Source organism: Dama dama, chromosome 4 (assembly GCF_033118175.1).
Source record: "Dama dama isolate Ldn47 chromosome 4, ASM3311817v1, whole genome shotgun sequence".
In the NCBI taxonomy this organism is placed as follows: domain Eukaryota; kingdom Metazoa; phylum Chordata; class Mammalia; order Artiodactyla; family Cervidae; genus Dama; species Dama dama.
The window spans coordinates 47,710,577-47,776,054 of NC_083684.1; the positions used below are offsets into that span (position 1 = coordinate 47,710,577).

At 40.6% G+C, this 65,478-nt stretch overlaps 1 protein-coding gene across 2 annotated transcripts; it reads left to right on the forward strand.

Moving 5' to 3' along the window:
* Positions 1 to 17,581: 17,581 nt before the first annotated feature.
* Positions 17,582 to 60,539, forward strand: ZNF507 (zinc finger protein 507). Of its 2 annotated transcripts, XM_061138924.1 has the most exons (7): positions 17,582 to 17,737; positions 19,205 to 19,298; positions 25,983 to 28,114; positions 29,850 to 29,967; positions 33,541 to 33,655; positions 55,631 to 55,765; positions 55,893 to 60,539. In XM_061138924.1, the coding sequence occupies exons 3-7, from the start codon at positions 25,985 to 25,987 to the stop codon at positions 56,260 to 56,262; spliced, it is 2,868 nt and encodes a 955-aa protein (XP_060994907.1). In that variant the 5' UTR covers positions 17,582 to 17,737; positions 19,205 to 19,298; positions 25,983 to 25,984; the 3' UTR covers positions 56,263 to 60,539. The 2 variants fall into 2 exon arrangements, with proteins under 2 accessions (XP_060994907.1, XP_060994908.1); XM_061138925.1 differs by lacking the exon at positions 19,205 to 19,298.
* The last annotated feature ends 4,939 nt before the right edge of the window (positions 60,540 to 65,478 follow it).

Here is a 65,478-nt window from a genome sequence, read left to right on the forward strand (position 1 = left end):
CATTATGGTATAGTTAAAAGTCTGCAAAAAGAATATTTTACAAAGCAAAGAATCAAAAGAGAATGTAGTTTTACTACAGCGCGAGACAAACGTCAGCTTTTGCACAACTTGTCACCAATTTCTTCATTTTGTTGTTTGAAACATGCTTTTAAGACAAACTGGCTAACTAGTAAAAATTGTATACAATGCAAATGACATTTCAGATAAGTTTTATTGACTTAATGCTCTGATAATAAAATTATAACAATCAGTATTATTCTGATTTATTGCAATTTTTACTTTCACTTGGTAATGGACTCGGTGCCTCAACAGAATTGAATGTAATGTTGCTGCCACCTCAAGGTCACTCACTGAAAATGAGATGGCTCACTTCCGTCTAATGCACTAAAGCGCCTGAGTAACTGAGGGCTTCATGGATGAAAATATCACATTTGCGGTCACGTCACAGTAAATCTAAACTTTTACTTGCAGTGAAACAATGGGTTTTATATGCGACTGGCAACGAAAACATACTCCAGTAATGCTAGGACGGCATGGTGAGTGCCAGGTCTGCAAGAAGAAAGGCTCTTACTATCACAGTCCAGGGGAGGAAATGTCAATTCATCAAGCTGAAGAGCCATCTGTGCGTAACTGGCATATTGACAGGGCATAATCCAGATACAGTGGTTTCTTTAGGAGAAGAAATAGTCCTTGAGTTTATTTTCCTTCCATAAAGCTCACTTGGCTCTTTTCCTCTCCTTCTTAAATCTTTCCCAGTTGGTGACCTCTCTGAACCTGACTGTCTTCCAAATGGATTTATCAAAACTACCCTTAACATGAGCGAACAGTTTACAGAAGAGGAAATGCCAAGGCGCCGACTCACTCAGAGAGATACATGTTTTGCCTAACAGATTGTCAAAGATCAACTTTTGATCCCACTGGTTTGGCAAGGTGGTACTGTAAATTAGAAAAGAGGGAAATGTGGTGATATTTTTCAAATTTTAAAATGCATATACCCTCTGACCAACAATCCCATTTCTAAAGATTTGTTTTTCAGATATATACATACATGTGCACCAAGATGTCTGTACAAGGAAATTTATTACAGCCAAAGATTGGAAACAAACTAAATGTCCATCAACAGAAGACTTGTAAAGTAAATTACAGTAAATGCATAAAGTGGAATACTGTGCAGCCTTTGAAATCAACAAGGCAGCTCTCTACGTACCAATATGGCACAATTTCCAAGATCATGTGGGGAAGTAGGAAAAAAAAAAAAGCAATGTGCAAAAGAATGTATATAGTATGCTTTGTATGTATGTATTTGCATAGAATCTCTTTGCAAAAAAAACACAATAAATTTAACAATGGTTCCTTTGTAGAAGAACTGGGGGACTAGCAACAGATGTGGGGGAGACAGTTTTCCCTGTATACCCTTTTTGTCTTGAATTTTATACTGTATATATGTGTTAACTACTTGAAGTATATAAATAAAAATAAAACATTAGGCTGAAATTCAAGGTGAAAGCCAAAATTATGAAGAGGAGATAAAGAAGGGCCTGAAGGGAAGAGGGAGGAAGGACAGAGGAAGGAGTAGGGTTAAGGGAAGGTGTGCTGGGGTCAGGGCCTGCTGGAGGTACCCCCTTCCCCTGCACTCTTCCTCTGCTCTGATCCAGCTTGAACTGGCATTTCTTTTCTTTGTTGTTTTTGTTGTTTAGTTGCTAAGTCATGTCCCACTCTTTTGTGATCCCACGAACTGTAGCCTGCCAGGCTCCTCCATCCACGGGATTTCCCAGGCAAGAATACTGAAGTGGGTTGCCATTTCCTTCTCTAGGGGATCTTCCCAACCCAGGGATCAAAGCTGCATCTCCTGTATTGGCAGGCAGATTCTTCACCACCAGGGAAGCATTTCTTTTCTAGTCTCCCCATTCTCTTCATTCTCCTCTGATTCTTCTCCCAGTTGTCAATTCTCATTTCAATTTCTCTGCACTTCCTTGTGTTTGGTCTCTCTCTCGGGCTCCTCACTCCCTATAGCCCCCAGGATGAGGAGGACAAGAGTCAGCCCTCCTGCTCACTGTGCCAGTGTGTGGCCGGGCTTGCCAGTGACATGCCACGTGCACTCTGGACATACACAACGTGAAGAGGCAGCATGGCAGTGGACAGCTCCATTGGCCATCTGCCCTCAACTGGAACTCAAAGCACAGCAGAGGCTGTGTGTATTTTGATTCTTCTCTCAGCCCAGACACCACGAGGATGACCACTATATCTGCCCACTGAACAGTACTGGCCAGGATGCAGATGAAATGCATGTGGAACAGAATCTAGAAACTTGGGGACGTTTCGAAGTTTAGGAGGAGGCATGGGTAGGGAGTCCACCCAGCATTTCTTAAATACAGATCAGGGTCACTGGGCACTCATTGGCTGTCTGTGAAATATCTCAGTCAAGGTGGTAAAGAGAACCCAGCAGACAGAAAAGAGAGGTGAAGAAAGGAAGTGAGTGCCTCCACCTGCTCAGCTCCATTCATTTACTGGATTTCATTTGCCTTTCCCTTTTCCCTTTTATTAAAGCAAATCTTGTGCTATTTCTGTAGCTCCTTTCAATGACACATCATTAACAGCGAAGCCAAAATTCTGTTTGACATTGCTTAATAATTCAAATTCCATCAAATATCTACCAAAATACTAAGCCACTGATATACTGATAGGCAGAATCTTAAAAGCACATACATTTTGAAACTTTTGAAAACTCTAGAACACTCTAGTTTTCAAAGAATCTTTCATTCAGTTATAAAAAATTTAAGTAAATAAATAACTAGAAAATAAAAGTCTTTGCATTTCCCACTGAACACACACTTGGGCTGTGTGATTTTCTTTCAGTTATTAATTTGAAGTGTCACGGTTCAAAGGATTAGGAGTGTTCCTGCACTGACCCATGAAATGTTACAAAATTTGTCCACTTTGAAAACACCGTTATTTTTATTATATTTGAAGGTTACTGAAAAAGTTTGAGGCAAAACAATAGACTGGGACTATTTTATCTTAGAGGGACTACCTCTGTAGATTGTTGGTATAGATAAATTCCTCTCCCTTTTCCTCAGAGAGAGGTGCCAAGGGAAGGTACCATACTAAACTCTGCCTCATCAAGTGAGGGGGATCCCTCAGAAAGGACGGTGGTGTAGAAACGGGGCCCATGGCAGGACCAGTGAGACCCCGCCGCTGCTCTCTGGGCCCCATGGTCACATGACCTCACTACTCGTCCCATCTTGGAGATCCTTCCAGCCCTAAAATCCTATACCATTCTTTCTGAAATTAAAATGATGGAAGAGAAAGAAAACAGGGACTTCCCTGGTGGTCCAGTGGGTAAGAATCCACCTGCCAACTCAGAGGACACAGGTCTGAACCCTGGTCTGGGAACGGCCCACATGCTATAGAGCAACTAAGCCAGCGTGCTACAACTACTGAAGCCCACACACCCTAGAGCCGGCGCTCCTCAACAAGAGAAGTGACTGCAGTGGGAAGCCCCTGCACCACAACGAAAGAGCAGCCCCCGCTTACTGCAACTAGAGAAAGCCTTTGCACAGCAGAGAAGACCCAGCGCAGCCAGAAATAAACAAACAAAAAAGAGAAAGAAAGCAAAAATCAGGAACAATGAAAATGGAGCTTTGAACATTTAAATCAAGACATACTTAAATCTGACTCCAGCCAGAGTCAGAAAATACCTTTCTTTTGTCTTTCCTTTCCCTCAGCCAGGGTTTTTACACAGATAGGAATTAAGAGAGACTATTTTACTGAGTACTTTTGCCTCCAGGTCCCTTCTTTCACCTTCTGTGCAATCAACAGCAATCATCTCAAACATATAAATAGACACATTTAAAAATACCCCCACCTCATCAGGCGTTCCCAATTCAATTTTGAGATGGCGCTCCAGAAATCCAAGATCTCCTGAAGACACAGAGTGCCATAAATCAAAGAGGAAAAAGGACCAGATTTGGTCTCTGAAAGTAATGGCAGGAGCCTCAGAAATTCAAGCCCTTGGCCGAACAAGCCAACCCAGGAGGCTGCAGAATAATGGCCCACAGAAAGGGAAGGCTCCTGAAGATAGAACCTGAGGCTGGGGGAAGGAATTCTCTAGAAGAGAGGCCCTGAAGACAAGGACTCCATGGCGGGGTGCTGACCTCAACGGCAGGGATGCTGAGGTGAAGGCCTGCCGTGAATAACACCGGTGATCACAGATCTGATGGGTGGCCTCCCACTAACTACATCCCAGCATTGTAGAAAAGTGGGTCGGATGGCATTAATGACTACAGCTGTTGACGTTATAGGGTTTTGAAGATTTTTATTCTGCATTTAAGAGATTTACAGGAAATCTCCAGGCAGTTAAGGCAAGGGGCTGAGCTTGTCTCTCAGCTGGCCCGAAGCCAATCATTCGGCGGGTAACTTTAATTCCTGGGATATGGAGTCATACAGTCAGGAAGCAGACCTGACCCCTGTAAGGTCAGTGTCATGGCCAACTACCCTGGGCTCAATTTAGAGACATAACTATGGCAACGACTGTGCCCAATCGGTTATTAGAGGAGATTTATTGACGGATATGCTTGAATAGCAGAGCCATTAATTGCAATTACCAGACAAGACACTTTGTTCATCTCAGGGAACTGGATGCCAAAATGCCCTAACAACTTTAAAATCCCATTTGCTCTTGGGCTCCCGGCTGGCGTCGCTGCACCTGCCTCAGCTTCCCAGTACTGGGAGGGAGAGGAGAAAGGGTTCAGATGGACCTGGCACCAGCCGCAGAAAATGGCAAGTGCTGGGCACTGGGGCATGAGCTCTAGGAACCTCAGAGTCCCAACAATGTCCTTCCCAGCAGGCAGGGAGGAATAAGCAGCAGTGTCCTGAGGGAGCCCCTTCTCTGGGTCCCACCAACAGAACACAGAAATGCCTTCCTCCTTCACTCTGCCGGTCCAGGCCTATCATTTTCTTCAGGATTGTCTGGGTCTCTGCTTGGCCTTCCTGGGCTTGGTGTAGCTCAGTCCAGGCTCTGTCCACCTTGTGGTCCCCCAAGCCCAAAACAATCAGTTGCCAGATTTCATCCCTCTGGTCTTCCTCTGGGCAGCCTCTTCCGAACACCTCATCTGTCTCTAAGAGTGACTGACTCTCACCTCCTCTGTACGTTCTAACCTCTCATTCTGCTCTTATTTCTCCTGAGATTGCAGCCATGCTATGACTGGTCTGCCTGTTTACCTGTGTATTCACTGGAAGGACTGTTGCAGAAACTGAAACTCCAAATATTTGGCCACCTTATGCGAAGAGCCGACTCACTGGAAAAGACCCTGATGCTGGGAAAGATTAAGGCAGGAGGAGAAGGGGGTGACAGAGGATGAGATGATTAGATGGCACCACTGACTCAATGGACATGAATTCGAGTAAACTCCAGGAGATAGTGCAGGACAGAGGATGATGGTGTGCTGCAGTCCATGGGGTTGCAGAGTCAGACGTGACTTAGAGACTGAACGACACTAGATTGTAAGGTCCACAGAGGCAGAGACTTCATCAGTCCTTTTCACTGCCATAATCCTCATGCCTCAAATAACACCTGGCACACAGTAAATGCTCAAGAAATATTTGTGTTTTATTTAATTTTTATTGGCTGTGTGAGAGCTTAGTTGAAGTACAGGTGAACTTTGTTGCAGGATCTTTCCTTGTGTAGTTCAGGCTTCCTCTAGTTGTGGCATGCGGGCTCTAGAGTGTGCAGGTTCAGTAATTGGAGCTTGCAGGTTTAGTTGCTCCAGGGCATGCGGGATCTTAGTTCCTTGACCAGGGATCGAACTTGTGTCTCCAGCACTGGAAGGCAGATCCTTAACCACTACACCACTAGGGAAGTCCCAAGAAATATTTGTTGACTGAATAAATGGATTCAGTACATTCTGCAATTGTGCTTACAGGGCCTTTCTCTCTCCAATTAGGTGATAACTTCCCTGAAATAGCATCTTATTTAGCACCATGCATTCCTTAGGTGCTTTAAAACAAAACAAGTGGGTGAGAAATTGCAAACCACAAATTCCATCCATGCATTGGAAAAGGTAAAAGCACACTCCCTCCACTTCTCATACAGAGTAGTAGCTAAGGCTGAAATAGGTTTTCTACAGGGGCATGTTTAAAGCACTCTCCAGGGTATTCAGTCATAAAACCCACATGATATGACTGTGAGATCTGGAATGTTGTTCTCTGAATGCTGAAAGCAAGGAATCAGGACACAATGAGTCAACATGATGTGCCCAAGATTAGAGAGCTAGTGAGTGACGGAGCCAGGATATAGACCCAGGCAAGGCTCGAACTCTGTGTCCTTAAACTCTATGCATGCCATTTTTTTCTTGACTTTGAAATCTAGGATAAATACACAAACAATTAGGAAAATACCCTGAGAAAAACCTTTGGATGCTAACACTATGCCACCTTGAGTTTACTCTTATTTTTTCCAAAATAGGTAACAAATGACAAATCTCTGCTCCAAATTAAGATGTTACCTGATCATCTTTCCCTTATAGTTAAAACATTAAGACGATACCAACCTGAGGCTAGTGAGATTCCAACCTGAGGTTAGTGAGGCAAAATAATTTTAGAAAATTCTTTCCAAGAGAGAGTGGAAGGAGTTCTTCCCTCAAGATGTGAGAATGCAATTCCCATTCTTGGACTCCACCTGGGTTTGGATCACAAAAATTCTCAACTAACATCAATGAGACTGATGCTGAAGCTGAAGCTCCAGTACTTTGGCCACCTGATAACAAAGATGACATCACTGACTCAATGGACACGAATTTGAGCAAACTCCAGGAGACAGTGAAGGCCAGGGAAGCCTGGTGTGTGGCAGTCCACAGGGTTGCAAAAAGTTGGACACATCTTAGTGACTGAACAACAAAACATTGATGAACTTCATCAAAGCAAAACTAGTTATACCAGGTGCCTCTTTAAAAAAATATATATATATATTTTTTGTTTGTTTGTTTACGGCTGCACTAAGTCCTCATTGCTGCAAGGGCTTTCTCTAGCTGTAGCGAGCAGCGGTTCCTCTCTAGTTGCAGTGTGTAGGCGTCTCATTGTGATGGCTTCTCTCGTTGCAGAGCACGGGCTCTAGAGAACAAGCTCTGTAGTTGCAGCATTTGGGCTCAGCAGTCGTGGTACATGGGTTTAGTTGCTCCTTGGCATGTGGGTTCTTCCCAGACCACGGATCAAACATGTGTCCCCTGCATTGGCAAGTGGATTCTTAACCTCTAGACCACCAGGGAAGCCTAGGGTGTCCCCTTTTAATATCTTTTTTTTTTTAATGTGGACTACATTAAGTCTTTATTGAATTTGTTACAACATTGGTTCTGTTTTATGTTTTGATTTTTTGGCCCAAGGCATGCGGGATCTTAACTCGCTGACAAGGGACTGAACCCACTCCCTCTACATTGGAAAGTAAAGTATTAACCCCTGGACCTCCAGGGAAGTCCTCAGTGCCTCTTTATTCTACAGCATCTCACTGATAATATTCAGGAGGACCTTTGATCAATGAGACTACACAAGTGACTAGGATTTTCTACATCAGCACTGAGACATGGTGAAATAGTCATTCAAATCAAATTTTCCTCAGTGGGTCTTAGAACTCACATACATACAACCCACATTATCTACCATGTAGTTTTCTATTTTGTACAATCAAATGGAGTGCTGTAGACTGAATGTTGTGTTCCCCCAAAATTCACATGTTGAAACCTATCCCCAGTGTGATGGTATTTGGAGGTGGGATTCTTGGGAAGAACTTAGATTATGTGGGTGGGACCCTTGTGGATGGAATTAGTGCCCTTATAAAAGAGATTCCAGAGAGCGTCCTTGCTCCTTCTGCCGTGTGAGGACATAGCAAGAGGACAGCTGTCTATAAACCAAGAAGTGGGTCCTCACTGGTCACCAAATCTGCTGGCACCTTGATCTTTGACCTTTCAACTTCCAGAACTGTGAGAAATAAATTTCTGTTGTTTATAAGCCCCTAGTCTATAGCTTTCTGTTATAGCAGCTGGAATGGACTAAATCAGAGTGATTTGATATAGGATTGAAGAAACTGAAGCACTATAAGAATCCTAGTCATTTACAACAAACTCCACCATATTCATCATTCATTCATTCACTGTTTATTTCTTCATTAGCATCTACTAGTGCCAGGCACTACACTAACACAACATGTTGGCTGATGCCACAGAATCCAATGTTTATGAAGGGGATTGACACGGATGCAATAGACATACAGATAAACTACAGCAACACCAAGCGTTGTGATCAAAGGAAGGGAACAGGCTCTAAGAGAGGGTAAAAGGATTTAACCTGGTTGTGAAAGTTAGGGAAGGCCTCCCTGAGAACATGGCTGTTTGCTGAGACCTAAGGAAGAGTAAGAGGTAACCATGTGAAGAGTAGTGGGAAGAGGCTGGAGGATACCAGGTGTAGCTAGGAAACCAAAAAGTACACCTGAGGATGGGCAGGTGTGAGGGACCGTGGCTGGGGCAGTGGCCAGGGGCATCAGGCCAGGCCTCGAAGACAGGAGAAAGGTCTGGATCTCTGTTAGGAGCCACTGGAGATTTTGAGGCACCATCAGAGAGGGAAATATTCGAGGACTCTTGGGAAGGTGAAACTGACAGCCTAACAGTCAGTTCTATACGTTCTGCTGGCTATGGCAGGAAACTGGACAAATAAGCTAAAGAGACAAAAGTTCAACAGCAAAGGTTGGTAAGAAAGGATTTCCCGACCCATCTTAAGATAATCAGAAAGTTAAAACAATCAGGGTGTGCATTTCCAGGGTGGTACACTTGGGCCAGGTCTCCCAACCCTCAGCTCACCCTGTCCTTGCATGCATCTCAGTTGTGTCTGACTCTTTGAGACCCCATGGACTGTTGCCCACCAGGCTCCTCTGTCCATGCCAGGCAAGAATCCTGGAGAGGGTTGCCATTTCCTACTCAGGAGATCTTCCTGACCCAAGGACTAAATCCACATTTCTTGCGTCTCCTGCATTGGCAGGCAGATTCTTTACCACTGAGTCACCAGGGAAGCCTCAGTTCACTTTGTACAGGTCTGCAAATCAGAAGTGAGCCTCACAGCTTGACATGATGAAGGTCAGCTCATATTCACCTACAGAGATGGATCCAATTTTGCATTGCTTTCACTAGAACATAAAAAGAAAAATCTATAATTCTTGTGTTGCTACCAACATTATTATGCATCAGTGTAACAGGGTACTAATTTTAATCTGTACAAAATCACAGAATTTTCAGGCTGAGAGGAACTTTAAACATCATCTGAATATTTGTGAATTTTTCCAGTATGTTCATAGATGTTTTCATGTATAATTTATTTCCTATTAACATGTATGCTTGGTGTCCTCTAAACAAACTATGTTTTTCATGGGCTTAATCTAGGAGGATTGCTTTTTGGGCCACTATCTGTCCCACATGAACCCCAGGGGACACACACACACACACACACAGGTGTGCACACAGATAAGACCACCCAGAAGGTGCTCAATCAATAGTTAGTTGACCGACTCCCTGACAACAGACCAAAAGCTCACTCTGAGTCTGACAGTCAAAGCCCCAAAGTCAACAGATTGATGCATTAAAAAGAATCTGGTAAAATCATAGGGTAGAAACAGGTGAACAATCAAAGAATGGAAAAAACTGGAAGGAGCTAGAACCTGTGGTCCCAGCCCCTCTCCAAGCAGGGAAAGCAGTTCTGTCACCCCCAGGAAGAGCGGTCAGGGCTCAAGCAGGAGAACTGAGAAGGATGCTATTATATCATTGGTTAAAAGGTCATGGGGGAAATGAGCATTTTCAGTAAGCCGAGAGGTGCTGCAGTTTTAGAAGGAAACTCGTTTTCTTAAATGAAGCAGAAGCTGCTTCTGGCTCTTTCCTCACTGATCCATCAGTGTCGCGCTGGCCACCAACCAAGTTCACACAGTCCAGACATTTTGGATGGAATCAGTGTGTGAGCACCCCTTTTTTTCAAAATGTAGAGGACATATATCTAAGATTAAACCTGTACAAACCAACCCCTAGATGTCATTGTTGCTGCTCAAATATCAAATCTTGAGTCTTTGAAATTCTAAATCTGAAGAGATAGCAGTGTTAATCTGAATAAGCCACTTAAATAATGCAAATTCAATTCACTTTCAATTTTTCAAAGCCAAGTCCAAAGTCTTCTGGACTTCTTAACCATAATGTAACCAAATCTTAGGGTGTCAGCACACATTCTGTTGCCAATAAAATCCGCGTGTAGGAAAACTAGGCTGGAAACCCATGTAGTCATATGTGACATGACAAACAGGGCTAAGGGCTGATGAGTTGATTGTAGAGCAGCTGGGTGATTCTGGCCTCTTTTCTGTGTGTCCTCTGACTTCTGTGTTTGATTCTGTCATTGGTCTTGGAGCCCAGAGCTGTCTGTCCTCCCCACTCAGGGCACAGTGAAAGAACAGAGGTGATCACCTGCCCACCACTTCATACCCTAGCTGCAATTAACCTCAAATGCTACATGTTCTCTGATCACAGGCCCACCTCCATCTCCTCCGTTCACTTCATATTATTCCAATCTAAACCTTTGCAATAATAATACTTGTTCATCAGTCGAGCACATCAGTGGTTCCTATACATTATGTCCTTTAAAATTTTTCAACAACTTCGCCAGATAGGTGTCCCTATCCTCATTTTACAGATGAAGTAGCAGAGGTAGAGAGAGGTTAAGTTCCTTGCCCCAGATCACACAGCCAGTGAGTGCTAACAGGTTTGGAAGCTCAGGATGATACCCAGTCCACAGCCTGGATTCTTAGAACCTTGCTTAGAACCTAGTTCTCAATTGAATGCTTGAGCTCCCCAAACACAGCTTTCAAGTAGATCCTCAAATGAAGCTCAGGTCTGGGAGCACATCTGCTGAATGAAATCACTTTTTCATTCACTCAGCGAGTGTTTACTGAGTATAACTACATTCAGGGTCTTATTCTAGGCCACAAGGAATATTGATACCCAAGACTGGCAAGCTCCCTGGGCTCTTGGAACTCATTCCCTGCCAAGGTAGACAGATGCTGAGGCAGAGATTATGTAAGTAATTAATGATCACTGAGCCAAGTCCACAAAGACGTGTGAAACAAGAGAAGCAGAGCCCCTGACGCAGGGCCCTACACCACGAGGTCCCCCGACCCCTCGACGAGGTCCCCTCGTCTTTGCCTAGGTCAGCCTCAACCCCAGTGTGCCTTTCAGACCAAAGATCTCCCTACTCCCCACTCCACTCCCTCTAGGTCAGGCAGAGGTGTCTTCACAATGCAGACAGATGCCTGATGTTCACCCTCACCTCATACTTCTATTCATTTGGTCTATGTTCTTCCACATACCAAGACCTTAGCTCAAGCTTCTCCTTTCCCATCATCTGAGCACAGGGATCCCCCTCTCTGGGGCCCAGAGTAGTAAGCTGAGGGAGAGATGTTGGTGCAAGAGAGGTGGATGACATGGAAACCTGGCTCGTGAAGCTCATCTGTGCCCTGCATGAAGATGACATGGAAACTTACTCATGAAACTCACACGTGCCCTGCAACTCACACATGCCTGACCCTGAATATACCCACTCCCATCTCACAATAAACTTCTGGTGGGTTTTCCCAATCTTACAGCTTGCTGGAGCCATTGATGACCAGTTCTGGCCTCATTGCCAGAAAACGTATGACAGTTAGATTGTAGAACATCTCTGAGTGCTATATGCATTTTCCCTTCCCTTTCTCACTCGTGTCTTTTTCTCAAAAGATCTTCCCAGAAGATCAAATAACATTCCTTATGCCTGGTCTCCCATAGTATATGAAGAGCTCAGACTGGAAGACCACAGAAGGTCATCTACTTACTGTCTGTGGTTATCCAGTTGCTAATGTCTTAAGGAAGCAAGAGGTGGCACTCCCAGCTGGTTTCTCCCAGTCTATCACCTCAAGAAGACCTGTCAAAATAACAAATGACACATCTGGAGGTCATGGGATTATCCTTTAGCGAGGCCCTCTTGGTTTGATTAGCAGCTACTTTTCCTCTTAGTGTCCTTCTTCATCTCCTTCTTTTCATTTTCTTCCTCTACCCCTCTCATCAATAAAGGTCACTGTGTTAAGGAAACCACTTCTGTGAGAAGAATTTAACAGCACCCTATTAAAATCACGCTGTCTCATTCAGAAGCAGGTGGTATTACCTGTCAACAGGGTTGTGGACACAGCGAATAGCTGCCACCCAACTCAGCTTAGGTTCCTGGGCAGATAAAGTGGCCAAAGGAGACAGCCCTCCAGAGGCCTCAAAATCTCATTTTCATTCCCCTGGTGGAAAAGACTTTATTGACAAAGACGACTGAAAATTGCCTGAGCGGTCCAATAACCAGTCTGCACTGAAGCAGAGAGACAGTCTGGCGGAGACCAGCTCCCTGCTCCTCCACGCAGCTCCGCCCAGCCCACGGTCCAAGGCGTATGCAGACCAGACTGAAGGGAGCCTCCTGACACCCTCCTGAATAGCCCCGCTCCACCTCCACTCTCAGCCTGCCGGTGCCTCTCCGGGACCCCAACCATAAATCAAAATGAATGCAGGGCAGCTCTGTCAGAAAGCAAACTCTTAGACTGATTCAGAGCCCCAGGGGTCAGGCCTGGGTGAGCTGGAGAAGGCAAACTCCCTGCTTCCCACTGGAGGGCTCTGTGGCTTGACTGCAACATCCCCGGTAAGCCACTAGAGGTCACCACCATTGATGCCTGTCCTTACAGATGCCGGTATAAGACAGTCCAGGGTTAAGGGCACTCCATACAGAATTCCATCACCATTTGCACTACAGTGCTGCTTCAGATGCTGTGACAGTCTGAGCTCCTCGGGGGCCTCTTCTAAACCAGTTAACAGCTCAGACCCAAAATCGCTGAGTTGAAAGTTAAGCAAGAACAAACCCTCACTCTCACAAACAGATGCCCCCTGCTCCTCCTCAGTTTCTTCCTGGTCATGATCAGTTGTGTATCCTTCTAGTTTAATCCAGTCCTCAATAAGAAATAAATTAATATGTGTGCCTCGTAGCACCAGAGATTTTAGATGTCAGTCTGCTATTGAAATGATGTAGGTCTGTGGCTTTTAGGAGAGAATGAATGACAGATGGATAATTTATGATGATTCTTGAGACCTGAACTATAATTATGAAGTATTTCTAGGTGTACATTCAGGATGCAAAGTGTAAGGAACCTAGTGCTAATGTTAATTTATTACTGACAGCTGTATATATAATAATATATCATGTCTTTTAATCTTACATTCCTTCTGACTTACATCAAGCAATCTTTTCATTCATTAATAAAATCAAGCCTTGCCATTATTCTTAATGATGAAGCCCCATTTTGAACCCAGAGGATTCCTATAATTAAACTCTGTACTTCCATATACCAGACATTTGAAGCTAAAAAAGAGGATAAATTGCACTTCTTCTTTTACAGACAGGATGGAAATGCCAGAAAGACACAGCCCACCTGCTCACAGCCCCACAATGGCTAAATAGAAAGTCAAGGAAAAATTGTGTGTGTACCTTCTCCACTCACACCATCACATCCTTTTCCCTTCACATTTAGTCCCCTGCCATCTCTGACCCTTCCACGATCTTCTCTTTTTTTATTGGAGTATAGCTGATTTACAGTGTCATGTTAGTTTTAGGTGTATAGCACAGCTATTCAATTAGATATATATGCATATGTATATTATTTTTTCAGAATCTTTCCCTTATAAGTTATTATAAAATATTCAGTATAGTTCCCTGTGCTATGCAGTAGGTCCTTGTTGGTTACCTGTTTTATATATAATAACATGTATATATTAATCCCATCCTCCTAATTTACCAGTCCCCCCACCTTCCCCTGATCTGGCGACTCAAATGGTAAAGAATCTGCCTGAAGCGCAGGACACCTGGATTTGATCCCTGGGTTGGGAAGATCCCCCCAGAGAAGGGAATGGCAATCCATGCCAGTAATCTTGCCTAGAAAACTCCATGGACAGAGGAACCTGGCAAAGTCCACAGAGTTGCAAAGAGACACAATTGAGTGATTTAACACTTTCACTTTTTCACACCCAACCTTTGGGAACCATAAGTGTGTTTTCTATGTCTGTGGGTCTATTAATCTTTCCTTTTTTTGAGGCAGTACATCCAAAGTATATTTTTTTAAAGGTCATGATAAAAATGACAACTAAAAGAAACGCAGGCTAACATGTCTCCTGTAACTCTCTGTGCTGTGCCAAAGACTTACATAATCATCCCTTCAAAAGAAATCTAACCTAATCCTATTACACAAAAGACAAGGTGTCCTTCATGAATATCATGGCCGGAAACAAGTTGGTCTTCTCCACAAGTTTCAACCGGTTCCCAGTCTCATTCAGTTTACAACCAGTCATCACCTTGGCAACTCGCTCGCTGCACTGCTGTGAATGTTCCCCAAATTTAAACTGTGCTCTGGCTTATGCTGTCAAGCACACACAATGCATTATCAGACAAACTAGTCACTTTAAAAGACACAGACCGGTGACAATTGTAGAAGTGAAACCTTTAAGCTGATCAGCTAATTAATGACCCCAAAGTAGAATAATGAGATGTGTGGAGATAGGATTCAGTTATCTGGGTCATCTCTCATCTGCAGACAACATAGGATTCCACTGAGAAGGTACTAGATAACCGGGTTAAGCAACTTTCCTATCTATAACCCTAAATCTTACTAGGATTGGTTAATTAAATCATGACAAATGATATTCTATGGCAAGCGGAAGGTGCCTAAAAGAGATTTCAGTGAGATGTCCACAAGTTCAGTTGAACTACACCGGAATGTCTTTGTGTTCCTCGACCTAAAAATGTTTACTGCAATTTTCTGGAGAGCTTTTGGGTAGGAATGCAAAACACTGATTTTTGCTCCACTGAGTTTTTGAAGTTGCCTAGGTTTTTCTATTGGACTCTATGTCTCACACCTTCTCTGCATTCAGGAATTAAGGTCCTAATTCTTTTATTCACATTCCTATCTGCCTGCAATGGTTTCTTCTCATTGATTCTGTCTCTTCCAGTTGCTTCAGTGTAGGGAAGAGGAGTGTCAATCAGCAGTGACCCTGTGGTGCTGTAGTAACAAACAGCTCCAAAACCTCAGTGACTTCTTCATTCTACATATACGCTGTGGGTCAACTAGAAGCTTAGCTCATCAACACCACTCTAAAATGTGGGCTGGGGGACTTCAATGGCAGTCCCCCCAGTGGTTAAGACACCACATGTCCACTGCAGGGGGCACTGATTCTATCCCTGGTCAGGCAACTAAGATCCTGCATCCTGTGCGGCATGACCAAAAATACATAAAATGTGGGCTGACAGGGTGGCCACCATTTCAAACCATTTCATTATTTGGCTGATCATAAAGCCAGCAGGGAACGGGCACTCTGGAGGGAACTGCCCCGGCAATAAACGCTCCAGCAGAGAAGAGGTGGCCCTCACTTCTGCAACACAATTCATTAGCCAACACTAGTCACAGGCCACACCTCTGAGCCCGGAAGTGTACTTCGTGCTGGAAGGGGGACATTGGGAAATAGCTTGTGAATGTGAGAAAAGACAACCACAGGAACTTTACCCTCTCACTTGCTTTAGAATTCCCTTATTTTCCCTCGATTACAGTTTCTCCCCTTTTATTCATACTCTGATAAAACAACTCTGATTTCTGTTCTGTCCATTTTTAGATTCATAGACATCACAGTTAAGACAGTACTGAAGAAAAGCCTCTATTCCAATAGTTACGAACAAGGATTCCTTGTGTCAGTAGCTCTAGAAGAAAAATAAAAAGAAATTTGCCCGTTAATTGTTTGTTCTCACTTTCTTCCTTTTATGCATTCTGGTTTTCCTCAATTATTTTTCCTTCCACACCCTTCCATGCTAGTCTCCTGCTCAATCTCTTTTATTGAAAAAAATTACTCACCCCTTTATCTTTCCGTCTTCTTAGCTATTTAGTCCAACTGGCAAAGAATTCTGTGAAGTAGAAGAATTCTAACTTTGCTGGTTTCCCAACCTCCCCCTCCCCCCGCCACCTCAATTCAGGTGAATTTGTATCCCCAGATACCTCATCTCAGAATCACTGATCTCTCTGAACAATGGCTAGGTTTTTCTGGACCTTTCTCCCACTTGATAATTGAGGGCCCAGCCTGTTGCAAATGTCTCTGTATACACCTGGAAGTCCCCAAGAGATACAGACATAACTCATTTTATTGCACTTCATTTATTTTTTCCTTTTAATGAGCTTTGCAGATACTGCATCTTTTGCTAACTGAAAGTTGATGGCAACCCTGCCATCAAGTCAGTCTATCAGTGCCGTTTGTTCAACAGCGTTTGCTCCATCTGCAATGAAGGAGATATGAGTTCCATCCCTGGGTCTCGAAGACTCTCCCTCTCCCGCCAGAAGGAACAAGCAACCCACTCCAGCATTCTTGCCTAGGAAATACTGTGGATAGAGGAACCTGGGGGCAGGGGGGTGTCACAAAAGAATCAGACACAACTTAGCGACTAAACAACAACAACAAATAATGTTTTTAGGTACAATGCTATCGCACACTTAACAGACCACAGTAGAGTGTGAATATAACTTCTACATACTCTGGGAAACCAATTCATGTCAAATTCACGTGACTCACTTTAGTGCAATGGTCTAATCCACACTGTCTTCCAGGTACACCTGTATCTCAATGAGAAAGTGCATTACTATGACTGGAATCTTCAGTTTCACTCCCTTCCTACTATTCATGGCCCTCTTTCTCAGTCTGGATCCAAGCACCCTGCTGTGCAGTTGCTAAGACACTCAACCTGTCCAGCATTCCTGAAGTTGGGTGGAAAGCTTCACTCACACTGCATTTTACTCTGTTAGCCAGGGACAAAACAGGACTGCTTATAAAGCTGGTGGCTATGCCATAAAACAGATCCAAATGACCAACACCATGTTGTCCTCAGAGGACTGCAGCTGTGCTACTGGGTCAAGCAAGCTACCAAGTCTGGTCCTACAACCCCGGGGATTTTCCTGAAAATCTTCAATCTCACCAGTGAATAGATTCCCAGGGCCAGCTCTGCTCCTCACCAGGCACAACTCAAGTCCAGTCATGAACCTAGGTATGATCTCTACATTTTAGCCAAGAACACCACAAAAAAGCATAGCCCAGCCAAAAGCACTAACAAGCTCATAAGTATAGGATTGAAAAGAACGTCAAGGCCCACTGCTGAAAGCCAGTGAGGGAGAGGATGGGCTGACAAAGCCCACAGAGGGTTTGGGCGACGTGTGGAGACTCCAAAGTGAAGACTCACTGACTTCAAGAACCAAACACCGCTGACAAGGCCTCGCCATGGGACCTCAGGAGCCCGACAACTCGCGCCTTAAACCCACCCAAAAGCCGGGGATGGCAGTGAGTGGGAGGGGCATCGCCTTCGCGCCCGCCCAGCCCCAGGACCCGGGATGCCCATGGGCGGGGCCTGAACATCGCCCCGCCCTCGTCGCCCGCCACTCGGGTCACCTGACCTGCCCGCAGCTCACGTGATCTGTCCCCAGCGCCGCCATTTTGGAGCTCCTGATGAGGATGGGGAAAGCGGGGTAAAAGAGGGAAAAGAGCCGTGATAGAGGTGGGCGAGGACGAGGGCGAGGGCACGGCCGGCTTCTGGCCGGCAAAGGAGGCTCGCGGAAGCAGCAGCTGCCGCCCGACTGCAGGTACCGCGTCCCGGGGCCGTCCCTCCGCCCGCTGTTAGTGCCGCCGCCGGCCATGTGCGTCCTCCCCTCAGGCCTCTACCGGCGCCGGCTTCCTGCTCAGCCGGTCGACACTCTCCCGGTGTTCGCCACATGCCCCAAGTTCCGTGTCCCTTTTCAATCCTTTGTCCCGTCCACAGCAAGAACTGGGAGACCCCGGGCTTGCCCTGCAGTTGCGGGTGGGGGGAACCTGCCCCTCCCGGCTTAACTCTCACCGGCCTGGCCCGCAGGCAGGCCCGCCGGCCGTCGCGTCCCTCCCTTTGCACAGGTGAAATCGCTTCTCCTAGACCGGATGGAGCGAAAACGGTGTCCTCCCCGCGTCTCTTGATTACTTTTTTCAACCCCTATCTCCCCTGCGCTTCAGCCACTGCTTGGTGTAGGAAGAGCTAGTAGAAAAGCAGTTCTGGTCTCTGCACCTATTTCGAACCACTTCGATGAAGTAAGTGGTCTCCCTAATGATCAGTCACTGAAATCACTGGGAAAAGCTTCCCACCGTTAAGACCTGGGGGCATCCGGAGTGAACGGTTTGTGTGTGGAAGGCCAGGATGATTAATTAGGCCGAGGCCACCATCCCAACCCGCAGGCGATCTTTTTAGTTACCGCAGTGGGCTGTAATTTGCTTTCGGTCTGCATCTCTCTTATCCGGCAATTACTGGATTTATCACCTCTTTCAGTCTGTACTTTCTTCTCTGCTGTGACTCAGTGTATGGGTTGCATTATTGATTAAAAGAGAAAGTCTGGCCCTGCGTTCTTTACCCCACTAACTCGTTTAAAATTAATTTCAGGGGAGAGCCAAATATGTGCTTTCTGCCCTGGCAATGAACTGTTTACTTAACCATAGTCGATAAAGTTGCATTATAGGTGATATGAACACCATTCTTTGATCTTTTAAATTCATTCTCGCTAGTATAAAAAATAGCAAAGAAATGTAGGACTGGAGCAGGAAAGTGCCTTAGATGATATACGTAGGTCAGTTGACTGTGACTTACCAGTTCATGCTGCCTTTCAGTTGTAGAACTGTTGGAAGTTTGCAGAATCAACCATTTAGACCGTATTTGTGATTAAAATTAAAATGGCGGTGTACAGCTTACTGCTTTTTATTCATTAGAAAGTTACATCAGTAAAGCCAATAGTATTTTGAGTCAGTTAGATAAATTTTGAGCTAAAACATGAAATATACGATTATTGGAGAAATTTCCAGAGCTGTTTTTTTCCAACTTGTGCCAAATCCTGAAGTCTGCTTGTTAGGTAAATTATGTAGATTTGCATCACATAATTGGGTTCAATGAACATTCCTCTGAATTACTTTCGACAGGAAATATTGGGTAATTTTTCACTGTCCTCTTCCCCCCCCCCCAAAAAAAAATTACTACTTGGTTTCACCAAGAAAGAGAAATGTTTGATACTATATACTTTCATTCTTGGCTACAGCTGGATTTTGAAGATTGATCCAAGGGACTGTATTAATTTCAGGAATTGATTTGAAAGACACTGGCTCTGCCACTTAACAGCCATGTAACCTTGGGTAAGTCACTTAAACTGCACTGAGTGTTCCCTTATTTGTACAATTATGTACAAATAGTATGTTACAATTGTGTAACACCCAGGTAACCTGTCCCAAAGACTTAATGAAGCTCAAACATGCATTTGATACTGCCTAGCTGTAAGGGGCTATTGCTGTTTTCAGTATTTATACTTTACATTTTTTGTTCAAGCTGAGAATTAAGAGGAAAATTGGTGTGTGGAGAGGCCTGGCGTGCTGCAGTCCATGGGTCACAAAGAGTCGGACACGACTGAGTGGCTGAACTGAGAAAGGATGGATTTAGAATAAGATAGACCTGTATTCTAATTCTTAAGCTAGCTATTACTTTACCTCTGTGAGCCTCAGTTTCCTCATCTGCAAATAAAGAGGCCAGTATTACCACGTTCATTAGCAATACAAGAATCTGTACTGACATTGTTCTCTGGTCTGTGAGCACCTGAAGGGCACAGATTCCCTCTTATTTTGGTAGTCTCCAGCACATTGCTTGGCACGTTATAGGTGCTCAGAGAATGTTAAATCTCTGGTTAACATTAGTTTCACCTTATGTCTTAATTGCAGCTGCCAACTTCGAATATTCTCTCAGGCTAGATGCCAACTAAGAAATATTAGACATACTGTAATATTTACACTCATTTTTTTCTTGGTGGGCAGTTAATTACATTAAGCTAAGGAGTTTTTAACTCAAGTTTGTTAAAGCTGGCATTAGTAAGTTAAATCTACAAATAACATGTAAGCATTTTCAAAGTAACTTTCAGTTTATATCCCAGAAACATGAAAATTTGTCCAGCACAACTCTGGAGTTTTATAGCTACAGAATGTAAAACGCTCAGAAACAGTGATTTGCCTGAGGTCACACACCTAGAGCAAAATAAATATTTTTCTCTTTCAGAATTACAATGATGTGGAAGAATGAGGAATTGACCATTACTTCTCTAACACAATTTTTTTTTCTAATTGGAAGAACAATCTTAGTCTGAAAGAAAAGATGCTTTATATAACATACTGAACCACCTTCTAACACAGAAAATTACAGCTTTTATGCAGTCCCACCCAGGCCCGCATGAATTGTTCAACTTGATTTTACTTATGATAACCATACTGCTATAAGTGAAAGGAACTAATTAGATGTACAAATAAGCCAAATAGCAAATTGTAAGGAAATAAAGACAGCTGATATAAGTTGGCTCTTTTCTTGGGAAAGACTTTAATTACAAGCTTTTGCCTGTGGGCGTCTATTGTGTAGGAAAGTGGAGAAGGTTGTCGAACATTTCTGGTTTGGGATACAACATTTATTTACTTATAGCAATTTGATATATTTGGTCGAATGTTATGTCTAAAGATTTCAAATGAGAAACACCCTGTTTTGCTGATGTCTGTAGTCTTTCCTCATTCTAGTAAACCTTACTGTTCAGCCATACTGGTCTTTTCTCTAATCTCTAGATAGCATGCTTATTCTTATTCTCTCTTCTGAAAATCTATTAATGTTATGGTTGCTTTCTTGTCACCAGATTCCAAGAAAGCAAATGGCAGGCGCACTCAGATTAGGACAATTCAGGGAGGATGTATTTTAAAAGATACTTATAAAGCTGTAGGACCTATATAGTCAAGCCCCAGGAATCATTCAGTTACAAGGAGCTAGCAGCATCAGGAGAAAGGAAAGGCCTGTAGAACAGCCTGCCTGGAGAGAATGGCCTTCTGTTGAGGATCACAGCCGGTTCAAGGTGACCTCGAGGGAGGGAACCAAGAAAATGAGTGTCTTGATCTCCCTTTGCTGCCTCCTCCTGATTTCCTGTTATGGCTCCCAGTTGGTATAACTCAACCAGAGGGCATGGGAGCCTAATGATGTAATTCCTCCTGGAACAGAGAGCAGAGTGGAGAATCAGTCATTGAGCCCACAGGGGCAGATGGATGACATCCAGAAGGCTCTTCTTTCGGAATGCAGTATGCATCTTACCTCTTCAGGAAGCCTTTGTGTCCCTTCCTGACCGAAATTAGCTTTTCAGTCTCTGTTAGGATTTGGTCATTGACTGTTGCCTTCTAACTGTTTCACCTTGGGTGATAGTTGTTCAGTCACCAAGTCATGAGTCCATGGACTGCAGCACGTCAGGCTCCTCTCCTCCTGGAGTTTGCTCAGATTCATGTCCATTGAGTTGGTGATACTGTCTAACCATCTCATCCTTTGCCACCTCCTTCTCTTTTTGCCTTCAGTCTTTCCCAGCATCAGGGTCTTTTCTAATGAATCGGCTCCTCGAATAAGGTGGCCAAAGTATTGGAGCTTCAGCTTCAGCTCCAGTCCTTCTAATGAATATTCAGGACTGATTTCCTTTAGGATTGACAGGTTGGATCTCCTTGCAGTCCAAGGGACTCTCAAGAGTCTTCTCCAACACCACAGTTCAGAAGCATCAATTCTTTGGCGCTCAGCTTTCTTTATGCTTCAACTCTCAGATCCATTCATGACCACTGGAAAAACCATAGCTTTGACTATATGACCTTTATCAGGAAAATGATGTCTCTGCTTTTTAATATACTGTCTAGGTTTGTCATAGCTTTCCTTTCAAGGAGCAAGTGTCTTTTAACTTCATGGCTGTGGTCACTGTCCATAGTGATTTTGGAGCCCAGGAAAATAAAATCAGTCACTGCTTCCACTTTTCCCCTTCTGTTTACTATGAAGTGATGGGACTGGATACCATGATCTTAGTGTTTTGAATATTAAGTTTCAAGCCAGCTTTGTCACTCTCTTCTTTCTCCCTTATAAAGAGGCTCTTTAGTTCCTCTTTACTTTCTGCTGTTAGAGTGCTATCATCTGCATATCTGAGGTTTTTGGTATTTTTCCCAGCAGACTTAATTCCAGCTTGTGATTCATCCAGCCCAGTATTTTGCATAATGTACTCTGCATAGAAGTTAAATAAGCAGGGTGACAATATATAGTCTTGTATTGCTTTCCCAATTGTAAACAGTTACTGCATGTGTAGTTGTAAATGTTGCTTATTAACCCACACACAGGTTTCTCAGGAGACAGGTAAGGTGGTCTGGTACTCCCATCTCTAAGAGTTTTTCAGTTTGTTGTGATCCATACAGTTAAAGGCTTTACTGTAGTCAGTGAGGCAAAAGTAGATGTTTTTCTGGAATTCTCTTGCTTTCTCCAGATTCAAGGAATGTTGGCAATTTGATCTCCTGTTCCTCTGCCTTTTCTCAACCCAGCTTGTGCATATGGGAGTTCTCAGTACTCCTACCGCTGAAGCCTATCTTGAAGAATGTTTAACATGGCTTTACTAACATGTGAAATGAGCACAGTTGTACAGTCGTTTGAGCTTTCTTTGGGATTGGAATGAAAACTGACCTTCTCACCTTGGGTACTCCTGGATTATTTAAAAGTGGTTAATTCTTTTTAACTTCTAAGTATGAGTCTTTCCCACTCAACTCAGTTTTAAACTGTGTGAGTAAAATTTTTTTCCATTTTTCTTTATACCTAGCTTCATGCCTTATACATAACTTTTTTTTTTTTTTTTTTTTAAGCTTTTTAGTTTTAAAATTCTTTAAAGTTTACACAAGTAGAGAGAATACTGCAATGAACTCCAAGGTACTCATCATTCCAGTTAGAAAATTTGCTGTTCTTGGTTTGTCATCCCCTCTGAGGTCCCCTGCTCCTCCACCCTTGGTAATGTTTTTTTTTTTTAAGTTGCATTTACCTTGATCTCTTGGAGGCCATGGATAGTATGTGGATTATCTTAATCCAGGTTGTCAGCATTCTTGAGCCACTAGGATTGTATTTGTACTCCTTATTTTTAATCTCCTTAATTATGCAGATTTTACCTCAGGACATGTGATCTCAAACGCACATGCACATTGGTGGCCTAAGTGAAATTTCTGTGAAAATTTTAAGAGTTGGCCAGTATTCAACTTAACTTCCTCTCTTAGTATACTTTATTATGAGCTGTTTATCTAACCTTTTTTAACCGAGGCTTTTGTTATAATGAGACTTGTGCATCGACTTTGCCATGTGGACCCAAACTGGTTTTTCAGGTGTTTCTTGATGTACTTTATGTTGTGATATCTGTTTTATAGGTGCCATTTCTGTACTTATCCCCAAATGTATGCAGTCTCTAAAATGAGATACTTGCATAAATGTTCACGGAAAATTGGAGCATCTGCTGCAAATTTCCATTAGCTCTTAATGCCTGAGCAGACACAGCTTTAAAATCTGAATGTGTTGTCAGATTCTTTTGTATTAGTCTTTTTCTTGCGATGAGATGAGCTCCTCCTCTTCTTCATTTCACTTTCTTTTAAGGTACATGCTGAAATATCCTCAGGGAGCAATTTGCACTGCTCTGTCTCCCTCCTATTATGTCATTAAATAGTAGAAGGATAATACAAGTCACCTTTGTAACCCTGTGGGTGTGTAGAGTCTGTGAGCAAATATTCACTTGTTAACCTCCAGATTATCAATCAGCTTACATAGCTGTCTCATTTCTTGGGAAGGAGACCTTCCATCTGTAGTAGGGCACCAAATCTTATGTAAGAAATTGAATGTTCAAGGAGTCCTAGTAACTATTATTTAAGAAATTTGCATTAATCAATTGAACTGAAAGAAATAAAGCCTTAAGTGAATGACCCTATAGGGAAATCAGTAATCACTTGAAGAGCCAAAGCTTCCCTTGGCCTACAAATGTGGAATTCTCAGGCAGTGTGGGCTTCCCAGGCGGTGCTAGTGGTAAAGAACCCACCTGCCAATGCAAGAGACAAGAGATTCGGGATGGGGAAGATCCCCTGGAGGAGGGCATGGCAACCCACTCCAGTATTCCTGCCTAGAGAATCCCATGGACAGAGGAACCTGGTGGGCTGCAGTCCATAGATCACAAAAAAGTTGGACACGACCAAGCGACCAACACTTTCATTTTCACTGTGAAGCCACAAAGGATTTTTCTAAAGAAACAAATTGTTCTCCCCACTGGCCCCTTTAGTGACTTGAGATTGTAGAGATTTAAAAACACTTCTGTTCTTCCTCCTTGAGAGAGATATAAAGGAAATAGTCTTTTGAGAGGTAATGCCCTCAGTTTGTTTGGGGGGGACAGTGACCCAAGGGCCACTGGCCTTGGGGAGCTGGCAGAGCTGTCTTTGCTGTAACAGCTGTGGAATGCATTCCCTGCTGGGAGTGCAGCTAGAAGGAGAAGAGAGAAAAGCCGCAAGGCACTGTGTCAGGACGGAGGGGAGAAGTGGTACTGAGAAACCGAGAGTGAAATGCTTGCCTTTTTGCATGATATGGATCTGGCTATGGAAAGTTAGGGTGCCACAAAGAGTAGAAGAGAAGAGCGGGAGCGCCGTAACTGCTGTCAGCTGATGGGGGAGAAAAGGGCCTGAAACTGATCAGAGGACTGGGGAGGCCCTACAGGAGTTCAGGTACCATCTTGGCAGCAGCTAATGGGCCCTTAAAAGGTGATTCAGCCACCTGCAGGAAGAGGAGCCTTGCTTCACCTCCTGAAATGAATTCAGAGCCTGTACTGAGGTTTAAGAATATGATCTTTGGCCTATAGCTAGTTCTACTAGTAATTTTGCTGGCATTTACTGAATGTTGTGAGTAAGATTCCAGAATGCACCTAAAATGTGGAAAAACAAAACTTGGTGCTGGAAAAAAGCCTAAACTTAAAAATGTGTTCCAAGTCAACAAGTTAATCTCACTTTAAGCCAAAGGAAATGCTTGAAAGTTCTGCCAGAAAATAAAGTATTCAAGATTTAGGCTAAAAGATAAAGCATTTCATATTAATGCCTTCCTTGGCCATGACACATTACTTGAACCTACAGATAACCCCTTTTAAGGCCTCTCTGCTTTTTTAGACCTAAAACACAACTAGGATATCAATTTTTACCTTCTCTGCTGCCCCTTTCCCTTTCAGGAAAAAAAAAAAAAACATATATATATATATATGTATATGAGTGTGTGTGTGTGTATGAGTAATAGTTGACCACTAATATGACCTCTGAAAAAACCACAGCGTAGTTTGTGGTTTATTGTCAGGAGAATAAATAAAAGGAGGAACTGGATCATTGCTTTTATTTAGTTTCATTTGTATAATACTTCTCAAAATTCTCTATGCCCTTTACATAAAGTTACATGCCCATATTTTCACAATTCTAAAGATGGGGAGGGAAAAAAAGTTTATGATTTTAGTAATAAATCACAATTTCACTTGGTGCAAGAAATTGTCTTCTGAGAACTGCATCAATCATGTGTTGAATTTACAGAATGGTGTTTCATAATCCTTGAGGTGATTCCACATGCCCTGAGAATGACGGTAGCCCTTTAATAATGGAATAGCAGTCTTTTTTTTTTTTCCTTTCTGGCATTGTACAAAAGAGGAGTACTGATTAGGTCCAGCTAGATGTTTAGGGGAAAGTCAAGAAAAAAGGAGATGTAGTTAACTCATTTCCAAAGAAAGAAATGAAGCATTGAAAGATCTTGATCATCAGTCTCAATAGGGGACAACACTCCAAAGAAAAATTCTAAGCAATTTAAGTCTCTACTGAGGATAGCCAGGTATATCAATATGGAGCTCCCAGGTTAGAAAATACTTAGATCAGCTTCAAGAGTAGTTTAGATTTCCTGAATTATATGCCTATAATGATCCTGTAACCTGGTGTTTCTTTCTGTCATATATTCTGTTTTTTTAGATATGGAAGAAAGCAGCAGTGTCGCCATGTTGGTGCCAGATATTGGGGAACAGGAAGCTATGTTGACTGCCAAAACTGTCATCAGCTCATCATTGGAAATTGATGAACAAAGAAAAGCTAAAACGGATCCATTAATCCATGTTATCCAGAAGTTAAGCAAGATAGTGGAACATGAAAAGTCACAAAAATGTCTTTTGATTGGCAAAAAACGGTCACGTTCCAGTGCTGCAGCGCACTCTCTTGAAAGTCAAGAATCTTGTGAGATTCCAGCTAAAGTAACCCAGTCACCTGCTACTGATGTTAGAAGGGCTGAGATGTCTCAAATACATTTTACCCCTGACTCTCCTGCCCAGAGTGATGGGAAGGCTATGTCTTACCAGTGTAGCCTTTGTAAGTTTCTGTCATCGTCTTTTTCTGTGTTAAAAGATCATATCAAGCAGCATGGTCAGCAGAACGAAGTGATATTAATGTGTGCAGAGTGCCATATTACATCAAAGAGCCAAGAGGAACTTGAAGCTCACGTGGTAAATGACCATGAAAATGATGCCAACAGTCACACTCAATCCAAAGGCCAACAGTGCATAAGCCCCACCAACCCCTTGTGTCACCGAACCTCAGAAAGAAACAGTGAAACCATTCCTGACATCCCAGCAAGTGTGGACAACCCACAGACTCATACTGTCCAAACAGCGTCCGTGGCAGAAATAGGAAAGAGGAAATGGTATGCCTATGAACAGTACGGCATGTATCGATGCTTGTTTTGTAGTTACACTTGTGGCCAGCAGAGAATGTTGAAAACACATGCTTGGAAACATGCCGGGGAGGTCGACTGCTCCTATCCAATCTTTGAAAATGAGAATGAGCCCCTAGGCCTGCTGGATTCTTCTGTGACTGCTGCACCCAGCGGTGTCCACGCAGTAGTCATTGCGATTGGAGACAATGAACTGAGTATCCACAACGGGCCGTCAGTGCAGGTGCAGATTTGCAGCTCAGAGCCGTTATCTTCCTCTCCGTTAGAACAGAGTGCAGAAGGTGGGGTTCATCTCAGTCAGTCAGTTACCCTTGACACTAACGAGGAAGAAATGCTCGAGGTGATTTCTGATGCCGAGGAGAACCTGGTTGCTGATAGTCTCCTTTCATCAGCACAGAAAATCATTAGCAGCAGCCCAAATAAAAAAGGTCACGTTAACGTGATAGTGGAGCGTCTGCCAAGTGCTGAAGAAACGCTTTCACAGAAACATTTCCTCATGAATGCCGAGATCGAAGAGGGGAAAAGCCTGAGCCCAACAGAAGCCAAGATTGGGTGCGAAGGAAGAGAGGAAGTCTATCGTGCTGATAAATGCACTGTTGATATCGGGGGGCTGATCATAGGCTGGGGCAACTCAGAGAAGAAAGACGGCGAGTTAATAAACAAAGGACTGGCTACTGATGAGAATGCCCCACCGGGCCGAAGAAGGACAAATTCTGAGTCTCTTAGACTGCACTCACTAGCTGCAGAAGCCCTGGTTACAATGCCCATAAGAGCTGCAGAACTAACACGAACCAACCTTGGGCACTATGGGAACATAAACCTTTTAGACCCGGACACCGGACAAAGGCAAGTAGATGGGACAGTGGCAGCATATTCTAAAATGATGTCCCCACTGAAAAACTCTCCTGAGGGGTTAGCTAGTTTCAACCAAAGCAGCTCTACCTTAGTAGCACTCCCAGAGGGTAGGCAGGAGCTGGCAGACGGGCAGGTTAAGACGGGCATCAGCATGTCCCTCCTCACTGTGATTGAAAAGTTACGGGAAAGGACAGACCAAAATGCTTCCGATGATGATATTTTGAAAGAGTTGCAGGATAACGCCCAGTGCCAACCCAACAGCGATGCGAGTCTGTCGGGAAGCAGCGTGGTGGAGTACATCCCTAACGCCGAGCGGCCCTATCGCTGCCGGCTGTGCCACTACAGCAGCGGTAACAAGGGTTACATCAAGCAGCACCTGCGAGTCCATCGGCAGAGACAGCCCTACCAGTGTCCCATCTGCGAGCACATTGCTGACAACAGCAAAGACCTGGAGAGCCACATGATCAACCACTGCAAAACAAGAATATACCAGTGCAAGCAGTGTGAGGACTCCTTCCACTATAAGGTGAGCATCGGCTCATGCAGTCCTTCAGAAAGCTGTAGAGGTTTAGAGCAAAGAGGGAGCTTTCTAGATACAGTCCACTCACCTCATTTTATAGATATGGAAACTGAGGCCCAGAATAGTTTGGTAATGTGCCCAGGGGACCCCTATTACTTGGGGTTAAAGTTGGGACTGGAATCTGGGTCGTCAGGATGTCTGGCATGTCTGCACTTCTGCCTTTAAATATCAACTAAATGTGTAAAAGAGACTTAATTGGAACTGTGACTCCAAGGACCTCTTCCTCCTCACCCCTAGCCCCATGAATCAAGTGTATCAGCAGAAGAAACTCCTGGAACTTGCCTCTGCAGATCATCCGTATGGACTGCTTGTCCAATGCCAGAGGCCGTTTCAGAATTACATGAGAGCAATCCAAGTGACAGCAAAAATCTTTTTGACTCAGAGGCTTTTTTAAAAACTCTTGATTACCTATTTATTCAGTGGATGCCTATTTATTCCCCGCATGCCCCATCTTTAACAGACCCTGTGTTTATTGCTTTAGTGTTTTCATGTGTATATCTTTTTTAAATTGTGTTGATTTTAAAGTGCAAGGAAATTGCAAGGGGATGTACTGCAGAGGGACATCGTGCATGCATCTGACTCACATTTAGCCTTATGTCATGAATGCACAAAAATACCTATTTTTAATCTTACATGGCCCCTAAATGCAAGTCATTCACTTCAGATGCTACACAACGAGCCAGGGGTGATTTATACCTTTGCACAGGGAGAAATGGGCTGTATGAGATACAATGAAAGATAGTGCAGTGGAGACAGAACCATGTGTGTTATATTTCATGGGAAGTTCGCAGGACTTCCAAGGATTACCTTGACTGATTTTCATTTTGTGTGCTACCTAAAACCAGCAACCAGTATGAAACACCATTTTTGTAAACGAAATTTGTATTCATTGAATCACAGGTTTAGAACTTTTCTTCACTGTGCCAGTTGACTGTGGCAGGGGTGAGGGAGGGAGTGTATCCCTAAACAGGTAACTGAGGTGTAGATTTTTGCTCTTAGATTAGCCAGTGTTGGGGTCCCAGTCCACTGAATAAATAGGTAATCAAGAGTTTTTAAAAAAGCCTCTGAGTCAAAAAGATTTTTGCTGTCACTTGGATTGCTCTCATGTAATTCTGAAACGGCCTCTGGCATTGGACAAGCAGTCCATACGGATGATCTGCAGAGGCAAGTTCCAGGAGTTTCTTCTGCTGATACACTTGATTCATGGGGCTAGGGGTGAGGAGGAAGAGGTCCTTGGAGTCACAGTTCCAATTAAGTCTCTTTTACACATTTAGTTGATATTTAAAGGCAGAAGTGCAGAAGTTAACTGATTGGATTGATTTTCGTGAAGGTATTGAGTTACTCTGAACACTCTGCTTGTTCCTCCTCTGGGCTCAGCAGTGGTTCAGGAGGCGTACACACACTCTGCACAAGCGCCGCTAAGACAGCCGTGGCTTCCTTTCAGAGAGCGTGGAAAGAGGAACTAACTGCCTTTTTGATAAGGTCGTGTTTTCTCTAGTGTATTTCTTCCTGTAAGTTGTCAAATGTGTCAAGTTATCTTTTAGCACATTTGGTTTTTAAATACTGGTAGTGTGTTCTAGGTACTAGGCCATGAAAACAGTTAATTCCTTTCTGTAGCCTCCTAGTAACTGTGCAAGTGTGTTTATTGAAAACTACATATTAATTTCTCTCAATTTTTTAGAGTCAACTGAGGAACCATGAGAGGGAGCAACACAGTCTTCCAGATACCTTGTCAATAGCAACTTGTAATGAGTCCAGAATATCCAGTGATAAAACTGATGGAAAATGTGTTCAGGAAGGTATCTGTGCATTTTTTAAATATATATATAGATGAGATTGACTAGCATACGGAGTGAAAAAATGCCCTTTGTTGTCATGTGGGTTATTTTCAGGACTAAGGCTGTGTCTCTTCTCCTCTGTTTTTATACTATGTGAGTGAATCTTATCTCTTGAGTACTAAGTGAATATTGTTGGTAAGTACTCAGGCTCAACCGTCTAGGTAGATGTGCTCTGAAATTTTTGCTGTCCTGTATGAGCCAGGTTCAGCAGAAGCCCTGAGGTGACACGCCAGCAAGCCGGGGGAGCTGCAGCACAGAAGGAAAGCCTCTCCCTCTCTCAGTGCTGGCTGACCCACTGAGAACGGAGCTTTTGCAGATGGTAGGCCCCCACCTCAAACTTTAACTGAGGCTTCCTGCTGTGATCTTATTCTTATCCAAGTGTGACTGCCAGATTTCATCTGCATTATTTAAAAAAAAAAAACACAGGCTCTTTTTATGTACCAGTTAGGTGCCAGTCGGCCGAGTTTCTGCTAATAGGAATATTAGAATCAAAAGATTTAATTAGAGTTCCATGAAAAGGCGGATGCCACATCCGGAGAATTAGGGATAAAGTGTAATAAGCTGTGCTTCCTTGCATCAGCTCACTTAAATTGATATACTTTAAATGTCTCAATTGTGGTACATAGCGTTTATGGGAAATAAAACATATTGGGGTGACTTTCCCTTTTAGATTTCCTCAGAATTAAAGTTAGAAACAACTGCAGAGTAAAATGTTTTGCCATAATGTTTCATTAAATTATACCACAGAAAGCATAACTGATCCTAGAATGTTTCTGAAAGAACTGATTTTGACACCACTGTAGCACCAAAATCCCCTTGTCAAACAGATGTCATCCCTGTAAAACTACCCAAAACAAAAGGAGTTTATGACATAGCATCTGTTCCTGCGATAGATGGCTGAGCTAAAACTGTTTTGTTTCCTTTATACAAAATAGCCCTAACTGCCTCCTTTTATTTTAATTCATTATGTTTCCATATCCCCTTTAAAGGAGACGTTAAAACATTTGATATCTTTGGACCATAAATCCCTAATGAAGGAATAAAGTAAGTACTACTCACTGGTACCACCTGCGGTTACTACCAGCGGTGGAATATGTCTTTTCTAGCACCATCTCCAAAAGCAATAATTTAAAACTGTCCAAATGGGTTAACAAATTAAAACCCACAGTTTGAATTAAAAAGATTGAAATGTCAACTCAAAATTAAAGTAACCAGTTTGGGCTTCATAGCATTACATCTCTGCACCATATTCCGTTTTCAAGCGTCTTTCTTTTGTGGCTCAAACTCTTGTTTCTTAGGGTGACGTATATAGATTTTAAATTGCTTCTCATGCCTACTCCCCCCATTCAATTCTGTTTGCTGGTAGGATAACAGTTCAGATGACTGAGAATTCCTGCTTGCTTAATCTGCACTGATACTTTATTGATTCAGTATTAGATATTTTAGAATCTGGTGGTTGGGCTGAACGAGTTTTTAGCTCACAAAGAAGGTGAAAATGATTCACATTTTTAACCATTTAATAAACTTATTAAACAAGAGGGGAGATGTATACTTCTGTGGCTTCGAGTCTCTGTCACGATAGCCCAGGTAACTTGTAGCTCATTTTTGACTCAGAGGCCCAGCGTAATAGCACCACAGACATTTGTTCTGCCAGAAGGTATGGAGTGCCCATCGTGAGCTGGATACTCTGCAAAGTGCTTGAAATGCAGGAGAGCTGTCAGTGCCCTTGAGGGGCCTAGCCCAGTGAGGAACACATAACAGTGTTAACGAGTACATTGACAAACACCACAGGTGCTCAGAGAGCTGTGGACAGAGCACTTTCATATGGAGTTTCTTAATGAAACGTAATTAATTGTTCTTTATTGTAAAACCTGCAATTTGCCAAGCCCTGGGGATTTTATGTAAGCAGAACAAGCAGATCCCTGCCCACAGGGAGGCTCCAGCTAGTGACGGGTCAGAGTTGACACCAGCACACAGGTAACATACAGACTGGGGTGAGGTACAGCATGCTCCTGGGCTTACAAACTATGCCCGGGAAGTTCCAGTATTTCCATTTTGTAGATGAGGAAACAAGTCCTCAAGAGGGGAAATAATTTGCCCGTGATCACACTCATACAAAGTGGCAGAGCAGGGACTGAGCCCAGGTTTTTGAAATTTAAATCCAGTATTCTTTCCGTTGGAAACAGTTGCTTGAAGTAGCACAGCCTCTCATTCTGTGCTATATTAAGTTTTCCCATCTGTCATTTTTATTAGTTGTCATTGATCTGTAATATTTCTCACACAGAACCATTATACAATATTTCACACTTCTTTTTTTCAGGGTTTTTTTTTTAAAACTCTTATCTGGAGTAGTGCCACTTATAATCAAGTCCAAGTTTTTAACCCACCAATTAAGAGCAGTACTTAGATTATAATTATGATTAGTGTGTATATTAATGTTACAGATTTATACCAGGAAATTAGGACATTTTGTTCTGCCTGGCAAAAGTAATTATTAGCCAAAGAAAATTGCAATTTTAGAAAGCTTAAATTTAACCTAAGGATTTTCTTTGTTTTGCTAAAATTTCCATATGGGAGTTCTTTTGTATCACCAATTTTACTTTTCTGCAGCGTGTGCTGGTATTCTACCTAAGCTTTCTTCCTGTTCTGCCTTGTTCTGCAATTTCTATGCTCGCTCTGTGTCTGAATATAAAGCATTCAGGCTATGAGTGGCCTGTGAACTCTGTGCTGACAGAAGAGTAAATAACTTGTTGAATATCTTCAGGAACAAAAAGTTTTCTATGATCAAGTCATTCTGCTTGTATTGCCTCAAGCTTACCCCGATTTTAATCCAGCCCACCCCCCACACCTTGTGCCTTGTTGCAGTGTGAATTTAGTAACAGGGCCTAATTCCATGGGTCTGTGTTTCCTGGATTTCAGAGAGCTGCATGTTCACCTTAGTCCTTGTAAACTGTCAGCTTACGGGGTATACTTACACTGCATTACATAGCACTTAATAATTTGCCTTTGCTTTTCCCTCTGTTGTAAGTTATAAACAAAGGAAACCTACAATTAAAAAGCTTTGGACTTTGTATATTGAGTTTGTTATAGATGCTTTGTAGCTGTACTTTATAGTACTGGATTATAGTATTAACTTACAACTGGTTAGCAAATCAGTGTTTCCTGACCGCTATATCCTATATGGATGAAACCAACACCTTTCAGATTCACAGTTTATCTCTGGTTAAATCAGTTGCAACTCAGTCAGCAGGGCAGCTGGCATCAGGTTCATTATAGTTTAGAATTTTATACAAGGTTATGTAGAAGCTAACCCAATGTATTTTTACAGGTCAGATGGTACTCACTTTATATCCACAGAAAGTGCAGATGCAGGAGAACCCGTAAAGCTAGATTTGAGCTTGTTGACTTTATTAACCAGTGAGAAAGCCTGCATTGAAATGTTAATACTGTGTGGTATAAATTCTCATTTGCAGTGGAATGTAAATATTGTTTTTTAATCCAACCACATCACTAAAACTGAAATGCTTTGTCCAGGGAATAAGTCTTCAGCCCAGAAACAGTATAGATGTGATGTGTGTGATTATACAAGTACAACGTACGTTGGTGTCAGAAACCACAGACGGATCCATAACGCCGAGAAGCCTTACAGGTGAGTGCGATGGTCCTGGCGCTTTAATACTTGTGTTACAATACTGTAAAGAAAAAAATGGAAGTAATTAAAAATTCGTAGTTGTTTAAGCATAGGTTAAGCACTAGGAAACTTTCACTTGCTGGTTTCACGAGTATTGTGTAGTTTGTTAAAGAACTTGACTATTAAGTTTTAGTCTCAGGATGATAGGCTTATTTTTGACTAGATTTTGCCTAGTAGCAACAAAAGAAGATGCCTATATCTGTCAGTTTCATGTGGGTATAAATTAGCATAGCAATTTTCACTGCTTAGAGTACATTTCAATAATTTGATAGTTAAGTATTCAATATTCCGGCAGAAGACTCTTAAAATTTAAAAGCAATAAAATTCCCCATGAAAGATTCTATTTTTGAAAATAAATCTTACCATGTGTAGAGTAAGATCATTTAATTTTGTTACTTGATTTTTTACAAAAGCTCATTCTAATGTGTATTCAGAAAATATAGGTGTTCTCAGTTCAGATAGGCTGATAAATAGAAATAATTACTTCTTAAATAAACTTTGCCTCTGGAGAATAAACTACTTGTTGTTTATGTATAGTAGGGATACAGATATTTTTGCAAAGGTTGTCCAGCTGTCACAGAGCAGTGTGTTCTACTGGTAGCCATCAGGGAACATCGAGTTTCCAGTCGGAGCTAAGCCAGTCACCGTGACTGATGGTGCTCGGAAGTGCCCTGGGCTTTTCTGTCCCCTTGACGAAACTTGGTTCCTGTTTTAGCTCTCTCCCCAGGTTTTATAGGTGTGACACAGGTCACTGTGGGAAAGTTACTGTATTAATATCCAAATGAGAACCTGGCAGACTGTACCTTCAATTGCCATTGCTTGATCCCATGCTGTGGCACTCTCTCTCTCGCTCTCTTTATATATATATATATATATATATATATATATATATATATGGTTTTAATATAGAGAGTATATATATATGTGGTTTTAAATAATTGTATATGGTTTTAAATAATTAATAAATGCAGTGAGAATCTTCTTCCTGTTACATCAGAGAAGTCTTAGTAGGTTATCTTCCAAACTTGTTCACACAGTACTCTTTCACTGGGTTTGACCTGAGTGCCTTAGAAAAAATGTTGTCATGCCATCCCCTCCATGTAATTATTACCTTTCACGTAACACTTGTTTTCCAACTTTCAAATCCTGTGACTCTTCTTTTAACCTTCTTTAAATACTTCCCCTTTGTCTTCATGAGATTTGCACTCTACAGAGCATTATGGGTTACCATATTCTTTTCCATTATGTTTCTAGGACTTTCTGTTAGAAAGCGTAGTCTTCTTGATATCTAATTTAATATTGAGTTATCATAGTTTTCCTGGCTTATTTCATGTATGCTTCATTCGGTTTTGCTGCCTAGCACACTTATGGTCAGAGTTGAGGCTTGCTTTTTCAGAGCGCATACACTGTGCATTTCTGATAGCATGTTACTTGGAGCGCTGAAGGGTCTGGCTTATGAGGTCATCTCAGAAACTCTGTCCTCACTGCAGAAAGAAGAGAGCTATTTTCCATTCCCTTGTTAGGACAGGCAGAGATGCAAAAGGCCTCATCCTGTCCCAGACCTACCAAATGTAGCAAACTTTGTTCTTTTCAGTGCTTTATTAAGGAACATTCTAAGTAAACCACATACCAGTTATGATAATTATAACATTGACCCCAAAATTAGTAAAAGGTGTATTCAAAATTTTCAGATATTAGATTGTCTCTGGCTTAGCTTAATATTGCGGTACTAGAGTTGCTGCTGCTTTCCTTCCTCCCACTTTCATGAATGACTGGCTAGAGAGGGAACAACAAAACACTTTCCTCGTGTCCCCAAGGTTCCTCCTGATTGTGGCTTTGAGCCCATTTTCCCTTAGAAACATGATTATATCAGTACTCGGGTTCCAAAACTACATGATGAGACGGAGAGTAGGAGGAACAACATGACAAAGAGGGACATACATGGGCTTTGGACTGAAGTACTACCTGACACATAGTAGGTACTTAGTCAATGACTGATGTGCTTGTGTGCTAAGTCACTTCAGTTGTGTCCGACTCTTTGAGCTGTATAGACTGTAACCGCCAGACTCCTCTGTCCGTGGGATTCTCCTGGCAAGGATACTAGAGTGGGTTGCCATGCTCTCCTCCAGGATATCTCCCTGACTCAGGGATCAAACCCGCATCTCTTAGGTCTCCTGCATTGACAGGTAGGTTTTTTACCACTAGCACCACCCAGGAAGCCCAGTGTTGAGCTCTAATGACTGATAGTTATCTGTATACCTTAGTTTTTCTCATCTATAAAATGGTTCTGGTTCTATATATTTATTATGTTTTGAAAATAAATATGTGGTAATATTCTTCCTTAAGTAGAAGAGTCACCCAGATATATTACTATATGTTGATTTTTTTAGTGCCAACCCTATTTTAATACCCAGTCTAAAAATACCCAGTATTTCCTTAAATGTTTCAGAAGTATCTTTTTTTAGAGTTATTTTGTTTATATCAGGAGGTCCAAACATTGCATTTGATTGATGTGTTTCTTAAGTCTCTCTCTCTTTTTTAAAATTTTGAAATAGACTTTATAACTTAATGCAGCATATATCCTGAAAATTACATAAATCAAAAGCATACACTTGTAAAGTAATTAGCCTCCAACTAATAAAAATAAATGAAAAAAAAAAAAAGCATACAGCTTGATGAATGGTCACAAATTAAACCCATCATTGTAATTCCTCAGACCAGGAAATAAACCATTGCCAGTTTCTCAGCAGCACCCTCTTCTTGGCCCTTCCACTCACTACCCCTATCCCCCACCAGGTAGCCACCATCTTGACTTCTAACATCATAAATTAGTTTTGCCTGTTTTTGAACTTAATATGAATGAAGTCATACAGCACATATTCTTTTATGTCTAGCTTCTTTCATTCAGCACCATTGTGTGTAATTCAGTGTAGAATTAATGTGTTCCTTTTCATTACTGTATAGTATTCCATTTTAAGATTATACCACAATTTATTTTTTATTTACTTTTGATGGATATTTGTATTATTGCCAGACTTTCCCCCGTTACGAATAATGCAAATATTCTTTTACATATTTTTTCATTAAATGGGTTATTTTCCATGGGTGTATAGTATACCTAGGAGTGGAATATGGGGGTAATAGAACATGCTACATTGAGGTGTGGTGGATATTGTCAACAGTTACCCAGAATGGTTATACCAATTTACAGTGGTTGTACCAGTTCATTCCCTCATCAATACTTTGTTTTTATCAGTCTTGAATTTTGATCATTCTGGTAGGTACATATATTGTGGTGGTTCTCATTTGCATTTCCTGATGATTTATGTAGCTGAGCATCTTTTCATGTGTTAACTGTGCATTTCTTTATTGGTGGTCTGCTTTTTTCTGACTGATTTTGCAGCTATTCTTTATGTGTTCTGAATACAAGTTTTTTGTTGGGTTTGTTTTTTTTTTTGGTCTATTATGTGTATTGCACATATCTTCTATACTTAATGCTACTCTCAGTGGTATCTTTTGAAGAAAAGAACTTTCCAGTTTTACTGTAATCAGATGTATTAATCTTTTTTTTTGTGCTTAGGCCTTATATATCTTTATACTCTGAAACTGATGCCAATTTTTCTAAATAGTCATGCAATTAAGATAGATGATGAAAGGAGAGGTAAAAATGTGTGCTTATAAAATAATGAGCCTGATTTTCAGGGATTCACATTAACTGGGTCAAAAATTCTGTGTGCTTATGTATTAATGACCCTGGTTTTCCAATATGACACAAAAAGTAAAAGAGAAATCTCCAAAAAAAAACAAAACCAGAAAGGTTTTAAGCAACAGAAATGACATTTGGAATGACAGTTGCCTCCCATGTGTGATCAGTCATTGTAAAAAGTCTGGTCTTTATATAGCTATATTACAAATGGTAATAATAATGGCTGGAGAAGGAAATGGCAACCCACTCCAGTATTCTTGCCTGGAGAATTCCATGGGCAGAGGAGCCTGACAGGCTGCCATCCATGGGGTCACAGAGAGTCGGACACGACTGAGTGACTAACACACAATAATAATAGCTAACATTTTTTTGTAAAAACATTTTTCATGGGCCAGGCAATGTGCTGAGTACTCAATCTGTGTCAGCCTACTTGATCCTCATGACAGCCAGTACTTAGGAATGTTACTACTATTAATGTTGTATTGATAGATATGGAAAGGAGGCTGGGTAGATGAAACGGTCTCCCACGATCTCCCCAAGTGACAGAGCCAGGCCTTGAACCGTTGCTCCTGTCAACTGTGCCACTCTGCCTGTATCTTTGCCAGAGAGAACTCTTCATGAGGTATGCTGCCAAACCACCCCCAACTTAGTGGTGTAAAACAGCAGCTCTTTTATTCAACTCGGGGATTCTGTGGCTCAGGATTTCAGAAAGGGCATTATAAGGGTGGCCTGTCTCTGTTCTGTGAGGTCTGAGACTCAAGAGGGAGGACTTAAAGTCTGGAGATAACTGAGATGACAGGGGTTGCAGGCATCTGAGGGCTCCCTCACCAGTTGGACTGTCGACTGGGGCCTCAGCTGGACCTCTCAGCTGGAACACATACATGATTTCTCCACATGGACTTTTCCAAGTGTGCTGGTTCCACAAGTGAATGCTTAGGTGAGAAGTAGATGAAAGCAGTATTACCTTTTATGTCATACCCATGGAAGTCACATGTCATCACTTCCACCAACTTAGACTTCTTTTTTTTTAATTTATTTATTTTTAATTGGAGGATAATTGTTTTACAATATTGTGTTCGCTTCTGCCATGCATCAACATGAATCAGCCATAGATATATATTAATATATGTCCCATCACTCTTGAACCTCCCTCCCACCTTCCACTCTATGCATGCTATACTTACTTGCTTCAGTTGTGTCCAACTCTGTGTGACCCTATGGACTGTAGCCCGCCAGGCTTCTCTCTCTGTGGGATTCTCCAGGCGAGAATACTGGAATAGGTTGCCATGCCCTCCTCTAGGGCATCTTCCCGACCCAGGGTTCGAACCCGCGTCTCTTATGTCTCCTGCATTGGCAGACAGGCTCTTTACCACTGGTACCTCCTGCGAAGCCCACCTTCCACTCTATAGATTCCTTAAATCTCTGAAATTTCTTAAATCTGAAACCATGTTGAATTGTTAGTGAGTTGTATCAGCTTGGGAAAAATCTCAAGTCTTTCAAAACCCTGAATTTGTTTTAAGGAAAACAGTTTAGCTTATGGTTTAATTTGGAGGGAAAAGAAATGTGTTTCGTTTAGGAGGAATGAACCAATGGACTTTGTTTCTTACAGTGGCACACAAAATTTGGGTTCATCACAAAATTTGAAGTGGTTCTTCTCTGGGCCTTAGTTTATGTATTCCTTTAGAAGCGTAGAAAATTGAATGTGGTAAGACAAATCCTATTGCAAGGTTTCTACTTCAGTCTTTTCACATATGTTCAAGTCATACCTCCAGTAGTGCAGGACATCTGGTTCTGCTTTCCTCTGCCTAACCCCTCAAGACAGTTGTTCCTGATTAAATCAGATTTGGAGTAATGTCCAGGTAAAGCCCCAGGCCAGGGAAATAGCGTAGTTTAACCACATTCTTAGCTCTGTGGGAATTAAAGTAACTGACCTATTAGCAATGGGAGAAAGCCTGTAGAAAAATTCAGTTCAGGTTTTTAGCCAGGTTCAGAAACCTTGGGTTTTCTGATGTCAGATGTTTTCCATACCACCAAACAACTCAGTTCTCAGCAGCATTAGCTGAGTGTCCTGCAAATTTAATTCAATCTTGACATTGTCTACCCAGAGATAGCATCAGATCCCACCAGTGAAGGGCTCAGTCCCACAAGACTGCCCTCACTTCAGATGCCAATCACAAGTCTAGGTTGTTACCTGTGCTTCTACTGGCTGGCCATAAATCAGATATTAAATCAGCTGTAATTAAGATTCTTGTGATTGCCTCCTCAGGTTTGATTAATTGGCTAGAAAGGATACGGTTGGACAATCAGATGAAGAGATACAGAGGGCAAAGTCCAGGAGAGGTGGAGTTTCCGTGCCTTTTCTGGGTGTGCACTCTCCCAGCCCTTCGTGTGTTCACCAGCCTGGGAACTCTCTGAACCGTCCTTCAGGGTTTAATGGAGGCTTCATTACATAAGCACAATTGATTAAATCATGGGCCATTGATGGTTGACTGAATCTCAGTAGTCTGTCCTCTGAGACTGGACGTTCCAACCCTCGAATCACATGGTTGGTTCCTCTGGCAATCAGCCTCCATCCTTAGGTTACCTAGGGCAGGGATCCCCAACCTCTAAGACCCATTGTCTGATGATCTGATGTAATGATAATAGAAATAGAGTGTACAATAAATGTAATGCGCTTGAATCATCTGGAAACCATCTCCCTCATCCCCTATCCATGGAATAATTGTCTTTCATGAAACCAGTCCCTGGTGCCAGAAAAGCTGGGGACCATTGACCTAGGAACTTTTCCAGAGAATCACCTCATTAACATACAGAAGACCTTTATCACTGTATCTCTTGGGGAATTCAAAGGAGCTCTGTGCCAAGAACTGGGACGAAGACCAAATATATAGTTATAAATCATGATATCACAGATTTCTATTAATGCATTAACGTTCTGTTCTTTTCTGACTCAGCAAAATGCATAGTATGGAATTTACACCTTCATGAAAGAATACAGATAATAAAAAAGTAAACTAGAATTTCAGAAAATAAGTGCAGTGAAGTGAATAAAACAAGACAATAATTAGTACTGGTTCATTCTACTTGTTTTTTTAACTAAGAGAATTTGGTTTGCCCTATGAAATCATACAGTAAAAGCAGAGAAGGAATGAAAATAAGAAAATATTTTAGCTGATAGAAATATTTTCTTTAAAAGGGAGTAAAAATAGATTAAAGCCACCTTTACATAACTTTGAAGTTAAGGTTCTCTTATCATATTCGTCCTCCTCTAATCAGTTAAAAATCATTTTAGTAAATGCTTACCATTTTCAGATTGTTCCTGCATTTTTTTCTCATACTTAGATCTTTAAATGAGTATTCACCATTGTAAGTGTTCCTTCAGAATAACCTTTGTACCAGGCTAAGGTAGGTATTCATAGAATTAGGACTTAGTTGCTCAGCACATTGCTCTTGCTTTATCTCTCCTCTTCTTAAAAAAGATTTTAAGGACCTCATATTAAGGAATATTGAACAACAGCAAAATTTACAGAAATAAATCTTTATCCAGTAGAATGAGAGAGAAATTTGAAAAGTAAAAAAGGCTTCATCTGTATGCCTTGTTTACATAGGAAAGTTAATGAAAGTGATAGACCCTAGGTTACCTGATAGATTACACTGAATTGTTAGAAAAGAGCATTTCTGACCATGAACAATATTTCACAGTAAATTTTAGCTTTTCTCCAGCTCTGAGAGATACTTATCCTCAACTACATCAACAGTGTAAGGGATATAGATTATATAATCAGGTAAACGTTTAAATAAAGACCACATTTGCTGACCAGTTGAGTTAGGACAGAAATTGGCTTCCCAATTTTAACTAAACATCCAAAAGCAGAGACTCTCATTTCAGACAATATAGTGAACTAGATAAAATTGAACAACCGTCCCAATGAAGATGACTAAAATTCTGGGTGAATATTTAAAACAATGTTTACATGTATATTTTATCTATCAGGGAAACTTGGAAACTACAGAGATAAAAATCAAAGTAAAGCACATAACCTATAAGGTAAATGATCCTAGCAACATGAATGAATCTCAGAAACATTGAGCTAAGACAAAGAAGCAAGTCACACAAGAATATATAAAGAGTGATTATATGCTTGAAAAATATGTGAATAAACAATATTTTGGGATTGCTGTTCATTTGCTGAGTCGTGTCTGACTCTGTGACCCCATGGACTGCAGCACGCCAGGCTCCTGTCCTCCGTTATCTCCTGGAGTTTGCTCAAACTCATGTCCATTGAGTCAGTGATGCCATCCAACCATCTCATCCTCTGCTGCCCACTTCTCCTTTTGTCTTCAATCTTTGCCAGCCTCAAGGTGTTTTCCAGGGAGTTGGCTCTTGGCATCAGGTGGCTGAAGTATTGGAGTTTCAGCATCAGTCCTTCCAATGAATATTCAGGGTTGATTTAAGATTGACTGGTTTGATCTCCTTGCAGTCTAGAGGACTCTAAGGAGTCTTCTCCAGCACCACAGTTCAAAGGCATCAATTCTTTGGTGCTCAGCCTTCTTTATGGTCCAACTTCACATCTATACATGACTACTAGAAAAACCATAGCTTTGACTCTGAACTTTTGTCAGCAAAGTGATGTTTCTGCTTCTATATGCTGTCTAGGATTGTCATAGCTTTTTTGCCAAGGAGCGAGCATCTTTTAATTTCATGGCTGCAGTCACCATCCACAGTGATTTTGGAGCCCAGGAAAATGCATCCACTTTTTCCTCTTCTATTTGCCATGAAGTGATGGGACTGGATGCCATGATCTTAGTTTTTTTAATGTTGACATTCAAGCCAGCTTTTTCACTCTCCTCTTTTATCCCCATCAAGAGGCTCTTTAGTTCCTCTTTTTTAAAAAAAAAAAAAGACTTTTTAATTTGTGTTGGAGTATAGCGGAGTAACAGTGTTGTGATAGTTTCAGGTGAACAGGGAAGGGACTCAGCCACACATGTTCATGGATCCATTCTCCCCCACACTGCCCTTCCATCCAGGATGCCACATAACATTGAGCAGAGTTCCCTGTGCTCGACAGTAGATCCTTATCGGTTATCCATTTTAAATACAGCAGTGTGCACTGTTCAGCCCAAACTCTGTAACTATCCCTTCCCTCCATCCTTCCCCCTGACAACCATAAACTTCGGGAATTCTGTGAGTCTGTTTCTGTTTTGTAAGTAAGTTCATTTGTATCATTTCTTTTTAGATTTTTGGGATACATAAAGGTAAAACTAAGAAAAAGTAAACAAATCATATACAAAATTCAGAGAAGTGATGCCTTTTTCAGGAGGAACAAGTACTAGATCTTGGAGGAACCCACAAAGAGGTCTTAAGATAGAGGTAGTCTTCTCCTTAAGCAATTATTGTGAACCCAGTGTTTATCATTTTGTAGAATTGCATGGACACTTTATACCACTCTTTTACATTTCACAAACGAAAAAATCATTTTTCCAATTGTATATGCAAAGTATCCCAAATTCTGTGGGAGAAATGGTGATAAGGAAGTGAAGTATGTAGATTTTGTGGATAATTCAGTTTCTTGTTTGAGGTTTTGATTGGGTAATACATACATGCACAGATGAACTTTAGAATCAGCTTGTCATAGTTTCCTCTTAAAAATAATTCTGTTGCTGTTTGTATTGGGATCATGGTAAACTTCTAGATTAATTCAGAAAGAATTGACAACTTTATACAAACAAGGTTTGGGCTCTTCCATTTTTTTCAAGTCATCTGTTGTCCCTTCTTAAGCATGCAGAGTTTTCTCCGTATATATTATTGTGAATATTTCTTGTTTTGTATGTATATATATCCATGCATACATATATGTATGTATTAAGTATACAGATAGTTCTCAGTTTGTGCAATAGTGTGGGACCATAAAAATGATTGGCAAGCTGAAATTATGCAAAGCCATCTTAATTAATGGTGAAAACTACAATTGTTCTATTATTTTTTAAATTAAAAATTAAAAGCTCTTTTACTGTTAGTTACAGATGTGTAAGAAAATGAAAAATACTAAAAGTAATATTAACTTAGTACACTGTAGCTTAAAACTTAGAAACACGGAAAATGAGTGTTTTATATCTTTGCAAGAAACTTCTCAAGAATAGTCTGCACAGTGCTTGTGTTCTCACTGTATGCCTTACAGCACAGGATGAGCAGCTCTTCTGTGCCCTGGCCAGTGGCCATACTCCTTTCTAAGTAGGGATCAACTTTGAACATTTTATCCTTTGCTCTTTAAATGTTATGAAACATCTCCAAGAGTTTCTGTTATATGAAATTTTTCACTGGTGTAACTTTCCCTGGGAACAGCTTTCCTTATTTATGTCATGGAGATGCTCTGGCTGCATACCCAGAGCTGCTTCAGCAGTGGCAGCATCAGCTTTCCTCTGGTCAGCTGTTTGTTCCCTAACTGCATTTACATTTGTGTCTAAGTTCACTTCCAGCATTACCACTTCTGGGTTTCTTGCTGTGTGTTCTTCCATTTTGTTGGCCAGTTCTCTTTTTGGATCATCCATTTTTGTAAATTGTTACATGAATTTATCACTGGGATACAAGGAGGCAACATAACTACACACTTTGCTGTCTGTGACTAAATTAATAGAAGCGACTGACTAACCACTGACAGACTTTGAAAGAAATGACATAAATTAGTCACTGATTATATATATTTTTTAACTGTCTTCAGAGTGGACCAAAGAACTCCTGGTGAAGTTTGTACACTACAGTTACAGTTAATAATACTTTGAAATTTGAGCAGTGTTGTTAGAAGACTCATCTAACTATCCCATAGTAACTAAAACCCATTCGTGTCAGATATATTACAAGGCAAGGACTGCCTACACACACACACTTGTTGTTAGGCTTATTCCTTTTTTCTTCCCTGTTGCTCTTGTAACTTGGATCCTTTCCTTCCTTTCCTACTTTTCAGTATTGTTATGTGGGGAAACTATTGATGTATACAGCATGTTAGCTTTGTACACTTACTGAATTATCTTATTACTTGTAAAAGTTTTTAATTCCTGCTGGATTGCCAGGTTCATAATTGTATTATCTGCAAATAATTTTCTCAATCATGCCTTTATGGTATTTACACATATTCTTTCTGTTATCTGATTGTACTGACTAGTAACTGAAAGGAAAGTCAGATGCAATAAAGAACAATATTGCAATATTCCTGGAATGTTAGGTCCATCAACCAAGGTAAATTGGAAGTGGTCAAATGGGAGATGGAAAGAGTGAACATCAACATCTTAGGAATCAGTGAAATAAATTGGATGGAAATGGACAAATTTAATTCAGATGACCATTTTATCTGTTACTATGGGCAAGAGTCCCTTAGAAGAAATGGAGTAGTCCTCATAGTCAACCAAAGAGTCCAAAATGCAGTACTTGGGTGCAATCTCAAAAACAACAGGATGATCTCAGTTCATTTCCAAGGCCGACCATTCAGTATCACAGTGATCCAAGTCTATGCCCCAACCACTAATGCCAAAGAAGATGAAGTTGAACGGTTCTGTAAAGACCTACAAGGCCTTCTAGAACTAACACCAAAAAAAGATGTCCTTTGCATCACAGAGGACTGGAATGCAAAAGTAGGAAGTCAAGAAACACCTGGAGTAACAGGCAAGTTTGGCCTTGGAGTACAGAATGAAGCAGGGCAAAGGCTAACAGGGTTTTGCCAAGAGAATGCACTGGTCACAGCAAACACCCTCTTCCAACAACACAAGAGAAGACTCTACACATGAACGTCCCCAGACGGTCAATACCAAAATCAGATTGTTTATATTCTTTGCAGCCGAAGATGGAGAAGCTCTATACAGTCAGCAAAAACAAGACCAGGAGCTGACTGTGGCTCAGATCATGAACTCCTTATTGCCAAATTCATACTTAAAGTAGGGAAAACCACTGGACCATTCAGGTATAACCTAAATCATATCCCTTACGATTATACAGTGGAAGTGACAAATAGATTCAAGGGATTAGATCTGATAGAGTGCCTGAAGAACTGTCGACAGAGGTTCAAAACATTGTAGAGGATGTGGTGACCAAAACAATCACCAAGAAAAAGAAACGCAAGAAGGCAAGATGGTTGTCTTACAAATAGCTGAGAAAAGAAGAGAAGCAAAAGGCAAAGGAATAAAGGAAAGATAAACCCATCTGTATGCAGAGTTCCAAAGAATATCAAGGAGAGAGAAGAAAGCCTTCTTAAGTGAACAGTGCAAAGAAATAGAAGGAAACAATAGAATGGGAAAGACTAGAAATCTCTTCAAGGAAATTATAAATATCAAGGAAACATTTCTTACAAAGATGGACACAATAAAGGACAGAAATGGTATGAACCTAAAGAAGCAGAAGAGATAAAGAAGAGGTGGCAAGAATACACAGAAGAACTGTACAAAAAAAGGTCTTAGTGACCCGGATGACCACAATGGTGTGATCACTCACCTAGAGCCGTACATCCTGGAGTGTGAAGTCAAGTGCACCTTAGGAAGCATTACTAAGAACAAAGCTAGTGGAGGTGATGGAATTCCAGCTAAGCTGTTTTAAATCCTAAAAGATGGTGCTGTTAAAGTGCTGTACTCAATATGTCAGCCCTGAGATCTTCCAGATGTACAAGCTGGATTCAAAGAGGCAGAGGAACTAGAGATCAAATTGCCAACATCCGTTGAATCATAGAAAAAGCAAGGGAATTCCAGAAAAATATCTACTTCTGCTTCATTGACTATGTGGATCACAACAAGCAGTGGAAAATTCCTCAAGAGATGGGAATACCAGCCCATGTTACCTCCCTCCTGAGAAACCTGTATGCAGGTCAAGAAGCAATGGTTAGAACCGGACATGAAACAACGGACTGGTTCAAAATTGGGACAGGAGCACGTCAATGCTGTGTATTGTCGCCCTGCTTATTTAACTTATATGCAGAGTACATCATGTGAAGTGCCCAGCTGGATGAAGCAGAGGCTGGAGTCAAGATTGCCAGGAGAAATATCAGTAACCTCAGTTATGCAGATGATATCACACTAATGGCAAAAAACAAAGAGGAACTGAAGAGCTTCTTGATGAAGGTGAAAGAGGAGAGTGAAAAAACTGGCTCAGAATTCAGCTTTCAGAAAACTAAGATCATGGCTTCTGGTCCCATCACTTCATGGCAAATAGAAGGGGAAAAGATGAAAACAGTGACAGACTATTTTCTTGGGCTCCAGAATCACTGCAGACAGTGACTGCAGCCATGAAATTAAAAGACACTTGCTGCTTAGAAGAAAAACTATGACAAACCTAAACAACATATTGAAAAGTAGAGATGTCAGTTTGCCGACCAGAGTCCGTATAGACAAAGCTGTGGTTTTTCCAGTAGTCATATACGGATGTGAGAGCTGGAGAGAGTTTGGCACTGAGTGCCAAACAATTGATGCTTTCCAACTGTTGTGCTGGAGAAGACTTTAGAGGGTTCCTTGAACAGCAAGGAGATCAAACCAGTCAATCCTAAAGGAAATCAACCCTGAATATTCTATTGGAAAGACTGATGCTGAAGCTGAATCTCCAATACTGTGGCCACCTGATGGAAAGAACTGAGTCATTGGAAAAGACCCTGATGCTGGGAAAGATTGAGGGCAGGAGGAGAAGGGGACGACAGATGATGAGATGGTTGTATGGCATCATCGACTCAAGGGACGTGAGTTTGAGCAAACTCCTGGAGATTGTGAGGGACAGAGAAGCCTGGCGTGCTGCAGTCCACGGGGTTGCAAAGAGTCAGACATTACTGACTGACTGAACAACAACAAAGTACCTCCACAACTCTAAATAACAGTGGGGATAGTGACCATCCTTATTTTGTTCTTGGGCTTAATGGGAATGCTTCTGATGTTTCCACTTTAAGCTTTATGCTAGTTTTGGGGTTTAGGTAGATATATTTTTTCATGTTGAAGCATTATTTGCCTAGCATATTTTGGTGAGAAATTTTATTGAGTGTTAATTGGGTTCGGGTGTTATCAGCCTGACTCAAGTGCCTCCTAAAATGTGGTAGGGAACTCAGCTGTACCCATGAAGTTATGTTTGAAAAAGAATAGAAATGGAAAAAACTAACCCTGAATCTGATAACACCTCTGCATCAGTAGTTCCCAGATGAGACGTCTGGCAGTGTCTGGAGATACTGTTGATTGTCACAAGAGGGAGAGAAATGCTCGTAGCACCTACTGGGTAGAAGAAAGTGATGCTGCTGAAACCATCCCACGATGCCCAGAGCAGCCCCCACAATAAAGAATTGTCTAGCCCAAATGCCAAGTGCTAAGGTTTAGAAACTCTTTTCTAGATCTCGCACTACCATTTCCAAAAAAAAAAGATGTGGGGAATATAGACTTTTGACAGAAACAGAAAGGAATCAGGACAGCTTGTGAAATATTCTAGAAGGCAGATGACTGGTTTCTTCAGCATACAAATGGCGTGAGGGGGATGGGGAAAAGAAAGAATTATCACGTGTTAAAAGAGCTCAAGATACATGCCAACCAAATGCAGTATAGTACTATATATACCATTTCACATGAGCGACTTGAGCATCTCAGATTTCAGTATCTATGGGAGGTCCTAGAACCAGTTCCCTGCATATACCCAAGGATGACTGTGTAGATCTTACTTGGATCCTCATTCAAATATTTCTGCAGAAATCAGGGGAATTTGAGGGAATACATGAAACAAGACTAGCAAAATGTCAGTAATTACTGGAGTTGGGAAATGGAGATTCATTATACTTTACTACTTTAGTTTTTGCTTCAGTTGTCCATAATGGATATTGAATTTCTTTGGATTAAGTTTCAATAACATCAGTGAAAATGACTTGCCTCTTTCTGATCCTTTGAAATAGTGATTTCTAATAATATGTTTATATTATAATAATATTATGATATTTTATATTAATTATATATAATATATTAAATATTATAATAATTTATACTAATATATTTCCTAACATTAAATTCTCTGTGTTCCTAAAATAAGCCTCCCATAAAGAACATGGCATTGCCTGCTTCAGTTGTGTCTGACTCTTGAGAGACCCTATGGACTGTAGCCCTCCAGTTTCCTCTGTCCATGGAATTCTCTAGGCAAGAATACTGGAGTGGGTTGCCATGCCCTCCTCCAGAGGATCTTCCCACCCCAGGGATTGAACCTGCATCTCGTATGTCTCCTGCATTGGAAGGCAGGTTCTTTACCACTAGCGCCACCTGGGAAGCCCTTCACCTTTAAGTTTTTTTCTTTTTTCTTTAAAGCCTTTATAAAAAGGCTTTCAAAGTCTTTTTATAAAATTAGAATAATATTGATACTAAAATTTGGCAAGGGCAACAGAAAGAAAACTCAATACAAATACAAATACACCAATCTCACTCAACGACTATCAATGCAGGTATAATGAATAAAATGCTGGAAAACAGACTTCTGTAGTAAATTAAAAGAATAATAGTAGTATTATTTTAATAATGCCATGCATATATGTATATTCTTTTTATAAAAGCTTTTTATATTTTAAAAAACTTTGATGTAAAGGTCTTTGGAACTTTAAAGGTACAAGCTAAGTTAAATCCAAAGAAGCTGGCTAGTCTATTGACTTTAGTCACTGAAATAGTAGACCTTTAGGGAAAAAAATTAATATCTCATCATTTCTGCTTTATTGACTATGCCAAAGCTGTTGGCTGTGGATCACAATAAACTGTGGAAAATTCTGAAAGAGATGGGAATACCAGACTATCTGACCTGACTCTTGAGAAACCTGTAGGCAGGTCAGAAAGCAACAGTTAGAACTAGACATGGAACAACAGACTGGTTCCAAATAGGAACAGGAGTACGTCAAGGCTATATATTGTCACCCTACTTATTTAACTTATATGCGGAGTACATCATGAGAAATGCTGGGCTCGAGGAAGCACAAGCTAGAATCAAGATTTTCAGGAGAAATATCAATAACTTCAGATATGCAGATGATGCCACCCTTATGACAGAAAGTGAAGAAGAACTAAAGAGCCTCTTGATGAAAGTGAAAGAGGATAGTGAAAAAGTTGGCTTAAAGCTCAACATTCAGTAAACTAAGATCATGGCATCTGGTCCTGTCACTTCATGGCAAATAGATGGGGAAACTAGAGACAGTGACTGACTGCATTTTTCTGGGCTCCAACATCACTGCAGATGGTGATTACAGCCATGAAATGAAAAGATGCTTACTCCTTGGAAGGAAAGTTATGACCAACCTAGACAGCATATTAAAAAGCAGAGACATTACTTTGCCAACAAAGGTCCGTCTAGTCAAGGCTGTGGTTTTTCCAGTGGTCATGTATGGATGTGAGAGTTGGGACCGTGAAGAAAACTGAGTGCCGAAAAATTGATGCTTTTGAACTGTGGTGTTGGAGAAGACTCTTGAGAGTCCCTTGGACTGCAAGGAGATCCAACCAGTCCATCCTAAAGGAGATCAGTCCTGGGTGTTCATTGGAAGGACTGATGCTGAAGATGAAACTCTGGTACTTTGGCCACCTCATGCGAAGAGTTGACTCATTGGAAAAGACCCTGATGCTGGGAGGGATTGCAGGCAGGAGGAGAAGGGGATGACAGAGGATGAGATGGCTGGATGGCATCACTGACTCGATGGACATGGGTTTGGGTGGACTGTGGGAGTTGGTGATGGACAGGGAGGCCTGGCGTGCTGTGATTCATGCGGTCGCAAAGAGTCGGACACAGCTGAGCGACTGAACTGAACTGATGCCCCCTGCAGTGGAAATGCAGAGTTTTAACCACTGGACCGTCAGGGAAGCCCCACTGTCAGCTTATTTTCAATAGGTTAATTTTTAGAGGCAGTTTAGGTTCACAGCAGTATCAAGCAGAAGCACAAAGATTTCCCATATACTGTCTGCCCCACTCATTCATAGCTTCCCCCATTATCAGCATTCCCCACCAGAGTAGTACATTTGTGACAATTGATGAGCCAGTATTGACGCATCATTGTAATCCTGTCTGTAGTTTATATTTGGGTTCACTCTTGATACTGCACACTCTGCATTTGAGCAAATTTATAATGACATGTATCTGCCATTACAGTATCATACAGAGAAGTTTCACTGCCCTAAAAAAACGACAGAATCCCACCTATTTAGTCCCCCTCAGTGACTCAGACCTTGGTGACTACTCATCTTTTATTGATTCCATTGATGTGTGGTGTCACACTCCCAACTTTGTCCTTTTCCTTCAATATTGTATTGGCTCTTCTGGTTCTTTTGCCTTCCATGCAAACTTTAGAGTCAGTTTGTCAATATCCACAAAATAACTTGCTGGGGCTTTTATTGGAATAATATTGAATCTGTGGATCAAGTTGGGAAGAACTAACATCTTGACAGTATTGAGTCTTCCTATCCATGAATATAGACACTCTCTACATTTATAGCTCTTTGATTTATCAGAGTTTTGTAGTTTTCTTCATAAAGACAGACCTTGTACATATTTTGTTAGTTTTACACCTAAATATTTTGTTTTCAGTACTGCTAAGGTAAGTGGGATTAAATGTTCTTAATTTCAAATACTGCTTGTTTATGGCTGGAATATAGGAAAGCAATTGACTTTTTTTGTATATTAACCTTTTATAATAACCTTCTTTATATATTAACCCTGTTAATTATATATTAACACAAAGTTAATTAGCTCTAGGAGTTATTTGGTATATGCTTTAAGATTTTCTGTGTAGATAATCAGATGATACGTGAACAAACTGTGTATACATGTGTACACACATGTATCGCGTTAACTAGGACTCAGTTATGATGTTGAAAAGGCGTGGTGAGACAAGATCTGTGCTTTGTTCTTAAATTTATCAGGAAAGCTTTTAGTTTCTTATTAAGTATGATGTTACCTATAGGTTTGCTCTAGATATTCTTTATCCATTTGATAGGTGTCTTTATGAAGTGAGTTTCTCATAGACAACATATAGCTGGGTCTTGCTTTTGATCCAACCTGACAGTCTGTCCTCTCTATTTTTAGTTGCGCTGGGTCTTCGCTGGGCTCTGCACTGGGACTGCGCTCGGGCTTTCTCTAGTTGCAGCAAGTGGGAGCTGCTCGTCATTGTGCGGTGCGGGCTTCTCAGTGCAGTGGGGTCTCTTCGCAGAACAGGGATTGAACCCTTGTCCTCTGCACTGGCAGGCGACCCTTATCCCCTGAACCACGAGGAAAGTCCCAATCTCTGTCTTTTCTCTTCTTTTTTTTTTTTTTTTTTTTTTTCTTTTTTTATTATTATTTTTTTTTTCCAGTGGGTTTTGTCATACATTGATATGAATCAGCCATGGATTTACACGTATTCCCAATCCCGATCCCCCCTCCCACCTCCCTCTCCACCCGATTACTCTGGGTCTTCCCAGTGCACCAGGCCGGAGCACTTGTCTCATGCATCCCACCTGGGCTGGTGATCTGTTTCACCATAGATAGTATACATGCTGTTCTTTTGAAATATCCCACCCTCACATTCTCCCACAAAGTTCAAAAGTCTGTTCTGTATTTCTGTGTCTCTTTTTCTGTTCTGCATATAGGGTTATCGTTATCACCTTTCTAAATTCCATGTATTTTAGACCATTGATGTTTAAATGATGATTGATAATGGTTGAATTCATAGCTGCATATTTGTTACTGTTTTCTATTTGCTGCGCTTGTATTTTTTTTCTTTTACTGCCTTTTGTGCTTTTCATTGAGCATGTTATATGATTCCATTTTCTCTCCTTAGCATATCAGTTGTACTTCATTTTTTTTTTTACTTTCATTAATGGATTCCTAGGGTTTGGCATACACATTTACAGCTAATCCAAATCCACCTTCAAGTAACATTACTGGCTTCATGAGTATCCTGGGTACATTATAATAAAATAACTTAATTCTTCTGTTCCATTGCCTGCATTACTGCTTTCATTTCACTTATACATAGAGTGTGTGTGTGTGCATGCACGTGCGCACCTGTGTGCACACATACATAAGCATACATAATTGGATAATTGTTGCTATTTTATTATTTTAAACAAACTGTGATCTCTCAGATGAATTAAAATTAAAAACTTTTATTTTACCCTCTCTTACACCTTATCTGGGACTTCCTGGTGGCTCAGTGGTAAAGAATCCTCCTGCCTATGCAGGAAACACTGGTTTGATCCCTGCATCAGGAAGATCCCCAGGAGGGAGCAGTGGCACCCCCGCCAGTGTTCTTGCCTGGGGAATTTTCATGGGCAGAGGAGCCTGTCTATAGCTCCTCCTACAGAGGAACGGGCTACAGTTCACGGCGTGGCCAAAATTCAGACACAACTCAGCAATTAAACAACAGCAGCAACATAACTTATCTGATGTTTTTCCTTTCTTTGTAGAGATCCACATTTCTGAATTTTACCATTTTCCTTCTTTCTAACGAACTTCTTTAACCTTTCTTGCAAGACAGATTTACCAGCAACAACTTTGTTTGTTGGAGAAGTCTGTATTTCTGCTCACTTTTGAAGAGTAAGTTTGCTGGTACAGAACTCTGCGTTGGTTGATTTTTCTCAACACTTTGGATAGTTCACTCTACTCTCTTGCATTGTTTCTGAGAAGTTTGATTTAATTCTTCTTTGCTTATCTTTCCCTCTGGCTCCTTTTTTCTTTTTCTTTTATGTTCTGTAGTTCAAACCTGATAGGCTTACGTGTAGTCTTTCTGCCATTTACCCTGTTTGATGTTCTCTGAGAGGCTTATATCTATGGTTTGATATCTGATGTTAATTTAGGGAACTTCTCAGTCATTATTGTTTAAAATAAATTTCTTCTGTTCCTTTCTCTCTTCTAGTATTCCCATTACACATAGATTACACCTTTTGTAGTTGTATATTCTGTTTTTTCCAATCCTTTCTTTTATTTATTTATTTTGCTTTTTGGTTTGGAGGTTTCTATCCTCAGGCTCAGAGATTCTTTCCTCAGGTGTATCCAGTCCACTAATAAGTCCCTTACAGGACTCCTCATTTCTGTTATCTGTTTTTTTATCTCATTTTATAGGGTTCTGATCTCTTTGATTTCTTTCTGGTTCATTTTTGGAATTTCCATCTCTCTGCTTTGTTACTCATCTGTTTTCCCATGCCATGTATTTTATTCATTGGTGCTCTTAGAATTATTAGTCATAGGTGTTTTAAATCAGCAGTCTAATAATTCCAACATCCTGCTATATCTGACTCTTGTTCCTGCGCTTGCTCTGTCTCCAACTTTGGTTTTTGCCTTTTGGTGTGTCTTACAATTTTTTCTTGGTGACCAGGCATGAGGTACTGGATAAAAGGGTCTGCTGTCAGTAGGACTTTAGAAATGTGATGGTTAGAAGTACAGGGAAGGAAAATGTTCTGTAGTCCACGACTAGGTCTCAGTTTTTTAGTGAGCCTGTGCCTCTGAGCTGTGAGCTATACTTCTCAGGCCCCTCCGTCCCCAGCCCTTGGTGGACAAGATAGCTGGAGCTGGAGTGGCCTGGAGTTGGGTGTTTCTTTGCCTCAGGTCAGTTATGTTCTGATAAAACTCCAGTAGGTTAGACTCTGGTTAAATAATTTCTCCTGAGAGCAGACCTTGTTCAGAACAGAATGTTCTGGCATGTCTCACAGTGGTTCTTTTTACCCCTCTACTGACTCTCTTGTTGTGGTGAAGAGTTCAGATAAGTTACCTGATTTGTTAGATTGGTAATTATTTAATAAAAATGACTTTTTAAAAGTGTGTTTGCAATTTCCTGAAAAGATAAACGTTCTGCTCTTAAGTATTTACACAAATGATGAAAACTTATATTCACTGAAAACCCTGCACATGAATGTTTAGTAGAAGCTTTATTCATAATTGACAAAATTAGGGAGCAACTAGATGTCTTTATTTTATCATAATGTACTTGAGCTATCCATGAAGCCAGTATAGTGTTACTTGAAGGTGGGTTTGGATTAGCTGTAAATGTATTTGCCAAACACTAGGAAAACCAATAATATAAAGTGAAAAAATAAGTATAACTGACATGCTAAGAAAGGAGAAAATTGAATCATATAGTATGCTCAGTGAAAACCACAAAAGGCAGCAAAAGAGTAGAAGAAAACAATAGAACAAGAACAACAAATAGAAAACAGTAACAAATATGGTAGCTTGGTGGAATATTATTCAGCGATGGAGAGAGGGGCCTCTCAAGCTCTGAAAAGACATGGAAGAACTTAACATGCAAATGGCCAAGGGAGAGAAAGCAGCCTGAAGAGGCTGAATACAGTGCGATTCCAGATGGGCAACGTTCTAGCAAAGGCAGAGCTGTGGAGACAGTAAAAGGGTGGGTGACTGCCGTGGTTAGGGCTTGGGAGGGGTAAGTAGGTGCAGTGCCAGAGGACGTTTCAGGCTGGGGAATTATTCAGCATGATATTATGATGGGTGCATGGCATTATGCATTCATCAGAATACATGGAACTGTACAACATAGTGAACCCTAATATAAATTGTAGACACTAGTTAATAATAATGTATCAATATTGGTTCATCAGTTGTAACAAATATTCCATACTGATACAAGATGTTAATGATAGGAGGAATTGGGTACAGAGGGAAAAGAGGATAAACATAAGCATGCTCTGAAAATAATCTGTTAATTTTTTTTAAGTAGTTTATTTGTTCAGATTTTACTGAATGTGCCCAATTATGTCAAATAATTGTTACTTGGACTAGAAACTTTAAGATAAGTATCTGTTTTACTTAGAAAATTTACATTGTTGAAGCATTTCAGGACTGCTACTTACATTTTCTGTGAATTTATAAGTAAGCATGGAGTTAATGTTGAACATTGTTTAATTCCATTTTGCTTTCTTATGAAATAGAGTGGTATAGAGAGTTGATTTTGTGTATTTGTGTATCTGTGTGGTTAAATAATTTAGTGCAAAGATTTTGCATGTTAGTGTATTAGAAATCTTCCCAAATACTGTGATAGCTAAAGTAATATGGGATGTTTGTCCTGACTCTTATAATTTCTTTATAATGTAAAATACTTTTATTTCATTGATTCTGAGAGATCCGCACTAGGACGTGTTTGCCGCTGATATCAGTATGTCTCATAATCAGTGGCGTCTTCGATTCAGTGAAATGTGGTATCTGAAGCCCTCAGGAGGACAGATGTAATAGTTGTCCCGGAACCGTGGGATCGTCTGACCCCCTCCGTCTCGGTTTTCAGATGCTCCTTGTGTGGCTATGTGTGCAGCCACCCTCCTTCTTTGAAGTCTCACATGTGGAAGCATGCCAGCGACCAAAATTACAACTACGAGCAAGTGAACAAGGCTATCAATGATGCGATTTCACAAAGTGGCAGGTATTTGATCTTACTGTTACATACAAATAAATTATGGCTACATATTTATACATTTTCTGTAAAGTTAGAGTTAAATCTACTAGTCTGCATTATAACCAACTCAAGATGTGATGTGTTTTATTTTAAGGATTCGGGGGAAATCCTCTGGAAAGACAGTATTAAACAGCAGTGAAGAAAGAGCCGATTCTCTCACTTCTGCAAGTTCAGAAAATTTGGTGTCATCCTCAGAGCTGATTCCCCAGGCTCCCAGTGAAGTCAAAGGTCCCAACGAGAATGAGAAGCTAAGCCCTGCAAGTAATACCTCATGCAGTTTAGAAAAAAACTCCAGTCTAGCCCCTCCTGGCGTGGAGTATTGCGTTTTACTCTTCTGTTGTTGTATATGTGGTTTTGAATCTACCAGCAAAGAGAATCTCTTGGATCATATGAAAGAGCATGAGGGTGAAATTGTGAACATCATCCTAAATAAGGACCACAACACAACTCTAAACACAAATTAGATGGAATTGTTATCCAAAGAGGAAACCAGCCGAAGAAGAATCCTTTAAACTGCAGTTTTCCCTTTGTGCTATCCAGTAACTTACTAGACATAGAAGAAATAGTTGGTGTGATTCTTGAGGAAATGACGGATGGGACTTTGGAACCAAATTTGTGATGTAATAAGAGAAATTCCAAATAGATAAGGGGTAATAATATTTAAGCATTTTGAGTGAGGGAAAATGGGTTGAGGAGGCAGCCAAGATATAACCTTACAATAACCTTCTGTTACCTCTTAGTTTGGGTGTATTTATTATTAAAAGCTTATTATAGTGTAGAAATGCAAGCAAGAGAGTTAAGAAGGGGCTTTTCAGAAACTATTCCAAAACGTACTGTTACTAAAGTGTCACCGTCTTGAGCAGACGTTAGTTTTCTTCATTCTCAATTTTGACATGAATGACAGGCCTCTTGTGAGAAATGGGAGGCAAGTGTCTAAGGGATTTTTGGTATCAACAAGAAAAATAAGATGATTACAGGGCTTTGAGATGATCAATCGAAATCTTTTGCCAGATTGATAGGAATAAATTTATACCCAACCTGAGATATATTATTAATACTTTACTCTTTAGAAAGAAAAGAGATCTCTAGATCCAAATCTAGATTATAAGTAACCATTTACAAAGTAAATTATTGTCTTAAATTTACAGTGAATGTCTTGTGAGCAAAAGAGGAGAAAGGTGAATTCCTACCAACCTCAAATCAAAACTCAAGATTCATAAAAATGGTGCCTGGTTGAGCACAGTGCACTTCTCAGAGATTGTTTTCAGAGTGTTGATAAAACACCAGTTTTCTCAGTAGTTACATAGGCCTTCTAATCCACTCTTCTAAACTAGACCATGCTTGTTATCTTAAAAAGTCTGTCAAAACAACAAAGTAGGAAACTGCATCTAGCCATGAGACCTTGGAAATAGTTTAAACTGTTAAATAAAAATAATTTAGGGGAAGTGGGATGAAATTCAGAAGCCCCTTCAAATGAGTACTACTATTGAGATTTTATTTCCTTTAGTTTTTTATCTAGTTATACTTAGCATACGAACTATAACCAAATGTGGCTAAAATATAGTAAAAATTCAGAGTGTTTCCAAAACTTTTAATAACAAAAAACATTTGGGTTTCTCCTATCCAGGAAATTGCATTTTTTTTTGGTGTGCAATAGGACACATGCAAAGCCAGTGAAAACTCGCCATCAGATAGATGAAATCTTCTTATTAAATACACATTTTGTATTACAGCGTATTTCAAAGGGTAAAGAGAACAAGAGTTTTTTGGTTTTGCTTTTGTAATCCTGATCATTTATGTATGCATTGTTCTGTTAATGTCAGTTCTGCCTACAAATCAAAAAGCGGCCGGTGCACCATGCATTGCGCCACCTTCATGGTGCTCTTTCTGAACTTGACTTTTCATCCTTTAGAGCTAAGTCTGTGACTCTCATAAGCTTAGAAAACATCGAAAAGAGAATTTTTTGAATAGGATACTCTATAGACACATTTTAGGAAAGAATTCTCTTCCCAAAGTCCAGGTATGAATTGAATGAATTAACATTTTTCAGATAGCATTAGGAACTATTTAAGTGGGGCCAGGCACTTGAAATATTGTCTGATTTTTTTTTTTTTTTTTAATCTCATTTGATGGTGATATTTGAACAAACAGAGTTCATTGTAACCTTGCAGCTCTTTAATTTAGGTAGCTTTAATTTATTTGTGAAAGTAAATCCATTTCTGATATCTGGTTTTAAGAAAGAAGATGAATTCATATATACTAAACTGTATTACCCAAGAGCCCATACAATGGGTTTTCTCATTTTCTCCTGTTTTCAGGATTAAGACACAATGAAATTTTATTTCAAATTCAAATGAAATATTTTAAATGGTTCCATCATTACTATATTGTTTTCACTCAGTTTTTTCATTACTGGTGACTCTTGGCTGAGTGTTTCTTTAAAACTGACAACCTTAGAAGAATTTTTTTTGTTTCATAAATTTTCCTTGGCTTTAATTTTATATAATCATTTGGAAAATACTAATAACTAAAAAACATTCCCAAAATTGCAACAATGAATTTTTGAATTAACTTTCTTCATTTCCTTAAACCACTTCCATTGGTTGTTACTTAAATTCTCCATTTGGAATAACAAATTTAAATTTCCCTAGCTCATGGGAAAAAAATTAACCCAGAAGTTCAAAAGTCTTTAAATATTCATCTGACTCTAGCCTAAAATATCTCCAAAAGCTTTCTCCTGGCCTGTAGGAGGAACCATATACCAAAAATGTTCTGTACTTTCCCATTAGTTTTGTGACAAGCCTTAAGTTGACTGTCTCAACCAAGAACAATTGAGTATTTCTAAAAGTACTAATGAAGACTAAATATGCAATTTTAATTCTAGTAGAGATAGGTATTAAAATAATCAGCAGGAATTCTCTTTATATAGGAATAACATTTACTGGTACTCGATCTTTTATTATACAAAACTCAGCAATTGTTTTCCACGCTCAACACTTAAATTCTAAGATAGTGACCATAGTTTTTAAAACAAACTTACTGGATAAGGCAGAGGTGGGGAGGGGGAAGATGATGCATTCTGATCATTATAAATAATACTTTATCAGGGCTCTATCATTTTCTCTCTTTCTCTAGTAACCCAGACTATGGTTGGTATCCCCAGTGTTCTAACAGTACCATGCCTATATTCCAGTTGACCTGTAGACTTCAAGTTCTGTGTCCAGCCAGCGCAGTGTAGGGACACTGACTGAAGCCTTCATTCTAGATCTTTCGTCTGTTCGAGGTAGCTGTCGGTGGCTTTGCTACTATTTTTTTTTTTGTCTCTTCTCACAAATCTGAGCGGTGGGCACCTATGTTTACATTGTATCTTCCTGCAATGTACTTGGCTTGACAGAGACAAGCAGGCTTCTCTATTGAGACTTACTATATTTTTAGTTTTCATAGACACTTATTTAATCTTTTTTTTATTGTACAGCAAGGTGCTCTAAGTAATATTCTATAGAATATATTTAATAGAAATTTGAGTTTGATATTCATGGACATGAATACATGTATTTTTTTAAGAAATAAGTATTGTGTAACACTATGGCATTGCTTCTATAGCCAAAGTCTGAAAATTTCCGAAACACTGACATGTAAAGACTACAGTTAATTCTGACACTGTACCTTATTAAAATAGGATGATTTGCATTTTGTAAAATTATCCTGCACAGCAAGCTGCATGCCTTAACGCCTAAAACTCTAGGATTGTGTTCATGGTGGAACAGTTTATCTGTTCAATAAACAGTGAAGCAAGGTCTTAGCGCTTCTTTAACTACCTTTGGGAATACTGTACAATGTTAGAATAATTTATTTTGCTTTACAGGAGTTTGTCATGTATTGACTTTAATATTGTATTTTGGTAATAAATTTTTTGTTAAAAACACTTGCCTCTAAGTTTTATTAACAAAAAGTTATGTCCATTCTTAATTTGGAAATGCTGATTTAATCACTTAGAAATTTGGGTTTAAATACTGAAGAACTTCCCCAGGCTTAAAATAAGGGTTATGATTACCTTTTAGTAACATGTTAAAAACATGTTAACATGCTATTGGTGACTAGCAGCATACTGTGTTAGACAGAGGTAATTGAAAAAGCATTTAGACTGTTTAAATCTTTTGAAAAATTCAATTTAATTTTTGAAGTTTTTTTTTCCTTGCTATACAGCTATCTTCCACATCCATATATGGTTTAAATTCTGATACAGTCTAAGTGCTAAAGACTAGCTCTCGTAATGGCAGTTAGCATTTTGCATGTGTGTTGATTCATTGCATTGGCAAGTTAAGCTAGTCTGACTATATCATTGGTCTAGTTACATTGCCCTAGAATCATGGGCTACCTCAACTGCTAGTGTCCGAGACCACATATTTCTTCCCAAAAGCTTTAATCCCTCGTCCTGTCTCCCAGAGGCAGCATAATTATATCCCCTATCTTTTCAAGAGCCAAATCCCAACACTGTTGCCAACCTCCAGATAGCTGTAGAAATCCCAGCACAGAAGATCCAGAACATATGGTGCAGTTTGGTAGCCACCAGCCACATGTGGCTGCTGAACACTGGTAATGACTAGGATGCTAAATGTACAATATACAACAGTTCTGAAGACATATTTTTTTAAATGTATCTCATTGATAGCTTTTTATATTGATTACTTGTTGAAATGATATTTGGGATATTTTGGATTAAATAAAATATTAAAATGAATTTCACCTGCTTATTTTTTGTGTGTAGCTGCTATAAAATTTTAAATTGCCTGTGTGGCTCACATTGTATTTCTGTGGTGATTTAGAAGAAGGATTAGTAAACTAACTGCTCTTGCTTGAAATCTGGCCTGACACCCTTATTTGTAAATAAAGTTTTATTGGAACACAGCCACACCCAGTCATTTGCATATTGTATATGGCTAATTTTGAGGTGCAACAGCAGCATTAAATAGTTGTTACAAAATATATGCACCATGAAACCCAACTTATTTACGATCTGTTTTAGTGGTAAATCATTTGGTAGAGTTTGCTGACCTCTGATGTAGAACTGTGGTATGATCTGTGCTTTAAAGCTCTGAAAAAGAAAAAAGACTTCTTATAAAGAAAACTTTTATTATATAGCACTGTTTTATAACTATATTATCTTTCCCTCTGTAATTTTTATAGTCTTCCTGTTCTTCTACAGCCCTACCCATAATTTACAACTTCAACCTGTTTCATTGTCTCTACTTAAAGCCAAATATATGATTTGTTTAAAATAACATAATTAAATAATAGTGCCAATTTAAACTTTTCCTCCTGGCAACCTTATGGTGCTAATGTACCCTCCCTCCTTCAACCCTTCAGTGATGTAACTGTGGTGGGAGGTCACTGTGGCAGCTAAACCACTCAACTGTGCTGACAAGTTGACTTGCATAATCCAGGATGTAAAGAAGAGCCTCAGATACACCTCTTTATAATGAATAGCTTCTCTGACCCTAAAGCCAGACTCAGGTTGGGTGCGGTTGTGGTTGACTTTGATGTAGAACTGTTGATTAAACTGGCAGATCTAAGAAATAGTCACAGTATTCACCTACATAGATTAGTCTATATCAAGCAGCAAAGATGTAAAATAAACATTCTTGGCCCTGTAATTTCTTAGAGATGTTTCTGTTTTTAATTGGTGCCATACAATAGATAGATAGTATGTTTTGGTTTATATCTTAGAATCCAAATGACTAAGATGCTTAAACCATTTCCAGAGTCCTGAATGTGCAGCAGAATCCAGTGTGTATGTTGTGTTGGGGAACTGTAGACCTCCTTTTTCTGGTGATACATTAATATACTGTATCCAGTTTTCTCATGTGAACCATAAAGTGTTATGACATTGATTTTCACCTATTGATTATTTTTCCAGTATGAGTAATTCCTGTTTACATTGTTTGCCTTTAAAAAAGGTGATTATAATAGATCATCCTTTGAATTAAAGTTTTAGGCATCTAATATAAATTTTTACCTTTATAGAAAAAAAATCATCAGATGTTGATACTGTTTTGCTTCCTAACTCAACCACATTTAAACCAATTGTGTCACTTAATCCAGATAGTAAAGGAACCATTTGGAACTGTTTGCAAACCTGAATGTAAGACAGATACTTCCATGGCAATTCAGAGGCACATAGGGCTGTTGTTTGAAAAGGACAAGACAGGTGAGTGGAGTTTTATTTATTCTTTAACCATGCAGTCAGATCCAACTGTTTTCATCTTTCTGATTTCTCAGCTTTGTCATTGTTTAGTTGCTCACTCGTGTCCAACTGTTGTGACTCTATGGACTGTAGCCCACCAGGCTCCTCTGTCCATGGGATTTCCCAGGCAAGAATACTGGAGGGGGTTACCATTTCTTCCTCCACAGGATCTTCCTGACCCAAGGATCAAACCCAGGTTTTCTGCATTGCGGGCAGACTCTTCACTGACTGGACCACAAGGTAAGCCCCAATTTCTCAGTTTTATCCTCTTAAAAATTAAAATAATAATTATCCATGTCATTGCCACGGGTATCAGTAATAGTAACATGTTTTTTAATTTATTTTTTAAAGATGGATTTATTTGTTTAGGTTGTGCTGGGTCTGCGTTCCTGCGTGTGGGCCTCCTCCAGTTGCAGCGAGCAGGGACTGCTCTCTAGTTGCGATTCACAGGCTTCTCATTGTGGAGGAGCACAGACTATAGGGCGCTTGTGGTTCAGTAGGTGTGGAACACTGGCTTAGCTGCCTGGCAGCATGTGAAATCTTCCCAGACCAGGTGTCATACCCATATACCTCACACTGGCAGGCAGATTCTTAATCAGGCCACCAGAGAAGCCCTGTTTTTTTAATTATCAATAAAGAATATCATCTTAAATATGTACATAACAGAAAATTGTGACCTGAAGAGACCCTCAACAAAATAAAGCAAGTTACTCATTTTTCAGATCTTTTATTAGTCCCTAATGTTATGTAAAGGCTTATTGTCACTACAGTGCCTGTGTCCAGATTTGGGTTTTTTTTTTTTTTTCTACTTGTCATTTTATTAATTTTAGTATCCATACTTCACCAATATGGTGGCTGCATTTTACGGAAATAGACACATCAATCTACATGTTTGTATCTGCAATCCTATTTAAATTCAGTATTTCCAACCACAAAAGGTGTTAGAAAATTCTATTTTGGGCTTCTAAGAAAAAGTACAGCAGGATACGGTTCAAATCTTAAGCTGTATTTATTTCTGGTCCTCTACAGCTAACATTCTACAAAAAATAGTTATGCAGAGATAATTTAATAATTGCGGGAAACCAGTGGTCTCAAGGTTCTTTATTCTCTAAGCCTTTGTCCACATGAAGCGGGAGAAGGCAGACGGTGCGGTCGTGACGCTGAGACGAGTCCGTGCAGGTTAGTCTGAAGGTTTCTAGGTTAACAAACCTTCAGAGCCTGCCCGGTTGGAGCCACCCCTCTGCTCTCTGTGCCAGTGCTGATTAAAAGCTTCCAGTTTATTACTTACTTTAATTGGAGGATAATTAACTTTACAATATTATGATGGTTTGTGCCATAACATCAGTATGAATCAGCCATAGGCATACATGTGTCCCCTCCATCCTGAACCCCTATGTGTGACACTTTTTAAAACCTGCTTTGTAATCACAGGAGAAATAAAAAAGTGTGAATCTTCCTAATGGGGAAGCAGTCATTGTGTCCCTGGACAGCCCACTAGGCTGCACGCAGAGTGAGTATTGCTGCCTTAGCTGTGTGAAATATAGTTTGCTTTTACCTGTTTTAACCTCTTGTAAGTTCAGTTATTGCTTTTCTTTTCTGAAATGTCAAAGTGATGTTATAATACCTACCTCAGAGTTATGTGGACTAAAGGAGAAGATCATCTGTAAGATACCTAGTCAAGTTCTGACAGTTCTGGATGGTCCTTGGGTCTAAGCTATGTAACCTTGAGTAAGGCTTTCTACCTTCTTTTGAGCCTTGGTTTCTTCATCACTAAAACAGTGATACTTAAACCTTGTAGAGTTGTTGTGAAGATCAGGAACTGTGGGTATAAAGGGTCTGGCCATCTGTGAGCTCAAACAGTGGCTCCTGTCATTGTTTGGGTGTTCAGTGTGTGTTGGGGACAGGGAGACATTAAATGCCCTTATAAATCATGGTATCAAAGCTTCCTGTTACAGCCTTGGAAAGGAATCTAAGAACCATACTGGTTTGTGTTTTGAGGAAGGATACATCATGAGAAGTGTTGGACTGGATGAGTTACAAGCTGGAATCAAGATAGGCAGGAGAAACATCAACAACCTCAGAAATGCGGATGATACCACTCTAAGTGGCAGAAAGCAAAGAGGAACTAAAGAGCCTATTGATGAGGGTGAAACAGGAGAGTGAAAGAGTTGGCTTAAAACTAAGATCATGGCATCCAACCCCATGGCAAATTGAAGGGGAAAAGGTGTAAATAGTGACAGATTTCCTCTTCTTGGGCTCTAAAATCACTGTGGAGGGTGACTACAGCCATGAAATCAGAAGACGATTGCTTCTCGGCAGAAAGCCATGACAAACATAGACAGTGTGTTGAAAAGCAGAGACATTACTCTGCAGACAAATGTCCGTATAGCCAAGGCTATGGTCTTCCCAGTGGTCACACACACTTGTGAGAGCTGGACTGGAAAGAAGGCAGAGCATAGAAGAATCGATGCCTTCAAACTCTGGCGCTGGAGAAGACTCCTGAGAGTCCCCCTGGACAGCAAGGGAATCAAACCAGTCAATCTTAAGGGAAATCAGCGTTGAATACTTATTGGAAGGACTGATGCTGAAGCTGAAGCTCCAGTACTTTGGTCACCTGATGTGAACAGCTGACTTGTTGGAAAAGTCCCTGATGCTGGGGAGAGATTGAGGGCAGAAGGAAAAGAGGGCATCAGAAGATGGCATCACTGATGCAATGGACATGAACTTGGACAAATTTCAGAAGATGGTGAGGGATAGAGAGGCCTGAAGTGCTGCAATCCATGGGGTCACAAAGAGTTGGACATGATGGGGTGACTTAACAACAATAACTCAAAATAATCCTCTCTCTTAAAATAGACCCAAAAAAAGACAAACTTGGTACTTGGACTATATTGTATACAACTCATGTCACATCTCAAAAGACAACGGCCTGGGATAAAGTATCAGAACATTACCCTGCTCCCGTTATATCAATCCCTCTCTCACATCCACAAACCACTATTAAGGACTATGTAAGAATGCCTCTTTCATTAAATAAGCTGGTAACCTGGCAGAATGGCCCAAGGAAAAAGAATGGTACTTTAAATTGTATGCATTCAGTATAACCAACTGCTGACTATATGGGAGTGCAGTGGACTATTAGGGAAGGGTGGAAGTTCTTGAAAACAATGAGAAATGTTCTTAGACCATGCAAGGCTCTCACACCAAAATCATTCTTCTAACCATCACACCGGACAGTTTGACCTGCAGGACTCGGTTGCAGAGCAATCCTAATTCTGAAGTATACCTGCAGGCCAGCCCCAAAGCCAGACTCGTTCTGTGGGGTACTGTCCTGTGGGCCTGGGGCATAGCTCTGTAGTTCCACCAAGAAGAATTAGGATCAGGTAGGAGAAAGGGCTTCCCTGGTGGCTCAGTCAGTAAAGAATCCACCAGCAAT

Bases quoted from the DNA above. Each gene is read 5' to 3' on its own strand.
- ZNF507 (XM_061138924.1), top strand. From the start codon at position 25,985: ATGGAAGAAAGCAGCAGTGTCGCCATGTTGGTGCCAGATATTGGGGAA. The intron at 28,115-29,849 runs GTGAGCATCGGC...TCAATTTTTTAG, and splicing joins AGGACTCCTTCCACTATAAG to AGTCAACTGAGGAACCATGA. The intron at 55,766-55,892 runs GTATTTGATCTT...TTTTATTTTAAG, and splicing joins GCGATTTCACAAAGTGGCAG to GATTCGGGGGAAATCCTCTG.